At 60.6% G+C, this 68,693-nt stretch overlaps 3 protein-coding genes across 4 annotated transcripts; 2 read left to right on the top strand and 1 right to left on the bottom strand.

The window, feature by feature from the left end:
* The first annotated feature begins 30,717 nt into the window (after window positions 1–30,717).
* On the top strand, window positions 30,718–34,818 carry LOC119517200 (transcription initiation factor TFIID subunit 4-like). The gene is made up of 4 exons (XM_037813769.1): window positions 30,718–31,410; window positions 33,572–33,763; window positions 34,201–34,275; window positions 34,702–34,818. The coding sequence occupies exons 1-4, from the start codon at window positions 30,718–30,720 to the stop codon at window positions 34,816–34,818; spliced, it is 1,077 nt and encodes a 358-aa protein (XP_037669697.1).
* Window positions 34,819–42,113: 7,295 nt separating this feature from the next.
* On the bottom strand, window positions 42,114–52,516 carry LOC119517421. Of its 2 annotated transcripts, XM_037814096.1 has the most exons (6): window positions 52,296–52,516; window positions 51,463–51,790; window positions 48,161–48,354; window positions 46,614–46,709; window positions 46,293–46,378; window positions 42,114–44,239 (listed from the first exon to the last, which is right to left on the bottom strand). In XM_037814096.1, the coding sequence occupies exons 2-6, from the start codon at window positions 51,477–51,479 to the stop codon at window positions 43,967–43,969; spliced, it is 666 nt and encodes a 221-aa protein (XP_037670024.1). In that variant the 5' UTR covers window positions 51,480–51,790; window positions 52,296–52,516; the 3' UTR covers window positions 42,114–43,966. The 2 variants fall into 2 exon arrangements, 1 of the variants encoding a protein (XP_037670024.1); XR_005213523.1 differs by lacking the exons at window positions 42,114–44,239; window positions 48,161–48,354 and having other exon boundaries at window positions 45,268–46,378.
* Window positions 52,517–52,739: 223 nt separating this feature from the next.
* On the top strand, window positions 52,740–56,468 carry LOC119517199 (basic proline-rich protein-like). Its single transcript, XM_037813768.1, has 8 exons — window positions 52,740–52,824; window positions 53,052–53,085; window positions 53,602–53,708; window positions 53,814–53,914; window positions 54,209–54,286; window positions 54,330–54,547; window positions 55,883–55,993; window positions 56,156–56,468. Exons 1-8 carry the CDS (start codon window positions 52,740–52,742, stop codon window positions 56,466–56,468), a joined length of 1,047 nt encoding a protein of 348 aa, XP_037669696.1.
* The last annotated feature ends 12,225 nt before the right edge of the window (window positions 56,469–68,693 follow it).

Genomic DNA, 68,693 nt, shown 5'->3' with positions numbered 1-68,693 from the left:
GATCAGCAGATTTGTGTTTGCTTTTTTTTCATTCAGCAGCTAAAAATGGGGCCTGAAATTGGCCTAGCGGTCTGGGGGTCTGGCCTGGTTTCGCAAGCAGCAAGGACACCGGGGGCTCGGAGGCTGCTGGGTGTGGAGGCTGCAAATATTTGGTTGACATGACAATGCCGACAGCTGGGCAGCGCTTCAAGCACAGGCCTCGGGGGAAACCCTGGTCTGTTCCCTGTTCCCACACGTACACACACACACGCCTGCGGACACGGGCATCGACACACGGAAGTGCACACACGCAGGCGACCCCACCTGAAAACCCACAGCACGCCTAGGCCCCCATCCACCAGGCAGCCACACTCGTGGATCTGCCCACACAGAGGATGCATGCTTGGCCGTGTGCACATGTGTGCACACAGGTGTGCTCTGGCTGGATGCTCATGCACGTGTGTGTGCACAGAAGGTTAGGCCAGTAGGAAGAGGGGTCAGGGAGCTGCCTGAAGTTTGTGTCCCAGCCAAGGGGAGAACAAACAGGCCTGTCCCAGGAGAGATGGGCAGGAAGGGTGTGGGCTGGCGGCCCTTCCCCACACCCCGGTGCCCACACCCTCGTGCTGCTGGTCCTACCCAGAAACACAGGCGACCATCGGAGCAGGGACATCACTTCCCGCCCCCCATCCACTCCTGGAGGCTCCGGAAGCCCCTGCACCCTCCACAGGGGTGCACCCCACACACCTCCTCAGGAATGCGGGGCCCACAGCAGGAAGCCCCCAATGCCAGGAGCTAAGACAGCACCCAGGCTGGAGCCGCGGTGAGGGCCTGCTGCTCGCTGCTGCCCCCCTTTCCCTTGGCACATCCTCAGGGGCCTCCCCGGCCGGGGTTCCGGAGGTGCTCACCAGAGCAGATTCGCTGGGAAGGCAGGGGCGTGGCCTGAGTCTGCCCGGGGGAAGGTGCGGACATGGACTTGCCCCCTCTCCTCTTAGGGACCGCCCTCCTGGCCTGTCCATGACTACAGGGCTGGCTTTTCTGAGATGGCATTTGCTGGGGCTTCTGGAAGGAACCGCATGTCTTGTCCTCCTGAGCAGCAGAACACAGAGTGTCAGGCCGTCCATCCAGCAATCCCTCCGGCTGTCATGAAGGAGAACTCGACCTTCAACCTTTGACCCTTGCAGGCTTCGGGTGCCCTCCCCACCGGCCCACGGTGGTGCCCAGCAGAGGGCCTGGCCCCGCGACCCGCCCTCCCAGCTCGGGTGAGCTCAGCCCCTCCGGCGCCCCCGGCCCGGGCCCTTGGGGACGTCCCTGAGCCCCGCACCTTGGCATTGTCCTCTGTAAAACGGGGCTGCCGCGGCCAGCAGCTGCTCGCGGGGTGAGCGGGGTGTGAAGACTCGGACGGGGCCGGCAATCGCCCGCCCCTCGTGAGCTCCCTGGGGTTTTGCCGAGACGGTCCTCACTGCCCGCCTGGACGTCGACCGCAGCTCTGGGACAGCTGGACGCACCAGGGCCCCGGGCACAGCTCACTGCCCACACTGGGGACACGAGACGCACACTAAATAAGTGAATGGACAGAAGGGAGTGAGTGGAGGCCCCTGGACACCAGCAGCTCTGGACACGGAGCCACAGCCCCTCAGCCCCTGGAGCTCTCAGTCCTGTTTCCTGGAGGCCCCAGGGGAAACCAGGACATTGGTTCCACCTTCCTTCCGGGAACTGGCTTTGGTGAAATTCCCACTCACCAGCCACGCCTGGGCTGGTGTCCTCACCGGGAGAGGAGGCCGGGTTCTCCCACCTCAGCGGCCCGTCCCCTCCCGGGCACACAGCCGGGCTCCATCCAGGCGCCTCCTCCCCGGCCAGGGGCGGGTGTGTGCCCGACATGGACCAACCAGTTCTGCTACTCGCCAGCTGCACAAACAAGTCACAAAACAGCCTTCGTTTACTCACCTGTGAAAAGGAGCTGATAAGAGCTCCCTGGCCAGGTAACTATGGAGATTAAATGAGATAGTGTGTTATTAGTAGATATAACTATCACAGTAAGTTGCAAAGATGGCCCAGCTCCCCACCCTGAGTGTACCCAGCTGGCACAGAGCTTTGGGGCCCCTCCCCTTGGGCGTGCTTTGACCGGTGAGGTATTAGCTGCCCCAACACAGGCAGCAGCTGGTGCGTTTCCACCCCCATCCTGCCGTCCAGGGCCCTGAGATGTGGGGCCTGTTTGTTACGCGGCGGTATCGTGGCAGTGGATACCGCTATCACTGTCCCACAGAATTCTGGGAGGGCTGGGGACTGTGGCCCACAGCCTCCTCCAGCCTCACCCGCCCCCTGAGGAGCTGTGCGCAGCTCCACCTGCAGCTGCAGAGCTTGGCCAGGGGGTGGTGAGGGCAGCGTCTCCAGGCTGCCCTGCTCCGTGCTGCTCGATCAGCATCACCACTGGGGAGCCGTGGACTTGGCCTTGCAGGAGGGAAGTGGGGTGCAGGGAGAGGCCGGGGACCAGCCCCCGTTCGGCCTGAGTCCTGGCCCTGTTAGTGCAGCTGCTCCCCCAGGACAAATTGCAGGAGACGTGTGTATCCGCCTCATGAGCCAGTTGTTCCTGAGAGAGAGCAAAGCTCAGGCTGGACCGGCCTCCTCAGGTGACAGCCCAGGACGGACACGACACCAGGGGAGTCAGTCAGCGATGGATCCACTTGCCACGGTCAGCGATGGCCGCCTGGGCTGGCTGGGAGGCCACCAGAGAGATGCTCAAGCTGTTTCCCAGACTCCCTGTAGCCTGACCTGGTTGTGAGCCTGAGGCTGGCCAACAACCAGTGAATGGAGAAACCCCAGGCCTGGCCCCCAGACCCCTCCACCAGCAGGACGGAGGGGGCCCCGTGGCCCTGGAGCCTGGCCCTGAATCACCCCACAGCCGAGTCCTGCTCCCAGCCCTCCATGGTGGGGACCCTGTGTCCCTGACAAACACACGCTCAGGTCCCAAGCCCCAACCCCGGTGACCCGATCTGGAAATGGGCTCTGAAGAGGTGCAGTAAGGAGGCCCCAGATCCAGTAGGACAGGCGTCCTCATGGAAGAGGGGAGACTGCGTCACAGGGAGGGAGGCCGCGTGGTGGTGGAGGCTGCAATGGAGGGTGCAGGACGGGCCCAGGGCGCCGGGGTGAGCGCCAGGAGCTGGGGGGGCAGGAGGGGCCCTCCCAGAGCCCTCGGAGGGGTATGGCCCCCAACCCCATCTCGGTCGTCCGGCCTCCAGATGGTGGGAGAATAAACTTCCGTTGTTTTGAGCCCCAGTTTGCAGGGATTTTTGCGGCAAGACACTGAGACCCCCAGCGTGGAGACACCGCAATCTGGGGCCTTTTGTCCCAGCAGCTAATGTTGCTCTAACTGACACAGCTTCCTAAATCACGCTGCTTCCCGGCGCCCCTCACCTGGACCTTTCAAGGCGGAGAGCAGGGGAGGAGCCACGAGAGGTCGGCCAAGGGTTTGGGGTTTGCCCAGCATCATGCAGCACATGAGTGGCAGGGCTGACCTGGGGCCCCCACCCTGGCTCCGCTCGGGTCGGCAAGCGCAGCCTGTGAGACCCCCAGCAGCCACAGGGGCTTTGCCAACACCACCGAGCGAGGGTTATCCGGGGCGCCCAGGGGTCCTCTGAGAGGTGGCCAGGAGTTTGGACACAGAAGAAGGCAAGACGGCCTCGAGCAAGATCCACTGCTGGCTCTGGAGACAAGGACGGGCAGCCAAGGAATGCTCGGAATGCAGCTCAGAGCTGGCAGCGGCCGGAGCGGGCTCTCCTGGAGCTTCCAGACACGCGCAGCCTGGTGCACACCCCAAAGCCAAGAGGGCTCCAGGCCTTCAGAGCTGTGAGTAAATAGGGGTGTCTGGTTTTAATGCACCCAGTCTGCGGTGGTTCGTTACAGCGGCAAACAGAAACCAGCTCCACAGCCTCCAAGAGGCAGCACAGCTTAGGGGGATCAGAGTGGGAGCAGAGCGGGACCCCGTGGCCAGTGAGCCGTGCGGACGAGAGGAGACAGCACCAGAGGCACCTGGCAGGGACCCCCATAAAGTTCAGCCTGCAGGGGCAAAGCTGCCCCCTGCGTGGGGTCTGAGGGTTTTCTTACCCAGAAGGGGGTCTGACTTCAGCCCCCAGGAAACCCCAGCCCTGGCCCCCAGTACCCCTCAGTGCCCCCCAGGGTCCCCAGTACTGTCCACCCAGGTGCCTCAGCGCTCTCCCCCTGCCCCTGGGCAGCTGGACCGGCTTTCCCGCTCACCCTTGGGCCTGTCCTCTCTGGGCCTCGGCTGTGTCTCTGCTGGTGGCTGGGGGCTGGGGGCTCCCTCTGAGGGTAGCTCCCCTGGGAAGCCAAGAGACTCCTCCTTTCTCTCCTTTCAGGACTAGAGAGGTGGGGGGTGCCTCCACCCAGGCTGGGCCAATGCCCCCCCCGCCATGAGTAACTCCGAGGCCTCCAGGGGGTGTGGGTCCTGGTGGGAGGGTTCCCAGGGCTGACCCAGGCGTCCCTGAAGGTTTGGTGTCAAACTGCCTCGTTTTTCCCTGCCCCGCTGGAGACCCCAGCTCTGCCACCAGCAGCCCAAGGCAGGGGGGTGGGCTCGTCCTTGGGGTCCGGATGGGGCCTGCCTGGGAGGGCCAGGATTTCAGAGCAGCTCTGTCCTCCGGGGCTCCTGCCTGGGGGCTGGAGGGTGGCCCCAGCTGGGATCTTTGTTTCTCAGGCCAGAGTTGGGGTGCGGTGGCGCTGGGGTGGGGGCATGGCCCCTCGCTCCAGCCTGGGGCGAATGCCAGCCTTATCTCGGGGCTCGGGTTTCAACCTTATTTGTTCTGACATCAGGTGGTTGATCTCCCGCTCTGAGGCCCCGGGGCCCTCCGGGTGGGTCGGGAGGGGCCCAGCACAGCCGGGGAGGGGCTTCACCCCAGCCCAGGAGCCCGCCACCCCCCCCCCCCCCGCCCCATCAGCTCGCGATGTTTCGTTTTCGGGTTTTGCTTCTTTCTCCTAAGGTGTGTTTGTCTGAAGGCGAGTAGGAAAGCCTTGCTCACCCAGCGCGTTCTCGGAAGGTGGGGGGGTGGTTAGAGCTCCTGTTGGGACAGCGGCCTGGGACCAGCATGGCCTGGGGCCCCGTGGTCAAAGGCCCCATCCCCACCAGCAGCTGGGGGCTTGCTATTTTCCAAAGAGAATGTTCGAAAGAGGGCCCCCCTCCCGCCTGTCGTTCCATGGGGAGCCTCTGACCTGGGGCCCTCGGACGCTCGCCGAGTGTGTGGGCAAGCCGGAAACCCTGGCCCGCCGCTGAGGCCCCTCTCCCTGCCTCCTGTGACTCCTGCAAGCCCAGGTCTGAGAGAATGGGAAAGGACTCAAGAACTCAGGGCCAATCAGTTAGAGAGACGAACACCAGCCTCCAGCAAACGGGCCACGGATCTCAGTGGCTTCCCACAAGTTCACTGGGTGTGGCTGGGAGCCGGGCTCTGTCCCACGTGGCTATTGGGCTTTGCAGCTGAGAGGCCCCAGGAAAGCACACAGACTGCAGTGCACCCCTCTGTCTGCCCAGGCTCGAGGCCTGCAGGCTGGACCCCTTCTGCTGTTTGAGGGGCACACCTCAGATGGGGCTCCCCATTCCTGCTTTGCCTTCCCTGTGACCCCTGGTGAGGCTTCCCTTGTTTGTCCTCCTACGAGGGAAAACTCTGAAACCACCGAGACCAGAGCATCACAGCCCCTGCCGGAGCCAGGAGAGAATTGGGCCGGAGGGTGTCGTCAGAACCCTGATTAGATTTTCCTGGAAATGGAAATACCAATTCTGGCCAGAGCTGCGCAGACGCCCAAGTTGCCTTCACGCGTTGGCCCAGCCAAGGGGCCGATAGGCTCTTGGCGAGGGCCCCGGATGTCGGGCAGAGCATGCAGCCCTGCAGGGTGTTTGCTGAGTGGGCAGCACCCACCAAGCCCAGTGGCCGGGCCTTGACTGGCCAAGAGGACACCCGGCCAAACAGAGAGCTGTTCTCCGTCGTCCCGGAACTTATCTCGAGTCAATAGAAATGCCGGGCAGTTACGGAGGCTGTTGGCAGGGGCCAGGAGACAAGGACCTCATTCAGCCCGAGGCTGGTTCCAGTGAGCTCAGCTGCCCGCACAGCCGGGCCGGGCCATTCTCCCTGCTGGTCAGCGAGGGGGTGGGGGTGGCCCCAGCACTGTGTGCCAGGGAAGCTGGGCGTGCCGCCATGCAGAGCTGCCGAGACGCAGGCGGGCTGGGGGCTGCGAGGGAGCCTCTGGCCTGCCCGGGACGCTCACCTGTCTGTCCGGGGGGCTGCTGGGGAGCTGGAGGGGCGGCTAGGCCCAAACCCCAGTTGCGAAACCTCCAGGTTGTGGCTAGTCATATCACCCCTGGATGTGGCAGGGGAGCTACAGGCTCTAGGAAAAGGAAACATGATGTTCGGGGGTCATCAGAGTGAGTAGGGGTCATGGGGTACCCATGGTGAACCCCTATATTCAGCCTCTGCACTGAAATGTGCCTTGAGAGTCTGCAGCGGGCACATGGGGTCTGTCCACCTTCTCACGGGGCTGGGCCAGCTGTGTGTGTGGCCAGTGCTGCCCGAGGGTCTGTTTGGAACCCAGCAGGGTCAGCAGCTCTGGGCCTGGGTCTGTGTTTCTCTTCAGCCCCAGTGGAGCCGAGGCTGCTGGGCCCAGGAGACCGTCTCTGCGGAAGCGGAGTGTCGGGAGACGACAGGGCGGGGGCTTCCCGAGGGGCCCAGGTCGAGCGCCCGGAGGCCTCGGTGGCTGCAGGGACGAGGCGGTGGGTCTGCACTCGGACCCCTCCCCCCCCCGCCCCAGCCCCCAGCCCAGCCCCCCGAGGGGAGGGGTCGCCTCATCCGTCCTTGAGGACAGAGGTGAGGACCCGCTCCCCCCAGCGCTTGCCGCTTTTAGCTCGAGTCGCTGCCCAATTACTTAATTTGCTCTGATTCTCACATCACTAATACTGCCTGAAATAACATTGCCTAGAAAACAAACTTGTCTAGAACACTATTTTTATCATCTATGAGAAACAAGAGTCACGTTGCATCGTCCCCAGCCGTTTTCCACATCTTTCCTTTCGGTTGCTCTGTGCTCGGGGCTGGGCTTGGGCGAGCGCTAAGGGGGTGCCGTCACCCTGTGTGGGCCTCGCCGCAGCTCTGCTTTCTATTCCTCCTCTGTCGGAGCCGAGAGGGGGTGCTCCGCAGCCGAGCTGGGGTCCAGGGTGGGCTGGGGGCACACGGGCCTCAAACACGCCAGGCGCCTTGGGACGGAGGCTCCTGACCCAAGATGTTGCAGCGACCCCAGGGCGGGGGACCCTCAGCTACCTGCACTGGCTTCCCCACTCGGCAGGGACCCCGGAAGGCTGGGACACGGTGCACCTGGAGGGATCCTCACCCAGTTAGGAAGGAGCTGCTGCGAGCTCCCTGGGTCCCGGGCCTCAGCATGTCCCCGGGGTCGGGCCCTGGTGCAGGGACTCGTGACTGCACCCTCTCCTGGCTCTCCTCCCTCTGGTCTCACCCCCACCCCTCCTACTTCCTGAGCCCCCCTGGATAATCCCCCAAATCCTGGACTCAGGCGCTGCCCTTGGGGACCCAGACCAAGTCAGCATGTCTGCTCATGGCATGCACGTGTGAGCTCGGCGTTTGCATGCGCATGGCAGGGCACGTCCGAGTACCTGTGTGTGCACAAGCACGTGCTTTATGCTCACACGTGCACAGGTGGCAGGGGACTCCCCAATAATGTGACTTTTGTGGCAAAGAAGGACCAAGTCGAGGGTCTTGAGACAGGGCCTCTGGTGGCCCCGAAGCGTAGCCGCGTGTCCTTAGAGGAGCAGCGGGAGATTTGGTGCAGAGACGGGGAGAGGGAGCACTGCAAGGAGCGCCAGGGACCACCGCAGCCACCAGGAGCCCGAGCCGGCGGAGGTCAGAGCCTCCCGGGGCCTCCGGAAAGGCGCAGCTTCCACCAGCGAGGCAGAGTTCCCGCTGCGGCCCCGGGTGGGGGCCCGGCCCTGCACCTTTAAGCCCCTGGTTTGTGGGGTGCAGGGGCTTTGCGCCTCTGTGCAGGGGCGTGTGTCCCTCTGCCGAGTGCACACGAGCCACAGATAGGGACGCGTCTGCAGGTGCACAGGTGTGCACATGGGTCCACCTGACTGGGTGTGAACCCATGCATGCTTGTGTGCACCGCTGCACTTGGGGCAGGGTGGGCTGGAGGGGCTCTCCCTGCACCCCTAACAGGGGGATGTGGGACCCAGGACTCCTGCTGGGGGCCTTCCTGGTGGCCACACGGGCACCTAGCGCCAGTTTATCCAGGGTGCAGGGCCCTGAGTGTTTTCCCACCCAGAGTGTCTCTTTCTCAGAAAAAAGGGGACTCCCAGCCACGGCTTCCTCCCCGGGGACGAGGGGACCCTCCACACAGCTCCCCAGCCCTCCTGAGCCAGAGGAGAGACTTGGGACATGGCAGCTGCCACAGAAAGCAACTTCCCTGTATTCGTACTCTCTGGAAGCTCTTCCCCATCACGCCCCGAGTGCCTCCTCTTGGCTCAGAAGCCCTGGACCCTGGTCCCAGCTGGTGTCGCTCGGTGCTCCCGGCTAGAGCTGTCAGTGCTCCCGGCTGGTGGCGCTCGGTGCTCCCAGCTGCTGGCCGCCTTCGTCTGTCATCACTTCCTTCCCCTCTGTCTGTGTTCCTGTCTCCCTTTCTTATGAGGACACCATCACGGGGGCTGAGGCCTGCCCCACCCAAGCGTGACTGCACCTAACTAAATCCAGGCAGGCCTTGTTTCATCACACTGCACTTACTGCGCTTTGTGGATATTGTGATTTTTACAGATTGGAAGTGTGTTGTCACCCTGTGTGAAGCAGGTCCATCAGGGCCGCTTTCCCAACAGCTTGTGCCCCCTTCCTGTCTCTGGGTGACATTTTACTTAAGGTGTGTACATTGTTTTCTAGACATAATGCCACCTAATAGGCTACAGGAGTGAGGAAACGTGACTTTTATATGCAGTGGGGAACCACTTGACTGGTCTGGACATGAACTTGCAGGTTCTCGGAGGTGCAGCTGTGACTCCCTCCGTCCAGACCAGATCACGCCTTGAGGGGCTGGGCCAGGACCTCAGCCGTCCTTGGGGCCCCTTTCCCCCACAGGCCCCCGACTCCTCTCCTGGCTTGCTCCCTGGGCCGGGGTCTCTTCCCAGGAACCCCCACGCACCCTCACACTCCTGACATTCAAAATTCACAGTCGGACTCACGCCAGCCTTTCCCTCCACTCTCCGAGGAAGCCCTGGGCGCCAGCTGCCTTCCTCCTGGAGGCCCCTCCCAGGGCCCAGGGTCCATTCTCCACACAAGAGACCCAGGCGCTGGGAGCTTCAGAACGTGCCGGAGACAACAGTCCATGGAGAGGCCGCAGCTCAGAAGGCTCAGGCCGTCCTGCCGATGTCCTGATTCTGTGGCAGCCGTGGCAGCCATTGGCGCCAGCTCCAGCACAGGCTCAGAAAGGCTGTGGGAAGAAAGACTCAGTGAGAGTCCCGGGAGCCCGGGGGGAGCGCCAGGAGAAGACCCGGGGGCCCCTCACTATCCCCTCTCTGGAAACCCGGTGCCATGTTGCAGGGCCGTGAGGCGGCCCTGGGAGCGGCTCCCGTGCTCCCCTCGTGAGGAGCTGCCTCGGAGGGGTCCCCCCCACTCTGAGCTGGAACTGCCTGCTGAGCTGTGCCCAGGAGCCTGCCCTCCGGAGCCACGACCGAAATCAACAGTCATGGTTTTAAGTCGCTTTTGGGGTGACTTGTTACACAGCAGTAGGTAACCAGCACACGTCTCCACATTTTCAGAATTTGAGCTGTGCAGCTTTAATGGAGGGTCAATGTCCTGAAGGAGGGGGCTCCGGCTGGAGTAAGACCCCAGGCTCGGAGAAGAGGGGACCCTGCCGTCTGCCCCTGCCCCCCGGGCCTTGAGAAAGAGGCCCACCCACCAGCCCAGACTCCCGGCCGTGCTCAAGTTTGCTGCTTTAGAGGGTCCCCGGTGGGGCTTCCTGGCCCCCCTCAAGGTGAACCCCTGTGTTGGAAAAGCCCCGAAGGGAGAGAGCCCTCAGGTGCCGACCTTCGGCCACACCCCACACTGCCTGCAGACGCTTCTCGGCTTTAGGTCCAAGCTTCCTGCTGGGAGACCCTCTGTCCCAGACCCCGGGGTGAGGGGACCCCCCACTTCTCCCTCTAGAAGCTCACGCGCCCAGCAGAGGCTGTTGGCCTGAAGGGGCTAGAGACAGAGCCCAATCCTCTCCTCGCACAGAGGGGAAACCGAGGACGGGGAGCCCAGATGGCAGTACCGGGGCCCGACCCCCTTCTCCTGCCCTCCCAGGTCAGTGCAGCAGCCCCCTGCACCAGATTCTTCCAGAAGAGTGTTTTCTCAAAGACACTTTGGGGCTCTTTTTTCTCTGAAAGTGAAACAGACACTTGGGTCTCAGGAGGAAGCACGGGAAGTATCTGCACACAGAGCTGGCCCCGGGCGCTGCCCCCAGGACCCCATGGTCTGCCCTGGACTGGTTCCCTGGTCTCAGCCCCTGGCTGGAGGGAGCAGGGCGAGCCCAAGACCCCCAGGGGGCCGCGATCCCCCGCCGGTCCATTCCGCCAGCCAGCACCCCCCTGGCACCCCCTGTGGTGGGGCCAGCAGATCCCAGCATGTGGGGGCCCCTCCACCCAGGAGGTCTTGGGAGGCACTGGGGGCAGGTGCATGTCCGACAGGTGCAGCTGCTTCCCGGAGAGGTTTGCTTTCCTGCAGGCCCAGCTGGTGCCCACCGGCTCCTGGGCCTGGGCATTTGCTCCACCCTGACCACTTGCAGAGGGACCTGAGTTGGCTGCCGGCTGCAAGCAGGGCTGGAGTCAAGGGGAAAACCACGAGAGGGTGAGGAGGATGCAGGCGTCTGACTGAGGAGCCAGGATCCAGGGCCAGGTGTGCAGGCAGCAGCTGCAAGTGTGCCCGGGGGGCAGGTGTGCCCCAGGGGGAGATGGAGGAAAGACAAAGGATGCTCGGCAGCCCGAGCCCGACTCAGCACAGGATCAATTCCTCTCTTTGGGGTTTTGAAGTTTGGTTTCCCAAAACTTGCAGAACAGGCCAGATATGGCAGGGAGGGTGCCGGTTGCACGTGTCACTTTTGCACACACAGCAATTTGCACACACAGGGGATGACCCCCTGCCCCCGTGCCCTCAGTCTAGGCAGCCACTGCCTGGGCTCGTGTGGCCGTTGCCTGCCTCGGCCTGTGTCTATCTGCAGCTGCCCACCATTCAGCGCGGCGTCTCTCCTCATGCCGAGTAAACGGTCATGCTCTACATGCTCCCACACGCTCCCACACGCTCCACACGCTCCCACATGCTCCCACACGTTCCCACACACTCCACACTCTCTCACATGCTCCACACTCACATGCTCCCACACACTTCACACGCTCCCACATGCTCCCACACGTTCCCACACGCTCCCACACGTTCCCACACACTCCACACTCTCTCACACGCTCCACACTCTCTCACACGCTCCACATGCTCCCACACGCTTCCACATGCTCCCACATGCTCCCACATGCTCCACACACCCCCGTATGCTCCACACACTCCCACGTGCTCCACACACTCCACACTCTCTCACACGCTCCACACGCTCCCACACGCTCCACAAGCTACCACATGCTCCCACACGCTCCACAAGCTCCACACGCTCCAACACGCTCCGCTCCCACACGCTCCCACACGCTCCACACGCTCCCACACGCTCCCACACGCTCCCACATGCTCCACACGCTCCCACACGCTCCACAAGCTACCACATGCTCCCACACGCTCCACAAGCTCCACACGCTCCCACACGCTCCGCTCCCACACGCTCCCACACGCTCCCACACGCTCCACAAGCTCCACACGCTCCACACGCTCCCACACACTCCACACGCTCCACATGCTCCCACACGCTCCACAAGCTCCACACGCTTCACATGCTCCCACACGCTCCGCACGCTCCCACACGCTCCCACATGCTCCCACATGCTTCCACACGCTCCACAAGCTCCACACGCTCCGCACGCTCCCACACGCTCCCACACGCTCCCACACGCTCCCACACGCTCCACAAGCTCCACACGCTCCACGTGCTCCCACACACTCCGCACGCTCCCACACGCTCCCACACACTCCCACACGCTCCTACATGCTCCACAAGCTCCACACGCTCCCACACGCTCCGCTCCCACACGCTCCCACACGCTCCACACGCTCCCACACGCTCCACACGCTCCCACACGCTCCACAAGCTCCACACACTCCCACACGCTCCGCTCCCACACGCTCCCACACGCTCCACACGCTCCCACATGCTCCCACATGCTCCACATGCTCCCACACGCTCCCACACGCTCCCACACGCTCCACACGCTGCCACACGCTCCACATGGTCCTCATGCTCCCACATGCTTCCGCACACTCCCACATGCTCCCACACGCTCCCATATGCTCCATGCACTCCCATGTGCTCCACACGCTCCACACGCTCCCACACGCTCCCACACGCTCCACATGCTCCACATGCTCCCACATGCTCCCACACGCTCCTGTATGCTCCATGCACTCCCATGTGCTCCACATGCTCCACACGCTCCCACACGCTCCACACGCTCCACACGCTCCCACATGCTCCCACACGCTCCCACATGCTCTGCATGCTCCCACATGCTCCCATGTGTTCCCACGTGCTCCACATGCTCCCACATGCTCCCACACGCTCCACACGCTCCTGCACACGCCCGTGAGCAGCTCCTGCTCTCCAGGGTGCACGGGGGCTCATCTCGGCCCTGAACCCGCCACGAGGACTCACCCCGCTTATGGCCCACACGGCACAGTGTCTGGTGTCCCTGGGGTGGGCACTGTCACAGAAGCCCATGCTCGCAGATGAGGACTCCCCTGACACAGACACCAGGCGTGGGGGCACAGAGGGGCTCTGCCAAGGCCCATACCTGCTGCCCGGGGCTGGGGTCCCACAGCCCTCTCCTCGCAGCTCTCACTGGGGTCAGACTCGGAAACGTTCGCCAATCAGCTGGTGAGTGATGAACCCTTGCTGTGACAGGAACTTGCTTTTTCCTGATGGCTAACGAGGTTGAGCTTTTTTTGTAGCTGGGTTTCCTCTGGGGTGAAGTCATAGGCCCGGATTGACAATTAGGTGCCTTGGCTATCGATTCCCCTCAGTGTTTTTATATCCTGGACTTCCTTTTTCGGTGGTATGTGCAGCAAATCTCTTACTTTGGATTCTGTCTTTTCATTCCTTTTATGGTGCCTTTTTTGGTGGTGGAGGTGGTGAGTTATTGCTTTTCTTTTTAAAAAAACATGCTATTATGGTCATATATATAACATAATATTTGCCATTTTAACCGTTTTTAAGTGAATGCTTCGGTGGCATTAAGTACGTTCACAGGTTGTGCAAACCTCACCACCCTGAGTACTAAACCGCCCCATCTGTGGTCACTGGGTGCTAAGCCCCCGCCCCGTGCCCAGCCCCCGGCACCCTCCAATCTGCTCTCGTTCTATGGATTTGTCTTTTCTGGGTATTTCATGTCAGTGGAATCACACGATGTTTGTCCCGTTATGCCTAGCTGCCATCACTCGCACGTGTTCAAGGCTCACACGTGTTGGAGTGTGGAGCAGTGCTTGGCTCCCTTTCACGGCCGGATGACGTTCTGTTGTGGGGATGCACAACACGGCGTCATTCCGTCCCCTCTTGATGGACTGTGAGTACAGCTGTGTGAGCACAGGACACGGCCATCTGCTCGAGGCCCGTATCAGCCCCTCTGGGGTGTGTACCCCGGAGAGGAATTGCTGGATCTGTCGTAATTCTATGTTTAACTTTTTGAGGACCTGCCAAAGGATTTTCACAGCTGCTGCCTGATTCCCCCACGTCCTCTCCAATGCTTCTTTTCTGTTTTTTGATGGCATCCTAGTGGTTGTGAAATGTTATCTCATTATGGTTTTGATTTGATGATATTGAGCAACTTCTGTTTATTTTCTGTCCGTTTGTATATCTTCTTCAGACAAAAGTCTATTCCAGTCCTTTGCCCATATTTAAATTGGGTTTTTGTCTTTTTGTTTTTGAGTTGTTGTTATGGTGCCTCTTTTTTAATTAGAGAAGTTGTGGGTTTGCAGGACAAGCATGCATATTCCATCTTTTAATGTAATAAAATTTCCTAATGTTAACATGTTACAATTTATCAGTCTTTTATTAATTTTGTAAATTGTTTAAGAAATTCATCCCTAACCCAAAGGGAATATGAAAATATTCATCTATACTCTCTTCAAAACCACTAGGAATTTGTTTTACACTTAGGAACTTAATCTGCCGGTTGTGTTTTTTGTAATCGTGTGAAGTAGGACCACAGTTTTCACGTTTGGTGTGTGGACACCCCATCATCCCAGAACCGGTTACTGAGAAACCAAAGCCGTGGTCAGGGCGGCGGGTGCTCCGCTGTGCCACCGCGTCCACGTCGGGAGCCTCTTTCTCCCTTGTCTGCTCCCGCTCCGGGGGCACCTTGTCGGGAACACTGTAGCTGTACAGTGAGCCTCGGTATCAGAAAGCAGTTCTCCCATCTTGTTTCTCCTCTTCAAGAGTGGCTTAGCCGTTTTCAGCTTTCTGCATTTCAGCAAAAATTTTAGAATTGGTTTCTCCTGTCCCACAAAAGAAAGCACACGGACACCTGGGTAGTGGCTGGATGAAGTCTGCAGACCAAGTCAGGGCAGCTTCTTGCCGGCTCCGTCTTCCATGGTATGGGCTCCGTTTTTTTGGGGGGTCTTCTTTAATGTCTCTTAATGCTGTATTTTTAAAATCAATTTTCTCTATAAAAGTCTTACACATCTTCTGTTTTTCCCCTGTGTTCCATATTTTCATGCTCTAGTAAATGGCATCTTTTCTAAATTTCAATTTATTGCTGGCAGAAACAGAAGCAACTGATTTTTACATATTGATTTGCATCCAGGAAACTTCCCAGCTTTCTTAATAACTTTAATAATTTATCTCAATATTCTTCTGCTCTCTCTACATACATAATCATATCCTCTGTGAAGGTTGAAAGTTGTATTTCTTCTTTTCCAATCCTGATGTCTTTTGTTTCCTTTTCTCATCTTCTGGCTTTGGCTGGGACCTCCAGGGACAGGCTGAGTGATGATGCAGATGAGCTTGCCCACCGTGTGCCCAGTCTAAGTTGAGAGCCTTCGAGTGGGACGTTTACCGTGGGTTTTCTGTACATACCTTCTATCGGGTTAAAGAAGAGCCTCTATTTCTAGTTTGCAAGCATCTTTTTCAGGAATAGATACTGAATTTTATGGAATATGTTTCTTATCTTTTGAAATTACCATAACTTCCCCCTTTATTCTGTTAACTTATAGGATGATATTAATTGATTTTCTGTTTCTTCTGGGATAAACACAGTTTGATCACAATGTATTATCTGTTTTACATATTGCTGGGCGTTGCTAATATATCTAGGGTTATTAGTTTCCGTTCCTGTGCCGTTCCCGACGGGTTTTGTCATCGAAGGTCGATGAGGCTCGTGAAATGCGCTGTGCAGATCCCCTCTTTCCTACTCTGCAGGAGTTACAGGGGGAATCACTTGTTTCTCGAGAATCACCGGTGAAGGCAATCAAGCCTGGGATTTTCTTTACGGGAAGATTTTACTTTTAAATTTGTGAAGTAGCACGTGGGTACTCTGACACGTTGCTGGTGAGGATGCACATTGAGACGGTACATTTGGACGACTGGAAAGACCCAGAGGATACCCTGTAGTGGCCCTTACATGGGGCCTAGACACAGGGGCTGGGGCTGGGGTGGGGCGGGCGCTCGCTCTCGGCGTGGGCTGGATCCCATCTCACGGGGAGCCAGACCCAGAGCTCAGAAGACCGTGTGCTCAGCGTGCATGAGGCAGCTTTACGGGCTTCTGGAAAGTTCTACATCTTACGAAGAGCCATTATCCGTGTGCTTTTGCACTTCACATAATTCACTGTTCATTATGCTCGAATACAAGAGACATAAATAAATAAACGATTTAATTACAGTGCAAAAATTGGGGCAAAAGAGAAGAAGAAAAAATTTTCACCTCCATTATGTCCACTGTTCTTTCTAGAGCCTTCTCCGTGACATATTGGAGAGCAGAATTTAGGTCCACCATCCTTTGACTCAACACATTAGAGAAAATTTTCTGACTTATGCAGAGTTAAAATAACCCAGAAATGGGCTGATGTTTATTCATTCTCTTGGCGGCTGTGTAAGGAGCTGTTTGCACACATATAATGCTAACTCAGAACCTGGCGTCCACAACCATGGCCCCGCTCGGCACCTGCAGGGTATCCCCTGCCCATTTCACAGGCCAGGCGGCCACGGTAAGCGGCATGCCCAGTGGGGGCACAGCAGGGTGCTGGACCCCCTGAGGGCCCCTGCAGCCCACACCCCCTCGGACGGCCTCGCTCGGACGTCGTCCCTTCCTGGCATCCTCCTTCCATGTTGTCACTTCGCGAAGTGTCTGCTCCTGTCCTTTGCCTGCACCTGTGGGTTGTTGTGTTCTCGCCATCAATTCCATCAATCTTCACGTAATTAAAATCTAATTCCATCCTGGTTGCTGCAAATTTTGTGCTTGTACCATTTACCTTTCAGCACATAAAACTTTTAAATTTTCCTGCACATAAACTTTTACCTGAATCTACTACACTTAGAAGAAGTAAAATCACCCTGGAAGGAGGACTCCCATTTGTCTCTGTGATGCTAAGTTTTCCAAGCCTTCCATGAGCCGCAATCTTGCGGGGCCTCCGTGTCCTCGTCTGTAAAATGGGAATCACTCCCGCACCTCGTGGGCCTGTTTGCGGGAGGAGTGGAGGCGGTGAACAGAGCCCCCCCGACGCGGTAGAGGCCGGCACCGCTGCCCCCAAACCAGAACCGCTGGGCCCTCCGCGAGCCTTCTGGGGCTGCAGCTCCCAAACCCCAGCGCACACAGCGTCCCTGGAGGGCTGGTGAAAAGCCCAGCGTGTGCAGTGACCCTGAGTCCCCAGGTGACATGTCGCGCCTGGGGGCTCTCCAGAGAAGAGACCTGTAATTAGTAATTAGTCCCTGAGGCCGGGAAACGCTTCTGTCCTGGGGCTCCGGCAGGGGACGCCCCCGGGTCAGGAGAGGAGCTGAGAAGGCGGGAGGGCTCACCCCCAGCGGGACCAGGATGAGCAGGGAAGCAGGGGCTGTGGCATCTGCGGGGCCAATGTGCAGAGAGCTGGGCTGGAGACGAGCCCGAGAGGACGACGGTGGCCACCAGGCCCGGGGCGCTGACCAGCTCTGAGGCCGCGCTGACACTCACCGGGCACACCCGTCCCACCAGTCATGGCGCAGCAGGAGAGGGGGCTCCTCCCTGGCCCGAAAGCCCCGCTCCAGGCCCCTTGGAAGGCCCGGGGCCGCAGTGAAGAAACGAGGTGTGAGGGGCTCACCGGACCCTGGGGCCACTAGGGGAGGGGTGAACCCGAGATCGAGCTGGGGTCTCCCTGCCACGTGCAGAGGGCAGGCGAGGAGGACACTCCCGTGCTGGTAGCTGGGGGCTCTCGGCTGGGGTCAAAGCTGGAGTCTGAGGAAGCAAAGGCACTGGACGAGCCTGTCCTGGCCCAGCGGCCCCCGGGGTCTCAGCCAGAAAACCAGACTCGACGGACCCAGCCAAGGGGATCTCTGGGCAGCCGGCCTGTTCCCTCATGGCTCACGACCCTCGGGGAGGGCCTGGCCCACTTCCCAGGCATTCCCCAGGGCAGCATGTCTCTAGAGGAGTCGACCCCAAAGGCCTCAGTTTCCCCATTCACGGAGGAGGAACTACTGGCGATTTTTACATGGCCACCTCCTCCAAGAAACCCTCCCTGACCTCTAGGGTCCTTCTCCAGGGTTCCTCATTGGAGCTCGTAGGGACCTGGCCACAGGAGCAGCTCCCAGAGGGCTGGGGCCCTGTGAGCTCCCAGAGCCTGCCACAGGCACGGCAGCCATTCGTTCATTTGTTCATTCGTTCACTCAGCCGATATTTCCAGAGCTCCGGTCCCAGCAGGGAACAGTTCCACGGAGCCCCAGGCATCTACCCTGCAGAGGAGACAGACGATGTGGGAGCTGAGTCGGAGAGAATGCAACCAGATGAGGACATTGAAGGGGCTGGTTGGAAGGGACAGCCGGGGAGGGGCACGGCCTTGGGGCTGAGCCTGCAGTGGAGCCCGTGTTCTGCCAGCAGGTGTGGAGGCGAGAGGGCTGCCCCAGGCCGCCCAGCCACAACTGCAGACACCTGCCCATGGCGCTGCGGCCTTTGGTCTCATCTACTCTGGCAGGGACAGCAGCCAACAGCCCCCTGTGTGAGCTGTGTCCCCCCAGGCAGCACCCTCGAGGCCCCTCCCCGGGCCTCAGCTTCCACACCGTACAAGAGGGCGTTGTGTGGAGCCCCCGATCCTGCCTGCTTGCCGGAAGCGGCTGGTGGTCCTCGCCGGCAGGGACAGAGGACGGGACTGGGGAGGCCTCGTGGACGGTCCAGAGCGGTGGAGTTCCCTGGTTGGCTGGAGAGGGAGAAAGATGAAGAGGAGGGACATGTGGGGATTGGAGACCACGGGTCCCTTCGATTAGGAATGGGCCCCCCTGCATCCCCTGGGCTCCAGCCATCCTGACCCTGTGAACCCACCAGAGGACAATTCCCGGGCCTGGGTGGGGCCCACGCACAGCAGGAGCTCAGTGAATATCTAACGTCCCCCTGGGCTGTAAGGGTGGTCTCTATGGGGTCCTCCAAGGGAAATGCTTTAGTGCTGATTAAGTTGGAGCCTTTGGACAAGGTTGTCTCTGTGGAGATGCACCCACCCAACTATAGGTGATAACTCTGATTAGGTAATTTCCATGGAGTTGTGGCCCCGCCCATTCAGCATGGGCCTTAATTAGTTCACTGGAGCAGCATATAAGCTCAGGCAGAAGGAGCTCAGAAGAGCTGCAGCTGAGAGACACATTTTGAAGATGGCCCTTAGAAGCTGGCGCTGACATTTTGGAGGATGCCCTTTTGAAACACAACCTGGGAGCAAGCAAGCAGATGCCAGCCACGTGCCTTCCCAGGTGACAGAGGTTACCTTGGACACTTTATAGACTTAAGACTGTAACCGTGTAACCAAATAAACCCCCTTTATAAAACCCAGGATACTTCTGGTATTTTGCATAATGGCAGCATTAGCAAACCAGAACAGGAGCCATCTCCAAAATGTCTCTCTTAGCTGCTCTGAGCTCCTTCTGTTTGTGAGCTCCTTCACAGGACTCCAGTGATTAAGTCAGGACCCACCCTGAATGGGTGGGGCCCATATCTCCATGGAAATAATTTAATCGAACATTTCACCCACAGTTGATTGAGTCACAGCTCCATGGAAACACTCAATCAAAGGATTCCAACCTAATCAACACTAACACGTCTGCCCTCACAAGATTGCATCAAAGAATATGGCTTTTGGTGAGACATAATAAATCCAAACTAGAACATCAGGCGACAGGTCCAGTTTAGTCAATCATGTCGGAACTCAGGCATTGAAGGCCCTGGAGGCTGAGGTCCCCATGCATCCACCATGTCCCAGGGGAGTGTATGTCCCCCAGAGGGGAGGGAGGGGAGACCCGGAAAGGCCAGGAGGAAGCTGCAATGTCGGGTGCAGAGCTGCGAATGGGAACACGAGGGACACGTGTCTCGTCTCCCTTGTGTAGCAAATCAGCGTGCAGTTAAACATCGCTCTCCCAGAAAGACGATGATTTCCAGGAAGCATCGCGTGCATTTTTTATCCGTGCTCTCTTCTGCAGTCCTGCACTCTGCCTGTCTGCTGGGTGGCATGGCTTTGTGCATTCAATCGGGGCTGTTTCCAGTCCACAGGGGCCCCTCTGTGTGTGAGCTGTGGGCCTCGATGCACCCTCTGGGGCCGGGGGAGGGGGTCCTGACCAAGGACCCTGGACCTTTTCCGCGGATTCCTGCTGTGTAACCGGCTCTCCTCCAGGCCCCAGCTCTGCCTGGCGAAGGCACTCTCGTGGCTCAGACAGACCGTCCCTGAGGTGGGGACTCACGGGCGGGGGCCGGGAAGGAGGGGCTGAGGACATTCCTGGACAAGAGGGAACACAGGCCCAGCTGCCGAGGAAGCGTCTCCGGCTGAATTCCGGATGTGGCTCCAGGGACAGGCCTGGTCCTGTGGGGATAGCAGCCCCTCCCGGTGCTGACAGCTCCCCCTCCCCGGCTGCAGGTGGCCTATCAGAGGGGGGATCAGCGCCCCCAGGGCCTGCGGAGATTTGTCACATTCCTGGCCTCCCAGAGCCCTGCAGCGAGAGCAGAGAGAGCGAGCCCAGCTGATGGCGGGGTCCCCTGGCACCTTCCCCGGGCCCCGGAGGTAGGACACCCACACGAACCCCTGCTGTGTGCCATCGTCTCACCTGAGCCCCACGACAGTCTTGCCAGGTGGGATTTTTGCTCCCATTAAACAGAGAAGGAGACAGGGCTCAGAGAGGCGGGGAGGGGCAGCCCCAGGTTACACAGGACAACGGGGCCTGCTGGGAAAAAGCCCTCACTGCACAGTCAAGGCCCCTTTAAAAAAACGTAACAAATAGACTCTTTGTTTGAAAAGAAAAGGCTTTAAAAAATGGCTGTGGCTCCAGGTAAAGAGCAAGCCTGGGCCTCCCCGCAGTGTCCCACTGAAGCACCGAGAGGCGGCGGTCTCGTCACCGTGAGAACGGGAGACACTGGCCGGAGGCTCCGGAGCAGGAGGCCCCCGAGGCTGCCCCGTGGAGACCACCGAGGGCCAGAGGCAGTGACCACAGGTGGGAGCAGCCAGCAGAGGTGGGGAGACGGCCGCCCTGCCCCAGAGGATTCCTCAGAGAGGTTCCCGGGGTCCAGAGGCCGCGGAGACGGGGTGACCACAGGAAGGAGGAGATGGGGTCCTGTGGGTGTGTGGGAAAGACGCTGAGGCGTCAGCACCCCCAGCCCCCAGCCCCCAGCGCCTCACTTTACCCTCCAGGCAGGAGCCTGCGGAGTCTACCCCAGAAAACCAGATGCACCCAGGAGAAAAGGCCCAGACCTGGAACTCCTGGGGCAAAACGGCGCACACCGCGGGGAACACACAGCAGAGGCGGAGCCGAGAGAAGACGGGGACCTCAAAGCCAGAGGGGCCCCCACAGCCTTCAGGCCTCGTACGGAAGACGAGGGGTCCAGCGGCCACGGGCGTCTCGGCAGTGAGGCCGGACCCCGGAGGTCAGCAGAACTAGCAGTGTCTTCACCCACAGGAAGGCGAGAGGTTTCCAGCCCGACCCGTCCCCAGCCGAACTATCAGTCATGAGCAGCAGAGAATAAAGACATTTCAGCCACATGTCTGGTGTGTGATGTTCCAGACCACTTTATTCAAACATTTTTATAAATGGGATTATGTTCCAAAAGCGCTATTCTGCAACTTGCAAACTAACGTAAATTTCCCTGGCGTTTCTGCGACCCAGCATCTTTCTTCTCCCATGACTTGCCTTTTCTATCCTTCACAGGTTCTTCTATTACTTCTTTTTCTTTTTATAGTTTAGGCATTAACTCCTGGTTGCAAATGTTTTCTCCCGTCCTTTCTTCTGTGTCTTAACTTTATTTTGGCATCTTTCCTCCCAGAACTTTTAAATTTTTAGGTGGTCGCAGCTATTGCTCTTTTCCCCTTTGGCATCTGGGGTGTGTATCTGGCTTAGAAAACATGTCAGCTCTGAAGAAATTCTGGTCCTACCTGCCTTTCTCTAGGTTTTCTGCTAAGATGATGCTACTGTAGTGGGCACCTGCCTGCCTGGAGTGCTTGTGTTCCGGTTTGCTAATGCTGCCATGATGCAAAACACCAGAAATGGATGGGCTTTTATGAAGGGGGTTTTTTGGTTACAGGATACAGTCTTAAGGCCATAAAGTGTCCAATGTAAGGCATCAATCTGGTACCTTCACTGGAGAATGGCCATTGGCATCTGGAAAACCTCCGTTAGCTGGGAAGGCACGTGGCTGGTGTCTGCTCCAGAGTCTGATTTCAAAATTGCTTTCTCCCAGGATGTTCCTCTCTAGGCTGCAGCTTCTGTACAAAATGTCACTCTCAGTTGCTCTGAGTTCCTTCTGTTTTTCAGCTCATTTATATGGCTCCAGTGATTTAATTCAGACCACACTTGAAAGGCTGAGGTAACACCTCCATGGAAGCTATCCAATCACAGTCGTCAGCCACAGCTGGGTGGGTCACTTCCCCATGGAAACATCCAGTCAAAAGGTTCCAACCCGATCGACACTAAAATGTCTGCCTCCCCAAGGCTGCTTCAAGGATAATGGTATTTTGGGGGCCATAATACATCCAAACTGGCACACTTGGGAAACACGGAACCAGGGAGAACCCTCCTGAGCTGCTCTCCGAGGACAAGAGGTCGGCCCACGCAGAGCTCAAAGCGGTGGCTTTGGGGTGGGCTGCAGCTCGGCGCCCCGACCGACTCACTGGACCCCAATACTCGAGAACGACGTGGCGCCTTGGCTGTCCGAGAGGAGGCCGAGACCATGAGCCCTTCCCCCATGGGGCAGGGGCTTGGGCCACGACGCCCCCGGGAGAAAGGGGGCTGCCCTGACTCAGCCCCCCCACCTCGTGGTCCTGGGAGCCCTTTTCCCGGTTCCATATGGCCGTTGTTGGCGGAGGGACTCGGCCCAGGTCCCAGGCGCTTGTCAGTGTGCGTAAAACCCAGGATGCGGGATACTGATTACGTGCTTCAACCTGGCGGGCCTGGGCCGGGGGACCAGATCCACCCCTGGGGAGGGTAGTGGGTACGGGTGACAGCGCCCTTCACAGCCCCCCGGGCCTGAGAAGGTGAGGCCAGAGGCAGGCCCCAATTCCTCACCCAAAACCAACTGTTGGAGGAAGCTTGCCGGGAAAGACCGCTTCCCTTGCCTAACCGCCCTTCACTCCCCCCCCCCGTTGCAATGCAACTTCCCCTACTACTAGTGCGCAAGCTCCGAATGCCTTGTGCCACCCACCAGCTGACAAACAACCTCCGCGCCCTCTCAGAACCAATCCAAGCCTTTAACCTCTACAGCTACCCCGCCCTCTAAACGCCCGATATAAGGTTGTACTCTCCCCTAATAAACTCTCTTGGTTTCTTCACCCTAAAAGAAACGTGTCCCGCCTGTTCCTTCTCGCCGCCCTCCACACCTTGCACGCCACCCCGCCGGGGACCTGGCCAAGTCCCCCGCCTCGCCCTCGCCTCCGGGAAAGAGCCCCCGCCGCCGGTACCCTCCAAGCAATCCTGAGAGCCTAGGATTTAGCAACCGGCCGCCACCCCCCCCAGACGAATCAACTGCGACCGCAACTGGCGCCCAACGTGGGGCATACGGATTAAAAGTCCTCTCCACGCAGCGGTCCAGTAAAACCACCCGCTCACCCGGACGCCTCTCCAACACCCCTTCTCCTCGCCTGCAAGGTAAGGGCCGCCTCTCCCTCGCCGCCCCGCGGAGCCGCCTCTCCCTCGCCGCCCCGCGCCCGGGCCGCTCCTCCCTTCCCGAATTAACCCGGCTATTGCCCCCGACTACCTTTCGTCTTCTCTTTCTATGACCCCCATTCCTCCTAACACTCTCCCTCTACCCCTTCATTACCTTGGTGTGGTCCTCCGTGTCTTCGTTTCTCTGTTCGGCGCGGTGTGCCTCGCCGTGGCCGACCCCCTGGACTGTTCCCGTTGCCGGGGGGTCCTGCTTTCTGTTCTCGTCGTCTTCTTCAGCCTCGCGGCAGCGGTTTGCCTCGTTCTTCTTGCTCGGTGGACGGCCCCCCCCTCTTTTCCCCTCCGCTGTGGGTGGTCGTCTGTCCGCGCGCCGGGCGCCTCGGCTTCGGGCTCTGGCGGGTCTTCTGGACGACAGATTCGGACGGTGGGACCGATGCGGATCGCGGTTCGGGCACAGGGTCCTTGGTCGAGTGAATTGGCGGCGTGCTCGAGGTCGCCCCCCAGGGACGAGGCGGTACCGAGTCTCTCCAAAATGGCGAACTTCCTCCTTCTTCTTCCACTGAGGGGAGGAAGTGCTCTAGTGATGACGTCAGCCCTAAGCCGGGCCGGAAACCGCATGCGCTTTACCCCGCCCTTCCACAGGGCGGAGCTAGTCCGCCATCTTGTGCCTTGGACCCCGCCCTTCCACAGGGCGGAGCTGGTCCGCCATCTTGTGTCTTAACCACGCCCACCGCGCCGCCATCTTGCGACGCTTGGGGCCTCCCACTTCCACCTCCCCCTTCGACAAGCTCCCCCTCGGAGCCGCTACTGGCAGCTGCCGCTGCTCCTCCCACCCCGCCGACTAACAACCCCTGGCTGCCTTCTACACCTCAAGGCAACCCTTGGGGCAACGCTCCCCCTACCCCCACTCCCGTGCCAGGCCCTCTGCAAGCGCGTCCTCCTTTCTTTCATGCTTTTCGCTGCTTTCCCCTTAACCTTACCCCCACACCTCAGAAACCGTACGACTGGTATCCCATTGATTCGGATACTATCAAGCAGCTTCGCAGGGGCGTCAAGGAAAACGGGTTAGGTAGCCCATACGCTTCCCAATTACTGCAGGATATCACCATGGACTTTTGCCTCCCCCAAGACTGGGCCTCGCTTGCCCGTACCATTCTTAACCCCGGCCAGTTTGTTGATTGGCGTGCCCACTTCCAGGCAGAAGCAGCTAGGCAAAGCGAGCAAGACGCAGCCACTGGAGTCTATCATCACCCCGAAGCTTACTTGGGCACGGGAGCGTTTATAAATGCATCTGCCTATATTAATGCACCTGCCACCTTTTGGCCTATCCTTTGGGGAATCACCTTACGAGCGTTTGCCAACTGCTCTGCCTGTCGGCCTAATAAATTCACCAAGCTCTTCCAGGAGCCGAGTAAGCCTTTCGCCACCTTTGTCTCCAGAGTCGAAGAAACCTGCACTCGAAAGGTAAGTGATCCCCAGGCCCAATATTACATGTGCCCATCCTCAAATCCTGGAAAATTGTACTGTAATTCCCCCAACGAGTACTACTGTGCATACTGGGGGTGTGAAACATTAGCCACTGCTTGGAAGCCTTACACCACTGATCATTACCTAACTTTAAGATGGGCCCCCTTTAACTGCAAACCACCTGATGAACCCATTAACTGGGGCATTTATAGAGGTCACCACCACATTGCGCCTACAGGCAACTGCACACATCTTAATCTTACAGTGCAGCTCCCCACTAATCCCTCCTGGTTACTCGGTCAAACTTGGGGCTTCAGAATCTATGAGAAAGGAGCCGACCGAGGATCACTTATTCTCATAAAAAAGGAGGCTGTAAGCCAACCATGCCAAAATACTGCATTAAAAACACCCTCTGGCATAGGTCCCAACCAAGTCATTAACCCCCTTTTTCCACAGCTCTCCAGCCGCACCTCAGCTGCAAACAACGCATCGCCAACACCACCACCCCAACCTTTTCTGCCACCCTCTCGTTACTCCTCTCCCATCCTCGACCTTATCCAAGCGGCCTTCACCTCAGTGAATTCCTCCAACCCCAATCTCACCTCCTCTTGTTGGCTTTGCCTCTCCACTTCCTCCCCCCTGTATGAGCCAGTTGCCTCCAACCTCTCCTTTTCAGAAAACACAGAGGACAGCCCCTCGGAATGCAATTGGAATACCTCTGCCGTCCCCCTAACCTTTCATTCAGTCTCCTTTACAGGAAAGTGCATCCGCCCTCGCTCAAGTAACTCTCCCAACCTCACAGCTTGTGCCGACTACTCATCTCCCAGCAGCTCTGCAAAATTTCTCATTCCTCATAACTCCTCCCAATGGCTCTGCTCCTCTACAGGACTTACCCCCTGCCTTAACGTGCAAACCCTCAATACAACTAATGAAACTTGCCTCCTAATTGTCCTCATCCCTAGGGTCCTATACCACAGCGAGGAAGACTTCTTCCTCCGCCTGAAAAGAACTGCAGTTCCTGCCACACTGCAAAAGCGAGAGCCCATCACCGTCCTCACAATTGCCTCCCTCCTAGGTCTTGCAGGCGCTGGCACCGGAATAGCTGCATTAGCCAGTCAAGGCTCCGCCCTAACTCACCTCCGGGCGGCTGTTGACGAGGACATTCGTCACCTACAAGACGCTATTTCCCATCTTAAAAATTCTGTCAATTCCCTCTCTGAGGTAGTGCTCCAAAACCGCCGAGGTCTCGACCTTCTCCTCCTCAAAGAAGGAGGCCTTTGCGCCACCCTAGGAGAAGAGTGCTGTGTATATGCCAATTCCACGGGTCTCGCCGAGGACAGCCTAAAGAAGGTCCGAGAGGGACTGGAACAACGCAAAAGAGACCGTGAAGCCACCAGCTATTGGTCCCACATCTTTACCCCCCTCCTCCCCTACCTCCTCCCCCTCCTCGGCCCCCTACTAATGATTATTCTAGCTCTCACCTTAGGACCCTGCATTATCCGCAGAATTGTCCAGCTTGTAAGGAAACAAACGGATGCTATTTTCTCCTCGTTCGTGCAAGTCCAGTACCAGCGACTCGCCACCTCTGACGCTCCCTACTCCGAGATGACAACCAACCCTCCGCGACCTCACCGCCACCGGTCAACCCGCCTACCGCGAGGCCCTTCTCGATCGCCTGAACATCGCACCAACCTCGAGCTCCAGCTTCTCTGAACCTCCAACTTTAAACCCCCCACCCTCGTCCATCCCGCAAGCAGCAAGGCCCCTGTCGAGCGCCCGGGCACCACACCAACGCCGAGCTCCAGCCTTGCTGAGCCACCGTCAACCCCTTTTCCCCTCCCCGGCCCCCCCCTTCCCTCATCCCTTAGCGGGCCTCTCCGGTAAGCTTCTTCCTTCAATTTGAAAAGAAGGGGGAAATGCGGGACACTGATTACGTGCTTCAACCTGGCGGGCCTGGGCCGGGGGACCGGATCCACCCCTGGGGAGGGTAGTGGGTACGGGTGACAGCGCCCTTCACAGCCCCCCGGGCCTGAGAAGGTGAGGCCGGAGGCAGACCCCAATTCCTCACCCAAAACCAACCGTTGGAGGAAGCTTGCCGGGAAAGACCGCCTCCCTGCCTAACCGCCCTTCACCCCCCCCCCCCCCCCCCCGTTGCAATGCAACTTCCCCTACTACTAGTGCGCAAGCTCCGAATGCCTTGCGCCACCCACCAGCTGACAAACAACCTCCGCCCCTCCAGAACCAATCCAAGCCTTTAACCTCTACAGCTACCCCGCCCCTCTAAACCGCCCGTTATAAGCTTGTTACTCACCCCTAATAAACTCTCTTGGTTTCTTCACCCTAAAAGAAACGTGTCCCGCCGTTCCTTTCTCGCCGCCCTCCACACCTTGCACGCCACCCCCGCCGGGGACCTGGCCAAGGTCCCCCCGCCTCGCCCTCGCCTCCGGGAAAGAGCCCCCGCCGCCGGTACCCCCCGAGCAATCCTGAGAGCCTAGGATTTAGCAACCGGCCGCCACCCCCCCCCAGACGAATCAACTGCGACCGCACCAGGAGACCTGGGGGACCCCCCACCCCGACTCCATGCCAGCCTCTTCGGGGCCCCAGGTGTCAGGGCCTGACTATTTAATCTAACCTCGATTCCCAGCCTCGAGGAGTAACTTTGAAAGCCGGGGAGCAAGCGTTCCTCGCCACCTCATCTTGACTCCCAGCACATGGCAGGGCCACAACTGTACCTCCATCTGGGCTCCCTGTTCTCATGAGACCAGGAAAGGCACGGCCCCCACCACAGACCCCCACGGCCCCCACGGCCCCCATGGCCCCCACAGACCCCCATGGCCCCCACAGACCCCCATGGCCCCCACGGCCCCCACAGTCCCCAAAGACCCCTATGGCCCCCATGGCCCCCACAGCCCCCAGAACCCCACAGACCCCCATGGCCCCCATGGCCCCCAGACCCCCCACAGACCCCCCACAGACCCCCATGGCCCCCACGGCCCCCACAGACCCCAAAGACCCCTATGGCCCCCATGGCCCCCACGGCCCCCACAGACCCCAAAGACCCCTATGGCCCCCATGGCCCCCATGGCCCCCAGAACCCCACAGACCCCCATGGTCCCCAAAGCCCCCACAGCACCCATGGTACCCACGGCCCCCACAGACCCCACGCCTCCCCCACAGCCCCCCAAGTCCCCCCCCACAGAACCCCATGGCCCCCATGGCCCCCATGGCCCCCACGGCCCCAACGGCCCCCACGGCCCCTACAGACCCCCAGGGCCCCCACAGACCCCCATGGCCCCCATGGCCCCCAGACCCCCCACAGACCCCCCACAGACCCCCACGGCCCCCACGGCCCCCACGGCCCCCCATGGCACCCATGGCCCCCACGGCCCACATAGCCCCCACGCCCCCCACAGCCCCCACCACAGACCCCCATGGCCCCCACGGCCCCCCACAGACCCCATGCCTCCCCCATGGCCCTCATGCCCCCACGGCCCCCATGGCCCCCCCACAGCCCCCATCACAGACCCCCATGACCCTCACCCCCCCCCCACAGACCCCACGCCTCCCCCACGGCCCCCACGGCCCCTCCCCACAGACCTCACGCCCCCCCCCCCCCCGGCCCCCTGGGCTTGCAGCCAGCCCCCAGCTCGTGGGGTGTGGACAAGGATCCCCTAAGACCCACCCAGCTTTAGTCCTCTCTGAAGTCCTCTTCAACCCCCAGATCACCTGCACGCCCTCTTGTAACAGGGGCAATAAAACAGGCGCTAATGGAGGTTTTGATTCCTTGTCTGCGTTTCTGGCAAGGAGATCTGGAAGTTGTGAGGGTCTGTCTTGGCCGACCCCAGCCCCCCACCCTTTCATCTGCAGCCAAGCAGCTCCGAGGGCAGGGGCTTCTCCAAGCCAAAGGCCCTTTCCAGTGCACGTTTGGCAGCAAAAATAGACTAGGAGATTCTCAATCTGCTGCTTGGCATGTGTCAAGCTGTTCTGTGTCGGGGCCGGGGCCCTGGGAGTGCTGTCCTTTATCAGAGGCCTGGGGCCTTCCTGCGGCTGAGCAGGTAAACAGTCGGGGCCCTTGTGCGGCCGGGTAAGTCGGCTCTACCACGAGGCCAGGCCCAGGCTGGGTGCCCCCCGCCCCGCCCCCTGCCTTTGACCTGAGTTTGGCACCTGAGAACCCACCCCTCATCCGAGCACCAGCCTCCTGGGGACTCGACTCCCCCTAAGGCAGCCCCCGGGCCCTCCTCAGACGCCGGAGCACGAAACCGAGGCCTGACCTGAGAGCAGCCGGACCCTGAACCACCTGAAGCTGACGGGACGTCTACAGCCCTCGCCGTCTGCCGCCGGTGCTTTCGAGGACCACTTCATCGCCACCCTTTCAGCCACTCGGCAACACCGGGAATTGTGAACTTGCACAAAAAAACCCCAGGAAAATTGTTCTGATACTTTGATGTTTTCAGGGTCCAGCCCCTGCTGCCCAACGATGAATGAATGAGTGAATGAACAAGTGAATGAACGGCGTATTCCTCTCCCCGAACAGGGGACGCTCTGCTCGGGCCCCAGGCCTGTCTCCCTGCTGAAGGCTCTGCTGGGCCCACCCTGGGGGCAGCGATTCGGCCGCAGCCCCCTCGGCACGGAAGGGCTGGGGCCCCAGACAGACACTTCTGCCGAGAGAAGGGCAACACTGTCGCTCTCTTGCTTCAGTCCACCTCGCTCCACTCGCACGTCTGCAGAGAGGTTTTTACCCTTTTCCACCCGCGCACACGTCAGAACTTCACAGGGGGCTTTGTGCACTTCGTGGGGAGCTGTATGGTCCCCGCACGTGAGGCTGGACAGAGCTGGAGGGAGCCCCCGGCCCACCGTTCCATCCGCCCGTCCCCTTGCTGGTTCTGAACCGGGGACACTGTCCCTGCCATCGGGGAGCCCAAAAACAGATACAAAGAAAATTTAGTCCAAACTGCTACCACAGCCAGTGGGATGAAAAAATGAGGCCATCACTTTGGAAAAGAGTCTGGGGTCCCTCAAATGGCTAAACAGCTACCCTATGACCCAGCAACTCCACTCCCGGGTACGGACGCAAGAGAAATGAAAACAAACACCCACACCAAACGTGTATGGGAACGTGACGGCAGCCGGAAGGCAGAGACGGCCCAAGAGTCCACAACAGACGAGCGGCCAGGCCAAGCGTGATGTGTCCGCGTAACGGAATATAGAGGAACGAGAGAGAACAGCGTGCTGACCGCGCCCCGGGTGGATGAGCCGTGAGAACACGGTGCCGGGAGAGACGCCGGACGCTGAAGACTGCACATGGCCCATCCACACGCAGCGTCCAGGAGGGGCCGATCTCCGGGCAGAAGGGAGACAGGAGGCTGCCTCGGGCTCAGGGAGGTGGAAGGGGGGTCACAGCCGAGGGCACAGGGCTTCTTTTGGGGGTGATGGAAATCTTCCAAACTCATTGTGGAAATGGCTGCACAACTCTGAATATACCAAAAACCTTGAAAGGGTACACTTTGGATGGGTGAATAGTATGTGAATTACATCTCAATAAAGTTATCTTTTTTTAAATTACCCCAACTCAGCACTCATGCTTCCATCTGAGCCCTCACCTCAAAATGCTCAGGGGTCCTCAGGAGGCAAATGGCCACCACCTCCAGGAAGCCGTCCCAGCAGAGGTGTCGCCTGCGAGGCGAGTGGAGGAGGGGACAGGCCTTCAGCAGCTGGAACAGCGCGTGGGGACCGGCGGTCAGATTGAGCAGATGCAGAGCCGGTGTGATGGGGCAGCGGAGCAGCAGCCCTTCCATGCGGGCCCCTCCGAGGCGCCGAGAACCCCGGACCTGTGGGGAGGCTCACAGAGCAGGACTCCACACAGCGGGGAGAGCAGGCGTGGGGCCTCCAAGCCGGCCTCCCAGAGCTCTGCGGGCACCAGCCTCCGGTGGTGGGTCCTCAGCCCAGTGCTCTCTGGGGCTGGACGTGGCCTCAGTGTGGACACGCCTGGGAGGCCTTGCCGTGGCCGGAGCAGCTTGGTCCTGCCACCGACCTCGAGCTGGGAAACTCGCTGCAGCTCAGGCTCCAGAGCCCGGGGTCTGTTTCCCTGAGGCCAGGGGCTCAGAAGCCGAGAGTCGAGGGGAGCCCCGGAAAGCAGCAGGTGGCCCTTCCGAAGGATGGGGCCTGGCAGGGAGGGGCGAGCAGGACTCACCCAATTTACAGATGGGAAAAGCATGGGGTGGGCATGGCACGAAGACGGTGCCAGGGGCCCCAGAGGGCACCAGGACGTGCGGCCGCCCCCTGGCAGCCTGCACGGAAAGACGAGTCGTGGAAGCTGACGGGCCCCTTCCCTGCAGAGGTAATGGAATGTCTCGAGCTCACCGGGAGCTCACGGACTATTCCAGGGCTGCCGCTGCGTCCCGCAGCTTCCTGGCCGTGGGAAACTGCCGCAGCGAGGGGCAGCTTCCTGCCCCGCGACGGGAGAGGCTGGGGCTGGGCTCGCCGGGAGTGGGGGTCGGGGCTCAGGGGTCCAGCCCCCTTGCTCCCCCTCTCCTGGCCCCACCCCCTTTGCCCCAGTGTCCCTTCTCAGAGCTTTGGAGGCAGTGTTTGCCTGCAGATTCAAGTCCAGGAGTCTCTCCAGGGCAAGGGGCATGTAGCAGGGCCTTGAGGGTGGAGAAGAGTTTGCCAGGCAGAGAGAGAGAGGGCAGCAGGGCCGAGGGACAGAGCAAGCCAAGGGCTGAAGCAGGGGGTGCGTGTGGCCAAAGGGCTGGTGGGGAGCCCTGGAGGCCCAGGAGGGGATCCCATGACTCTGACCAGACCCCCGGAGAGGGGGCACCCCAGAGAGGCAGGCCACCCTGGCTGGAGGCTGGGAAGGGAAGGCGGCAGGGTGGGGGGTGGGTGGGCGCTGCAGGCCCTGGCACAGCTCATGGCAGGTGCTCGCAGGCTGGATTCGGGGGGGCAGGAAGGCTGCAGACAGGCGGCGGCTTGTTGGAGTTTGAGGGTGGCTGCCCGGCCAGGCATCCATCCCACGAGCTGGGACACGCCAGCCACCAGCCCATCTCCCCCCACCACCCCCACTCCCAGCCCGCGGCCCTCTGTCCCCGCTCGGGGCCCAGCCTGCTCCCCTCCTGACATGTCCCAGGATTACTGGTTTCACATCCGCCCTCCAGTCTCCCTGCTGCAGGTGGGGCGGGGCCCTGTGGTTGATGGGTTCCATGAGCTTGAAACTTAGGTTTAGGGTCCCAGTGCCTGGGCTGTGAGGAGGGGACACTCCTGCAGCCTAGAGGGTCTGGGAGACAAGGCCCAGCCCCCATGTTAGAAGATGGGGCTCCCAGGAACAGTGGAAAGCAAAGAGAGCTTGGAATCAGGGAACCTTCTAGCCCTGGCAAGTCCCCCCTCACCCATCCCTGAGCCTCAGCATCATGTATGAGTAACAAGGCCGGTAGATAACAGACACAGAGGCTGTGTGGGTGGGTGGTAGATGGATGGTTGGGTGGGTGGAAGGATGGATGGATGGACGGGTGGATGGATGGATGGATGGATGGATGGATGGACGGGTGGATGGGTGGATGGATGGATGAGTGGGTAGGTGGGTGGATGGGTGGATGGATGGATGGATGGATGGATGGATGGATGGACAGCTGGATGGGTGGATGGATGGATGAGTGGGTGGGTGGGTAGACGTCTAAACCCCATGTGGAGAAAGTTCACTTGTCCCACCTCTTCCACGGGAGCCCGGTCAGACGGTCCTGGCCTCCCAGCGGCCCACGGACCAGTTGTCTCCGGGTTGACCATCTTGCCCAGAGCTGCTTAGGGTGGTGCAGCTCGAGGACCCGGAGCACTGGGCAGACACTGGGCTGTGAGAGGAAGGAGGCCTCCCTGGCCAACATCCAGTGTATCCTAAAAACACAGTTTAGGGCAGAGCTGGGCACTGCCCTTCCGGAATGTTGGAGCAGCTGGCCCCATTCCACAGCCCAATCACGACTTCCCCATGAAACGGGAACGGGCGGGGTTTCCTGCATCAGGGCATCTTCCCAGCTCAGCGCTCCAGACTGCACACAGCTCCCGGAGCCAAGAAGTCCATAAAGATATCACCAAGCACCAAAAAGCACCCACCAACCCTGTGATTCCACTCTGAGGTACGAATCAGGAGAACTGAAGACACAAAGGCAGACGTGTGATTCCATCTGTGTGGACTGTCTAGAGCAGGTGACAGAAAGTGGGCCGGGGTTGCCAGGGTGGGGGTGGGGGATGGAAAATTCCTGGTAATGGAAAGTGGTGATGGTGATGGGGGTACCACACTGCAGTTAATGCCACTGAATTATACACTCAAAGATGGTTACAGTGGCAAATTTCATATGTGTATAGATATTATACCTATTATGTATGTGTACATAACCACAACAAAAAATAAAATAATCTAACATTTTAAGAAAGAAGCACCACCAGCCTCCTGCGCGTCGTGTGCCCTCCCTGCCCTCCGACCGCCCCGTGGCCTCTCAGCCATGCCAGGACTCCAGGAATGACAGTCCTGCTCCCAGAGCCTCCGAGACTATGGCCACTGGCCACATGTGGCTATTTAAATTCAAATTAATTAAAATCAACGAAGTGACAATGAAAGCTGCTCCTCAGTCGCAGGAGCCACATCTCCAGGGCTCCATGGTCCCAGGCAGCTGTGGAGTCGCACAGCTCCCCGGGCCGTGCTGGCCCCGGATGCCCCCACACCCGCCGCTCACCACTCCCCTGCTCGGCCACCGCGAGCCGGGAGGACCTGCCCTCGGCGTTGGGCCAGGGGCTGCACCTCCATCCCCCAGCCCCCGGGGCTGATGCCCGCAAGCCCCAGGACGGGTCCGTGGGGCGAGTTGGCGTCACGCTCATGTAGATTTGTGTCAAGCCAGGGGAGGGAGAGAGCCACGTGCTTTGGGAGCCCAGCTTGGTCGTGCCAAAAGTGTGATTTGGGATTAACTCACCCCAAGGTCGTTAGGAATCACCGTGATTTCTGCAGAAATTAGGAGCCCCCCAACTTCTCTTGCTGAGAGGCTCCCTGGCCTCCAAGAGGGGTACCTGGTTCCAAACCAGGTCGAATCTGCAGTGTCTCTTCCCTGAACTTCCAAACGATGCCCCAGGACCCTGGAGGGGATGGTCTAGACAAGCCTCAGCTTCCCTGTAAGGGGTGGTGGCCCCACCTGAGTTCCCGGGGGCAGAATGCCCACCGGAGCCTCGGCTCAGGGAGCAGGAGGGCCACGGGCCCCTGTGCAGGTGGGAGGGGGTCTCTGTTGTCCCTGACTCCCCCAGCAGGAAAAGAAACCAGTGCTGGCGGCCCCAGAGCCGGCCCATGCCCTGCCCCCAGCAAAGGAGAGTGAAGCCGGGGCGGTGAGGGGCAGCCTGGGGACCAGGGCAGGGTGGGGGCCACCGGGGCCCGGGGAGAGGGGTGGGAGAAGGGGAGTCCCTCACCCAGGGCCGGGCCGGGCAGCCCTCCGGAGGAGCAGGAAACAGAACTGGCCGTCTCAGGCGGGGACAGGGAGTGCCTGCAGCCAGGGAAGGGTGGGGTGGGCTCTGCAGAGGCAGAGGTGGTGGGAGCTGGACAGGGTGACAGGCTGCCCCCAACCCACCCATGCAAGGGGCCCCTCACAGACCCCTCCCTGTGCCAACCACGCCCATGGGGTCTACTCTGGGGGGATCAGGCTGACTTCCGAGGCCCCGCTCCTGGCTGAGTCCTTGTGGCCCCCGTGGCCCCAGCCCTTTTGAGCTCAGAGGGGGGCTCTGGACCCCTGTGTGCCGTGGGAGCAGACGGTCTAGGGCACCGACCCAGCACCAGCCCCGGGCCAGGTGCGCTGCCTGCAGGGCCCCCCTGGGCCGCTCCCTGCATCTGAAACGGAGGTCGTGGCAGCACCTCCAGGGGCCGGGGGAGGGTGAAGGGGGTGAGGCAGGGCCCCGGTCTTGTGGCTGGAAGTTGGGGTGGTTGTCACTGTGAGGAGCTCCCCTGAGCTCAGTGCTGCTGGGGCTCGAGCGCCCTGCCTGTAGGGTGAGGGCAGTTGTTCATGGCAGAGCCGGCTGACGAGCTTGGCGCCCCCTTCCCTAGCCTGCCTCAGTTTCCCCACTTGGGCACTGAGAGGCTGATGGCTCCAGCCCTGCCCCAGCCTGTGGAGGAGGCTGCACATCCCAGCCTGACTGGTCAGAGGAAGGAGAGGGAGCGGGGGGCCCCTGTCGGAGGGACCCCATTCTCAGCTGGGCATCCTCTGCTGGCCGGCGAGGAAGGCCGCTTCCCACGGTGAGAGCCCGGGGGGGAAGGACGTTCTCCCAGCCGGTAGCTTCCGAGCAGGAGCTTCCAGCACCGAGCTGGGCTGGGGGCATCCGAGACCCTGCCCGGGGGCCGCCTGCCCAGACGGTCACCGGCCCCAGCCTCAGGTGCTAGCTCAGAGCGGCCCCCCCAGCCCCCTGCGGCTGGGAGGTGGTGCTCCGGACCCCCACCGGCGTGCATCTGGCTGCGCCCACCCTGAGACTGGCAGTCCACCAGGAGCCTGCAGGTTGGTGGTGAGGACGGGGAGTGAAGACGGGGTGCGCTCCGTTCCCGGGGTTCCCGTCATAAAACAGCAGGATCTGTGAAGTCTGCGTCCAGGTGCCGAGGGGCCCGCTCCCTCCAGAGGCCCCTTCTTGCCTCTTCGGGATTCCGGGGTCCCACTTCTTAGCTTGTGGCCGCGTCCTCCCGTCTCTGCCTCCGTGTCCCGTGGCTGTTCCCCCGCGTCTGCCTGTCTGTCCCCTCTCTCCTCCTTATAAGGGTGTCGGTCAAGGTGGGGCCTACCCGGGGTGGCCTCCCCTTGACTTAGCCCGTCCCCAAATGCGGTCGCTCTCACAGGTGCGGCGGGGACACGGTTTGCTCCTGGGGATGCCGCAGGTGACCAGGCCGAGGGGGCTGTGCCCTCAGGAGGTCCTGCTCTTGCCGGAGAGTCAGACGAGGAAAGGAAGAAGCAAAGCGAGAAAGGAGGGACGGAGAGGGGAAGGGAGTGTGAAGGGCCAATGGGGGCTGAATGTCACAAGGAAAGAACGGGAGGCGCTGGGGGCTCATGGGGCAGGGGGGTGCTTTGTGCCGAGGCGACGCTGCAGCCGAGACCTGGGGACCGGGACGGTCACACCCAGGCCTGGAGAAGCCCGTGCGAGGGTCCGGAGGCGGGAGGGCTCGCCGTGGGGGCCCAGGGGGGAGGCGCGGCCGGAGCCGAGGGAGGGGCCACCAGCGGGGGGTCCTCGCCTCCCACCCCCACCAGCTGCAGCCCTGGGAACGAGCCTCTGTGGGGGCCCCTCAGCCGGGCCCAGCCCCTCCGCCCCCTCCCCTGCCCTCCCCTCCTCCCTCTCCCCCCCCCACCCCGCCCTCCTCCGGGACCGGCCTCCCTGAACCTGGCAGAGCCGCGGTTTCTCCGGGGGTTGCCTGACTGGGCGAGGCCTTTTTGAACCAAACTTCAGAGTGGAATTCTTTTCTCTCAAAATAGCGAGGAATTGGCTGTCCAGGAGTTAAAGATAGAATCCTATGGCAAGGCCAAGTCTGCATGTCTGCCCAGTTGCGCCGAGAGGGTGTGGATGGCCCGCCCCGGCTGCCTTGGGGCCCAGAGGGGTCCCCTGCGGGGAGCTGGGGAGTGAGCCGGGTGTGGTGCCTGCTGGTCAGTGAGGTCACGGATATCAGATGACCCACGAGGGACAGAGGCTGGGCCGGGGGGCACCAAGGAGAGGGAGGCCACCTTCTCCCAAGGGTCTCGGAGGGCTTCCAGGGGTCCCGGGCTGGGGCGTTGCCAGGGAGGGGACGTGTGCACAGAGGCTCTCAGGGGGCCCAGGGCACAGGGGTGGGGGCACAGGGGTGGAGCTTGGGCCAGAGGGGCCGTCAGGGAGCTGCCTGGCTGCACCTGTCATCGGCAGGTAATGGGTGGTAGCCCAGACCTCATGGCTGAGGAAGGTCCTTGTCTGAGCAGGCTGGGGGTGGGAGTTGGGGACACTGGGGGTCTTGGTGGAAGTATCTGAGGTGCAGCTGGCCAGAACTGGGGTCCATATGCTCCACATCCATCAGCGGGGTCGCCGAGGGGAGCCCCAGTGCAGGTGGCTCCAGCCGGTTCCAGGTGCTAAGAGCTCAGGGCTGCGCTGTGGAGAAGACAGGCTGGAGGACCCCCAGACCTGGCCCCATGTCCAGCAGAGGAGAGGACAGGCTGGGGGCCCGCCTCACAGGACATCACGCCCTGCCTCTCCACCGTGGGCCATGGGGGGGGGTGGTCCTGGCCCCCATCCTTCTCAGCACCCTGCTGGGGCTGTGTCCTCCAGTGCCTCGGGGTGCCCCCCACTCTGCACTGGGCAGGGCCCGGCTCTGGTTCCCCCTCCGTGGGGAGGTCACGGTGCACCTGGAGGGGCCGGGCGGTGGGACTGGGTGAGAGCAGGGCTGGGGGGAGGCCCTGTCGGCCTCCTGCTTGTGTCCAGGCATCCACTTGCCAGGCACCTCTGGGCCCCCAGACCCCATGGGCTGGGAGGGTGGGCCCAGCGCTCCGCCTTCCTTCAGAGTCTGGCGGGTGGTTTGGTGAACCCCGGGCAGGGACCACCCTCTGCCATAAGGTAATGGGGGCTGCTGAGCCTGAAGCCTCATGCCCCACACACCCGTAGCTCATGGTGGTAACACCAAAGAGTGTGGCTGGAGAGGAAGTCCTGTGTTTCCCACATCCCCAGTCTCAGCAAAAGGAATTCACCACCGGACAGTGAGGAAACCCAGGCTCAAGGTCACGTGAGTGGCCCTGCCCCAGACCCCTGCCCTCTGCCTGGATTCAGCCGGGTGGGGGCTGGGGATGGGGCTCACGTCACCCCACACTGGTTCTGAGGGAAACATGCTTGGGGGCGGCTGAGGCAGAGAAAGGAGGACTCAAGTGAGGGCCAGGGGTGCCCTTCAGTCTTGGGGTGCTGGGGGAAGGTCTTGGGGAGGGTCTTGGGGAAGCCCCCTCGCCGCCTGGCTATGCACCACCACAGCTCCCTTCCCTCGAGACACCCCAGCCGCCTCCGGTTGCTCGGCCTAGCGGGACCCTGCCGCATCCCCCCACCCATCACAGAGCCTCTCCCACGACACCCCAGACGGTGGTGGGCAGCTAAATGCTCAAACAACACAGCGGGAAAGGCCTTCCTCTGCAGTGTTTGCCAATTCCCTGGTGCAAATGCTCCCAACCCCAACGGGCCTGATTATGCTAACAGCAACAAGGCTGAAGGCAGAGTTGGGGAGACGCAGTTGCACCCGTGATAGTTTTTCCACCTACAGACACACCTGACGCTGCTGCCTCAAGGACACAGATCTGGGGGTGGCAAACTATGGTCCATGGGCCAAATCTGGGCTGAAGCCTATTTTGTCAATGAAATTTTGCTGGAACAGAGCCAGGTGCATTTGTATCATCCATGTATCCTCTGTGTACCCTCTGTGTATCATCCATGCATCCTCTGTGTATCCTCCATGTATCCTCCATGTATCCTCTGTGTATCCTCCGTGTATCCTCCATGTATCCTCTGTGTATCCTCCGTGTATCATCCATGTATCCTCTGTGTATCCTCCGTGTATCATCCATGTGTCCTCTGTGTATCCTCTGTGTAACGTCTGTGTATCAGCTATGTATCCTCTATGGTTGCTTTTAGGCTACAGCTGCAGGGTTGAGGGGTCATATGATCTGAAAGCCTAAAATATCTTCTCTCTGACCCTTTACAGAAAAAGGTTGCCAACCCCTGGCATACATAATAATAAAATGTAGTCAAATAATTAGGAAGAGGTGAGTTTTTAAGTATTTAATGCCTTTTAAAAAAACACTTTATCAAGGTTGCATTATCATAGAATAAACTGCATATATTTACAGTGTAAAATCAATGAGTTTGGCACATCTGCTGCCCCATGTTACATTAGTTCACATTCCCTAGAGTTTTAAGTGAATGGGGTCATAGAGCATAAAGGGTTTTCTGTCTGGCTTCTCTCATCCAAATGGTGTTCTGTGTGTCATTAGTTCGTTGCTTGATATTGCTGAGCAGTGTTCCATTCTGTGAATATTCTAGAACTGGTTTATCCACTCACCGATTGATGGATATTTGGGTTGCTTCCAATTGGGGGCTATTGCAAATAAAGCTGCTGGGAACATTTGTGTTTTCATTTCTCCTGGGTAAATACCTAGGAGTACAAAGGCTGGATCACATAGTAAGTGTATATTTAACTTTTTAAGAAACTGAGAATTTATTTTCCAAAGTGGATGCACTGTCTTGCATTCCCACCAGCAGTTTCTCCACGTCGTCGCCAGCCCCTGATGTGGCCATTCTTTTCACTTCTCCTCCCTGACAGACATGCCGTGGTGTCTCGTGGCTTCATACGCGTTTCCCTGATGACCACGATGAGCATTTTTTCATGTGCTCCTTTCCCATCCACACATTTTCTGTTTATTTATCCTCTTTCCTTTTATTTGGGCTGTTTGTATTTTTATTATCAAGATTTTATATATTCTGGATACAAGTTCTTTATCAGATACGTGACTGGCAAAGATGTTCTTCTGGGCTGTGGCTTGTGTTTCCAGTCTCTCAACTGTGTCTCTCGAAGAGCAGAAGGTTTTACTTTTGGTAAAGTCAGTTTATCAGCCTTTTCTTTTTATGGATTGTGTGGATTTGTAGAGACATACTAAAATGTATGTTGACTTTCTTGTTTAGTAGGTCTTGTTCTCTTTATTTCTTGCTGTAGATTTGAGTTACAGCTGATACCATCTCCTTAGTCTCTACAGCTTTATTTCTACCTCCTTTCTGTGTGTTATTTTCAAATATAGGACATTTCTTTATGTTACAGGCCCAAAAGCAAAATTTTGTAGATATTGCTTTTTGCATTACTTTTAAGATTAGCTAAGAAAAGAAAGGAGAAGAAATATGAAATTATATTGTCTTTTGTAATTATCTTTTCCAGCACTGTTTGTTTTGCATGTGGATTTGAGTAACTGGCATCACTTTCTTTCACCCTGAAGAACCCCCATTAGTATTTCTTATAAAGAAGGTTTGTGGCAATGAGTCTGCCCTTTATTGTTGCTACCATTTACCTGGGCTTGCCCTTAATTTGCTCCCATTTTTGTAAAGTTGCTTTGTGGGTTATGGAATTCTCGCTGAACAGTATTTTCCTCTCAGCATTTCCATGTCATCCCCACCTCGTGTTCTCTGCGGTTTTCCATGAGAAATCAGTTCTCAATCTCATTGGGGTCCCTTGTGCCTGGTGAATCCTTCCCCTCTTGCTGCTTTTAGGATTTTCTCTTTACCACTGGCTTTTGACCCCGTGCCTAGGAGTTTGGTGAACTTATTGGATGTGGATCCTTTTTATTCTTCAAATTTGGGAAGTTTTCAGCCATTATGTCTTCCAATATTTTTTCTCCTCTCTTCCTGGCACTCCTGTTGGGCTGTATGTTGGGGTGGTTGCCAGTGTCCCGCATTTCTCTGTGGTTCTGTGCATTATCCTTCATTCTTTTTTCTCTCTTTTCTTCAGATCACACAATGTCCCTCACTCTATCGTCAGGTTCACAGATCCTTCCTTTTGCCAGCTCAGATCCACTGTTGATCCTCTGGGGAATTTTTCATTTGTTCATTTTTAACAATTTTTTCTCTTGGATTCCTTTTGCAGTTTCTGTTTCTACATCTGCAAGTTCAGTAACCCTTTCTTCTGTAACGTCTAATCTGCCATTCACTCTATCCAGCGACTTTTTCACCATACACTTCATGGTTTTCTGTCTCTAGAAGTTCTGTTTGGGTCTTTTTCTGTATCTTCCATATCTTAACTTTTTGAGTATATGGAATAAAGCAGCAACAACTGCTTTAATTCCCTTGTCTTCCAATTCTAGCACGTGTGTCATTTTTGTGTCATTTTCAGTTGACTTTCCCCCTCCGTGATGTTCCTATCCTCCTGCTTCTTTGCCTAACTGTGCAGGACAAGGACGTTCCTCCTTCTGCAGGTGCCTGGTCCTGGGGTGTGGGCAGGGGACGGTCTTCCGTGGCTGGCACGCAGTAGGTGCACGAGCAGCAGCTGCTCCCCGTGTGACTCCGTGGAGCAGGACACTGTCCTGCCACATTCCCTTCCTTGCCCTCGGCCGTGGCGTGTCCTGGGCACTTCCTCGGGGTGTCGGGGAGGAGGCACAGGCCTCAGGCCAGCGAGGATGCACCTGGAGGCTGGGCGCTGCTGGACACTGTCTCTCACCCCCAGGCCAGCGAGGACACGAGAAGCCATTGGTGGCCTGAGTGTCGCAGGCCGTGGGGGGCGGGACCCCAAGGGAGCAGCTGGGCCCACGCGGTGGGGGAGGGGCTTCCCGGGATCCGCGCCTGTGGGGACGGGGGCTGCAGCAGGGCGGGTGAGAAGGAAGAGAGCGGGCCCCAGACGCGAGGCCACAGGCGCACGGAATGGCCCGGCCACTCTGTCCCTCAATTCCACACGCTGCAGCCTCATGCAAACGAGGCAAGTGAACGCGTTTGTATACACAGTTTTAATTGTTTTATTTGAGGTGTTGCTTGCACACAGTAGTGTGCAAAGCCAGGCGGTACGGCTCAATGAACTGTACGTGGACAGCCATGTACCCACAGCACAGATCAAGAGGTGGAACATTCCGACACCAGATGCCGCCCGCACCCCTCGTCAGCACCTCCCTGCGGTGGCCCCGGCCTGGGGTCAGCACCGAGGACATTGAATTTCGTGTAAGAGGAACAGAACGGTTTTCCGTCGGTGTCGGCCTCTGCGCCGGGTTGGGAGAGCCGTCGTGGTGTGGCGGGTGGCGGGTAAGTGTCTGAGGCTGACTTTTTAATTAGGGAAGTTGTAGGTTTACAGAAACATCGTGGGAAAAGCAGAGTTCACCCCCGATTAGTGAAACCTCGTGTCCGTGTGGCCTTGAAAGCACGCGGCTGTCATGCAACGCCCAAGTGCTCTCCCGCATTTGGTTTTGCTTCACGTGCGCCCCCCACGCAGAGGGAATGTCCCCAAGGAGAGCGGCCATTCTCTCTTTTCCCTGCTCTGTGCACAGGGCCTGGAATTCAGTAGGCGCTCAATAAATGCTCGCCACCACCTCCAGGGAAAGGGACGGTGCTCTGGGAATGCTCTTTTACCACTTGTGGTGTTCTGGAACTTTCTCTCAAAGAGTCAGTACAGCTAAAACGCCTCATCTTAACCTTAACTGGCTTCTTCTCTTATTAACAGAGCTTATAAACCACTAACCTGCTCCCGGGAAGCCATGAGGCGAAGGCGGACGCCGTGTGAATCCACCTTTTACGTGAAGCTCGAATAGGTGGGTTTCACCACCGGCGTGGCCCTCGCCCATTTCTGAAAAACCACACGGAAATACCAGGCCATAAAGCTCAGGAGCTGGAGCCCACAGGCAGCCCCCACTGTCTCGCCGGCCAGGGCTGAGCTGAACCGGATGCCGGGCCATGAAACGAGGGACAGAGGCCCTTCGGCCGCAGAGTTGGGGCGCCTCTGGGAGGGGCTGGGACCCTCGTGTCGGTACAGGGGCCGGTGCCCCACTGAGGCTGGCCCTGCTCCGCTGCCGTGCTGGAAAGGACCCTCCGGAAGCTGTTCCCTGGCCCTGCGGAGAGGGTGCTGCTCGCAAAGGCTCAGCGGGTCAGGGGCCTACTGGGGGTCCCGAGCACCCAGGCAGCAGGGGCCCAGGGGAGCCCTCAGTGGGGGAAGGGCAGTCCAGCCCCTGCACCTGGAGGCTAAGGCCCGGGTCAGACTCAGCCCCTCCTGCAGGGAACAAAGTGGGGTGGGGGGCACAGCCCTCAACCGTACCTGGCCCCAGGGGAGCCGTCAGGGCCAGGCAGGACCCCTCAGGACGTCGCTGGTGGGCCTCGGAGGGGAGGGGCCCTACGTCCCTGCACACACACAGGCGCACGCTCACAAATGCACAAACACACTCTCCCCACACACTAGTGCACACTCACCCACACTCACACGTGCTGGCACAATGCTCTCATGCTCTCACACACTCACACACCTTCTCACACTGTCCCATGCACTCTTGCACACACAACTTGCACTTACTCATATGTTCTCACACTCTCACACCATCTGACATGCTCTTGCACACTCACATCATCTCTCCCATGCTCTTGCACACACACTGAGACCTCAGAAGGTGTAGGATCTACCATGTGCATGTGTCTGTGAGGAGGGCCATCATTCTGGGAGGGGGGTGGTAAGACCCCCTCTGCAGGGTCCATCTGCATCCATCACAGGATCCAGCCCCAGGGCCGCCCCTCACAGGAGCTGCACGCCCAGGCTAACCCATGCCCCAAGGAGGGAGGACATTAGCCAGGAACCAGCCTGCCTTGCAAGGAGTGCAGAGCACCTGTCCATGTCCGTGTCATCTTCCACCAGCAGTGCACAGCCTGGGCTGCCCGTCAGGAGCACAGCACCAAGGCTGGGAGCACTACACTGAGGTTGGGGGCACTGCACCGAGGTGGGGGCCACTGCACCAAGGCCAGGGGCACGAGAGCCGCCACCTCCTGAGGGTACCTGGGCAGCTCCCCAGCCCAGAGAGGCCTCTCATCACTCCATGAGGGCACGTTCTCCAAACTAGGGTGCTCCAGAGTCTGGCTGAGCCCCGGCTCTGACAAGGGTGGGCTCGTGCTGACAGGGGTGAGAGGGGGTCCAGACACGGGACCAGTGGAGGGTGGAAAGCAACTGGGGCAGCTGGGGCGAGGGCAGGGCCTCATCTGCTTTATGAGTGTTTATCAAATGAAGGAGAGAACAGGAGGGGAAAGGAGGGAAGGAGGGGGGGTGGGGGGGAGGGAGGGAGGGAACCCGATGACGTCCAGGAAACAAACATCCAGCTGGGAGGAGCAGGTGCCTCACGCCGAGGAGACTGGAGCAGACAACCTTCGTTCCATGGACCGAGGCCTCCTCGGTGCCGATGGGCATCGAGCTGCACCCGAGACCCCGGCCTCATGGGCCACCCCGCGGCGTGGAGGTGCACGGTCATTTTATGTGAAAATCAGTCCTCGCAGGTGTGTACACTGCAACAGCTACTTTGGAAAACTGCTGGGTGGTTTCTTAAAATGTTAAACATCTTTACCCTGCGATACGCCATTCCATTCCCAGCAACTTCCGGGGAAATGAAAACCCAGGGCCATGGGCAGCCGTCGCCGAGCATCCGCAGCAGCTGTTTATCACGGCCCAGACCCGGAGACAGCCCAAGTGTCCTGCAGGAGAGTGAGCGGACGCACCCACAGGTGGAAGGAGGACGGCGACGGACAAGCAGCAGGACGCGTGGACGAGGTTCCAGACAAGCAGCAGGAAAGAACCATCCGGAGAGCAGAGCCGCGGCGGAGGGTCACGCAGGCTCCGAGGAAACACGGGGCTCTGTCTCGACACGCACTTGTTGAAACCCACTGAGTGCACACTCAAGAGCTGAGCATGTCCCTGCTTCTCAAATGAAAAAGAGCAGGCGGCACAAAATTAATCCTGGCGGCTGGAAGTCAGGACAGCGGTTACTCCTTGGGGGTGGGGGGAGACGGTGGCCAGGAGAGGGCAGGAGGGGCTTCGGGGGCCCCTTGTGCTCTGCTTCTCGGTCAGGGGCTGGTTACTTTGGAAAAGGAAACATCACCGAGCAGCACACTTAGGTTCTGCGCAGTTTTCTGTGTGTATGGGATACATTTACAGATGGATGGTGGGGGGGCCTCACCCTTGGATGGTGGGGACCCCAAGACCGTCCCGGCCATGTCCTCACAGCCACAGGACCAAGGAGCCAGCCAGGCTATGACCTGGGGCTCCCCAAGCATGAGGAGTGAGGCCCAGCTGCTCAGGGGACAGGGGTCCATGGGGCCGTGTGTGCCGAAGAGCCCCAGCCCTGGCCCCCACCCCATCCTGTTCCCACTACCCCCAGCACTGTGTCCCCTCGGGGTCCACCCAGCACTGGGCGTCTGTCCCCTTGTCTGTCCTGTTTTCCTGTCTGTCCTCCTGGAGGCTGGAGCCCAGAGCTCCCCGGCAGGCCCCGGAGAGGGCGGGACCCGGGACCGGCAGGAACCAGCTGTCCGAGCCCCAGAACCCAGCGGAGCGGCCGAACTGGGCGGCCAGCTGGTGTTTTTCACAAGACGAGCCCGTGGCTCCCTGGGGAGGGCCCGGCAGGAAGAGCAGCCAGGCCGCCTCCCGCCTCCCCCTCGGCAGACCACCCGGCAGCCCCCAGCTGCGGAGGGGGCGCCTCCAGGACCAGCCTCAGGCCTCCCCCTCCCCAGCAGGTCCCGGGTGGGTGGGGTGCAACGGCCTCCTTCAAATATCGAGGTTTGCCAAGGATTAAGAAAGGAAAAAGTAAAATAGGTGTTTTGGAAACACCTAACGTGCCAACTAATTAAGTTTCTGATTATTAGCGAGTGGAAAACCCCTCCCAAAGGAAGGGGGTGCCACCCTCAGCCAGCCTCAAAACGCCAGAGAAGAGGACGTCTCCGTCCTCACGGGGACCCCCTGGGTGGGGGATTGTGGGGGAGGGGCCGGGGCTGTGGGAAGACCCCACCCACCCGGGCCATGCACCCCACACCGCGGCTGCCAGGAGAGTGGGGCTCGGCAGGAAGCCCCGAGGGCAGGGGCTCCCCTGGGGTCCCCAGACAGGACCCAGGCGCCTTCCTCCAGGGCAGGTGGGTGGGGGGCAACTGAGGCCCTGTCCCACCTTCTGAGGCCCCAGAGACTAATCCATTTGCCTCAACTAATCCAGGCTCAAGAGGGCCCCAGCACAGGAAAGGCCAGGCCGGCAGGCCGCAGGGGCTGCTCACCTGGAGGGACCCCCAGGGCTCCCAGCTAATCCCGCCAGGCAATTAGGGGCCTCGATCGGGTTTCCCAGGCCCGGCATGTGTTGGGGACCTTTAGAGGCTCCACCAGGGCACTACCAGAATTATTCCAGCTACACTGAGCACAGAGAAAAGGGAGACGGGGCCCGTCCCCAAAAGCTCCGGCGGGCAATTATCCGGGATTAGCCGAGCCCCGTCCCAGCGGCCCCGCTGGCTCGCTCACCTGCCCTGCCCATCCCAGGCCTGGCTGCGGGGCCCACTCTGCCCCGGGGAGGGAGGGGAACCCCAGGCCGCAGGCTGGGGAGAACAGGTCCGGGCCCCCAGCTCCCCTCCCGCCTCCTGGAGCCTCGTCTCAGATGAACACGCACGTCCTGCCCAGGAGCTGGGTGGAAGCTGTGCGCTTTGTGCAATACCCTCTTTGGCTTCAGATAAAACGGAGGAAGGGAGCGTCCTCTTTTCATCTTGCACGGCCCGGTTTAATACTTGACTGGCTCTGGTTTGGGGTTTTCAAAGCCCCTGTCTGAGAGCAAAGGGTCGGCGGGTGGGGCCGGGCCCCGGGGCTGCACTGCCTCCCCCTGCCCGGGCCCCAGCAGAGCCGTCCAGCCCCACTCGCCCACCTCCTGCTTCACGGGAGCTGCTCCATGTCCCCCAAACTCCAAGTTCTCAAGGCGCGATCTTTCGTGTGGAGGGAGGCCGGCGCCGTCTGGAAACACACCCAGAATTCACTTCAGGCCAGGTTTGTCCCACCTTCCTTTGACCACCGCGGCCATCAGAGCCTGAGTGTGTGTTCTTGTACAAACATGCTGGCGCCAGGCCCTCACCCGCCTCCCCCAGGCTGGGCAGGCAGATGGGGAACCCCACCCCAGGTGAGGCTGGCCTGTGGGGGGGTGCGGGCCTGGCCCTGCCGTGTACGGCCTGTGTCTCTGAGGGGCCCTCACCTGGCAGCAGGAGGACAAACCTCAGGTCTCGGAGCTGCAGGGCCCACCCAGGGCCTGGCGGAGACTCGCTGGATGGAGGGAAGCCAGGAATCCTGCCTGGAGGCGAGGACGTGACCAGTAAAAATCGCTGCATTTTCCTAGGGGCGCTTTTGTTCAGACTTTCACCAGGTGGGGGGCGGCATTGTCCTTCCTCAATGATACGATGACTGTGATACACCTGGGGAGGCTGGGAGAAGTTTGCAGAATCCCAGCCCCCACCAGCCGTGGATGAGAGTCTCAGGTGTTGCACGTCCACTACTTGGTATCGTCCGTACTTTTATTTTGTTTTATGTTTTTCTTTTTATATTTACCTTTTGTTTTTCATTCTGATTAGTAGTATCCCACCATGGTTGTGATCTGCATTTCCTTCATGGCCAATGAACTAATGATACTGAACATTTTTGCCCAGGCTGATTTGCCATTTATCAGTAGAGTGTCTGTTCAAGCCCTTTGCCCATCTTTTAAACTGGGTTGTTTCCTTTTCGTTGAATTTTGAAAGCACTTTCTATAGTCTAGATACAATTGTTGTCAGAAACATGTTTGCAAATATTTTCTCCCACCCTGGGGCTTGTCTTTCCTTCTCTTGGCAGTGACTTTCACAAAGCAAAGTTTTAAATTTTGAAGAAGTCCAATTTACCAACTTTTCTTCAATGGTTCACGTTTTTGATAATTATTTCTAAGATTTTTTTTTGAATAGAAACAGATAAAGTGCTCTCACCGCCTTGAACAACACATCCCGTGCCCCACGCCAGGACCCAGAGCTGTGATGGGAGCATGCAGGGATGGAACAGGTGTGGGACAGGTGCTGAGACAGGTGCTGGGACAGGTGTGGGAACAGGTGCTGGGACAGGTACGGGACAGGTGTGGGGACAGGTGCTGGGACAGGTGTGGGAACAGGTGCTGGGACAGGTACGGGACAGGTGTGGGGACAGGTGTGGGAACAGGTGCCGAGACAGGTGTAGGGACAGGTGCCAGAACAGGTGTGGGGACAGGTGTGGGAACAGGTGCTGGGACAGGTGCTGGGACAGGTGTGGGAACAGGTGCTGGGACAGGTATGGGGACAGGTATGGGACAGGTGTGGGGACAGGTGCCAGGACAGGTGTGGGAACAGGTGCAGGACAGGTGCTGGGACAGGTGCCAGAACAGGTGTGGGGACAGGTACTGGGACAGGTGCCGGGACAGGTATGGGGACAGGTGCCAGGACAGGTACTAGGACAGGTATGAGGACAGGTACAGGACAGGTGCTGGAACAGGTGCTGGGAAAGGTGCCAGGACAGGTGTGGGGATAGGTGCTGAGACGGGTGCGTCCAGAAGACCCAGGTGGAGAGAGACTGGGCCAGGCCAGGCAGGATGTGGAGCTGGGGTTGGGGGAGTGGCCTTTGTCTCTCCTATGAAATGGGGGAGACAGATGCATCCCTCCCACAGGCCTGCACCCAGGGACCCCCTCAAACAGGAGCAGGGAAGGACACCCCAAGAGGCAATGCCGGGGCTGCTGAGGCCATGCTCACCCTGGTGGGTGCCCAGGGCAGTGGTAGGGGCGAGGGTCCTGCAGAGCCCTGATGCCTCCGCTGCGGGGCTGGAGCCTGCAAATGCAGGCTCAGGTGTCCCGGCACCATGTCTGCACGAAAGCTGCCTCGGGACCGCAAATCCCATTCCTGGGGCCTCCAGGCTGGCTGGTGAGGATGGAGCCTGGTTGGCAGCTCTGCAGGACAGACACATCTGTCACACAGACGGCCTTGACTTCCATGGCACAACCGCTCACCGCCACACCAGGCTCTCAAGCATCCTCATCTGCGGGACGTGTCTGTGGTTGGAGGGTGAAGTCCCCTCTCCTGAGCTGCTGGGCCGTCAGCTCCACGGGAATGGGCACCTGGCCATTTGGTCACACTGTGTCCCCATGTCAGGCAGACAGAGACACTCCACAAATATCTGCCAAAATGATCCCACACCAATCACATTTCTAAGGGAAGGCACAGCCATAGGGTGGCACTCCCAGACTCCCTAGGCAGAGGTGGGAGCAAGGCTCAGGAGGTGGGGGAGATGCTCACATGGGGCGGCTCTCTGCAAATGGCCTGGGTGGACCACGGCCTTCGAGGATTCCTGAGATCCCAGAGCCTCTGCCCACCAGCTCTTTACAGACAGAGCCGCTGGAGGGCAGGATCAGCAGCCTGCAGCCCAGGCAGAGGGAGCATCCTGCCCTGAGAGGGTGGAAACCTGGTGAGCCCAGCTGGGGTGGGAGGAACTTGGCCAACCTGGCTCCCAGACATTGGGCCCGATGTGCCTGTGGGGAGAATAGCTGCTGGAGAAGTCGGAGTGCCTTAGGAATTTGGGGCAGCAGAAGGCAGCCAACAGGTGCCCATCAGCCCAGGGCTGGGGCTAGACCAGACGAGGGACATGCAGGTTGCTGAGCACCCCCAGGTCCCGCCAGGGGCCGAGGGAAGGCGAGCATGTCCCTGGAGTTATCCTGGGGCACCTCCTGGCAGACACTCTGCCTCCCCAACCTCAGCCAGCCCTTCTCTGGGCAAGTTGTGCGAGGGGCTGGCACACAAAGCCAGCTGGTTCTGACATGTGACAGCAGCTGCTCAAAGAGAAGAGGACAAGCTGGTCTCCAAAACATGGGTCTGTCTGTCAGCAGAGGGCATGGACCCCAGAGGGTTAGCCGCCCACCTCCTGGGCAGGATGCAATGTGCAGAGGCGGCAACAGCTGCAGACTCTCCGCTGCCTTGGAGGGCAGGTGAGTCCAGGGGTTGCCCTCCTGGGACCAGAGATGGAGCTCCCTGCAGCCACGATACTGATGGCTGCTGAGGGAAGTGCTCAAGCGGTGTGCAGGCTGGGTCCACATGCACATGATCTCATGCCTACGTGAGGCCTGGCCTCTCCGCATGGCAGACCCCATGGAGTGTCTGAGGTTCTATTCTGGGAACTAAGCATGTCATCATCATTATCATCATCTCCATCATCACCATCACCACCATCGTCACCATTACCACCATCAACATCACCATCACCACCATCACCACCACCACCACCACCATCACCACCATCAGCATCACCACCAGCACCACCAGCACCACCAGCACCATCGCCACCACCAGCACCATCACCACCACCACCAGCACCATCACCACCATCAGCATCACCACCAGCACCATCACCACCACCATCAGCACCATCACCACATCACCACCACCACCATCACAATCACCATCAGCAGCATCACCACCACCATCAGCACCATCACCACCATCAGCATCACCACCATCACCATCACCACCACCATCAGCACCATCACCACATCACCACCACCACCATCATCACAATCACCATCAGCACCATCACCACCACCATCAGCACCATCACCACATCACCACCACCACCACCACCATCACCACCATCACCACATCACCACCACCACCACCACCATCACCACCATCAGCATCACCACCAGCACCACCAGCACCACCAGCACCATCACCACCACCATCAGCACCATCACCACCATCAGCATCACCACCATCACCATCACCACCACCATCATCACCATCACCACATCAGCACCACCACCATCATCACAATCACCATCAGCAGCATCACCACCACCATCAGCACCATCACCACCATCATCACAATCACCATCAGCAGCTTCACCACCACCATCAGCACCATCACCACATCACCACCACCACCATCATCACAATCACCATCAGCAGCATCACCACCACCATCAGCACCATCACCACCATCAGCATCACCACCATCACCATCATCATCACCATCAGCACCATCACCACCACCACCATCATCACAATCACCATCAGCACCATCACCACCACCATCAGCACCATCACCACATCACCACCACCACCACCACCATCACCACCATCACCACATCACCACCACCACCACCATCACCACCATCAGCATCACCACCACCACCATCACCATCAGCACCATCACCACCACCATCAGCACCATCACCACCATCACCACATCACCACCACCACCATCGTCACAATCACCATCAGCACCATCACCACCATCACCACCAGCACCACCACCATCACCACCATCATCACAATCACCACCATCATCATAATTTTCACCATGACCATCATCACCATCATCATCATCACCACTGTCATCACCAACATCTCCATCATTAGAGACATGGAGGGGTTCCCCCAGTTGCCTTAGCTCTGTGCCACATCTTGCAAATTCCTGCAGTCCCATGACACCCGACCGTGTACACAGGAACACCACGGCACTCCAGGGGCCACTGCACACCCTCCACACCACACTGTGGACAGTCCTAGGCTGACGCAGGACACGTGACTCCCTGAGGTCCCCCATGTCCCACCAAGTGATAGGCTCAGCCCCATCACAGTCTCGATCTTTGCAGACCACATTTTGTCTGTCAATTGCTCTGAATGCTGCCAAAACAGCTCTTGCCAACCCCAGAATTCGGCTTTGATTTGGTGGAGATACTTGGAATATTCAGGGTTTTTAGCCATTGTTTTCCTGGAAATGTGAGCATATTACCTTCCTGCTCTCCCCTCTAACTTCCCTTCAGTAAGTGTTTAAAGGCTCCAGTCTTTCAGCATCAGCCAGATCCTCACCAGAAGCTATAGTCTGCCAAGAGGGGACTGCAGAAAGGGGGTAGTGCCCCTGAGGGCTTAAAAGGGGCGCAGCCGGGAGCCTCCACTTCCCTCCCCACGAGGGTGACTTCCTCCCAAGACACCTGGTTTGGAAAGCTCTCATCCACCAAGCAAACAGAGCTAACTCAACAATAGTTCATTCATTTCCCCATTACCTGTTAATCAGCAGCATCTCCAACAGCAGCGAAGCCCGGGTGCAACCAGCACAGAGACACCGAGCTCCCAGAATCCCACCCAGAGCAAAGCAGCTCCACACGTCAGTCGCTCGGGGGCCTTGGCCAAGAGAGACGCAGACTCTGCAAATGGTCAGCACGCTCCAGAAAGTGCATGTGGAGGGCTGGGATGCTTCTGGGGTTTGTTGACTGGCCGCCGTATTTGTTCATCTCCAAGCCCCAGGCTGGGCTGGGGGCCCAGCTCCAACCACTGTTAGTTGCATGAACATGGGCAACTTACTTTTGCTTTTCTGTGCCTTGGTCTCCCCAGCTGTAAAATGGAGACAACAGCATCTACCTCCAGGAATCGTCACCATGGTTATATTACGGCCTCACTCAGTTCCGTGGGGAAATACTTATGGGGTGGGTGCACTTGGGTCTGTTTCTTACATGCCTATGGAGACTGCTCCTTTCACCCTGCTTCCCTGCGTCGTCTGCCCTCCCACCCCAGCCTCTCCTGGGCAAGGAAGCTCAGAACCAGCCGCTGGGATTTCAGCAACACCTGGGGCACGTTTTAGGGTCATTGCCCAAGGCCCAGGCGCTGCCCCCACTCTGCTGAGCAAAGGGTGCCTGGGGGTATTTTTGGACGGCCTGGGCAGCGGAGGGATGGAAACTTCTCCCTCGGTGAGCTCTGTCAAATCCCTCAGAGGCAGGAGCCTCCAGGAGGGCCAAGCCCTGGAGGCACCTAAGGACATGAGGCCACAGCACCCTGTGGCCAGAGCCACCCCAGCCCAGCCGCCCCTCAGAGGCCCGAGTCCCCAGGCCAGCAACCTCACCTGCCTGTCAGCACACCCAGGAGCAGCGCCAGGTGAGGAGCCCTGCCCAGGCCGGGACGCTGAACCATGTGCTCAGAATGCCGACCCCCGAGGGGCCCGAGAACACCTGTCCCCGGCGCTGAGCTGCTGCCCTGGTCGGCACCCCGAGCCGGGCTGCCCGCAGGGGCAGAGGGGCAGAGCCCAGTGTCCCTGCCCCACGCTCCTTCCCACCTGAAATTCCACGACGAAGCTGCTCCGTGGGCCGCTTGAGCCCTTAGACCCCGTCCCTGGCATGGCCCCAGGCAGTGGTTGCTGCACATTTGTGCTAAAAACAACACAAAATGCTGATTTGTCTCATTTGCCAATTTCTTCTATGTAAACACCTCACCACGGCCAATTTCCAGCTGCCGGCAGTTTACAGAGCCAGCAGAATCCCTGAAAGGCAGCGGTCAGCTCCTCGAGCCCATGAGGGCCCCGCACACACCTGCCAGGGGAACCCCTGGAGAGCCAGCCTGTCCCGGCTCCGTCCCTCTGCCCACAGCCCCTGCAGGTACACGGCCCACCCCAGAGAGCCCGTCCCCGGCGCTCTTCCTTCAACCAAGAGCTTTTTGCCAAACCGGATCCCTCCCCCAAGAGCCCATTTGCTATCCTGGCTGTGTTTCAGCCAGAAAGATGGGAGCAGGGTCAGTGGCCAGCTCCCCAAACCCTCCTGGAGAAACCCCTTAGGTTCAGCAGAGCGCCCCAGACCGAGGACCTGACACCCCATTCTCGCCGCAGGAGGAGATGGGGTGTCTCAGCAGCCGAGCCTCAGGTGCGGGGTCCTGGACCTCTGCCTCCCCCAGCCTGACCTGCACAAGGCCCCCCAACACTGACCCAGGGCCCGAGGATGGGGCCCACAGAGTACTGAGAAGGGGGTCAAAGCCCTGTGAACAGCCCCCATACCCCCACGTCCCTCCACGTCTCCCCACGTCCCCCATCTCCCCACGTCCCTCCATGTCCCCCCATGTCCCCCCACATCCCCCCATGTCTCCCCATGTCCCCCACATCTCCCCATGTCTCCCCACATCCCCCACAGTCCCCCACATTCCCCCACATCCCCCCACAATCCCCTATGTCCCCCCACATCCCCCCATGTCTCCCCACATGCCCCCACAACCCCACATCCCCTCACACTGCCCCACGTTCCTCTACATCCCCCCGCATCTACCCAAAATCTACCATGTACCCCCACGTTCCTCCATGTCCCTCTGCATCCCCCATGTTTCTTCCTCAGATGCATCTTGAGCCCCGGGTGCTGGGTGCTGTGTGAAGGGGTCTCTTCCCCCAGGTCCCCTGGACGTGGAGTGTCCAGCTGGGTGCAGAGGCTCTTCCTCGTGCCCAGTGGCACTCACAGGGTCCTCCATGTGCAGAGCCTAAGCCAGGGGCCCAGCAAGGGTGGGAGGCTCATGTTTCACCCCATCCCAGAGATTAGCAAACAGAGGCTCCCCACCTTCACCTTGAGGTGCCCTTGAGCGGAGCTGACCACTGGCCCTGCCGCAGACCTGGACCCCATGCCAGGAGTGTCCTCCCGGGCCCTTGGCCACTCCTCAGTCTTGGCAGGAGAGGCCCCCGTGCCCCCCGCCTGCCCGGCTCCTGAGTCCGTAGGAGGCCCGTTGGCATCCTGGCCAGGTGGCCGGGGCAGCAGGAGTGTTTTTCTGGAATCCCTTCCCAATTGGCTGGAGGCAGCTCCGATTGGTCCAGTGAAACGTTGGCTCCCTGTGCCTGGAACTCTGTCCCTCTCCACGCTCAAGCTCAGCCCAGCAGGGCAGCTGGGAGTACGCGGGAGGGCTCTCGGCCAGGCACGTGGCCCGGGAGCCTCAGGGGGAGCCGATCACGGACAGTGGCCTCTGGAAGCCGGGGCCCCCGGGGAGCCCCTGTCCGCCCCCACCCCATAGACACGCCGGGTGTGTCTGAGCCATGGGGCCAAAGTTCAGCAGCAGCAGGGAGGGCTGGAGCCTCGGCGGCTGGTCTCGGTGACCCCAGGCTTGGCCCGTCTCTGACTGCCGGCTTTCCAAGGCCACATGCAAGGGCTGGCACCTCCGCAGCCCCCATGGGCCCTGGGACCCTCCTGCCCGAGGACCAGAGCCTCCTCTGATCAGGCCACAGATGCCAACCCCAGAAAAAGCCCGGGAGCTGGGGACCCAGCCAGCTGGCCCCCCGAAGACTGACCCCTTGGCCAGACAGCCCAGTCTGCCCACGCCCCCCAGCCCTCCTCACAGCTCCCCATGCAGAAGGTGGGCCGAGGGTCTTGGTGGGGGGCTGGCAGGGTGGGAGCTGCCATCTCCGCGGCTATTCTGAGAGCAGCTCGGTGCCCATGCCTCAAAAGCTAATACTTTCCCAAGCACCCAGAGGCAACGTCCAAGCCTCGTGGCTGTAAACCGGAGGGAGGGGGACCCAGAAACCAAAGGCTACCCGGCTCGGGGCTTGGCTTTTCACTAGAAAATGTTGGGCATCCCAGGGGAGGGACCACCAGCCCCCAACCCCTACCCAGGGACACGGGCCAAGACCTTGCTGCCGAGTGGGGGGACTCAGGCGGGAACACCTAGGACCCCAGTCCCCACCCCTCGCCCCCTGCTCCCTCCAAGCCCCCAGGAGTCCCCCAGCCACGCGGGGAGTGGGGGGGCACTTCACTCAGCCTGGCCCTTTTCCCCATCAGGGATTGCCAAACTGCGGGACCCAGGGCGGAGGGCCCAGAGGCCAGAGGCTTCCAGAAACACCCCCACTTCTGGGAGGTGGCCCTCTCCTGCCACTCACCTCCAAGCAGGGCCCACAGCCACCCCTTATGAAATCGGTGCACCCCGATGTGCCCAGGGCTCACTGCCCTTGCCCAAAGGAGGGGCCACTAGCTTGCCCGCCTCCTGGCTTGGGTCCCGCTTGCCCACCCACCACCAGAGCTCCTTGGAGGCTCCTGGCTGTCCCCTGGGCCCGCAGGACCCCCTCAGCCCCCTCCCCAAGCCCTTGTGAGGTCAGCTGCCCACAGCTGACAATGTGCCCTCCTTGGTCTGCTGGGGCTGGGGTCGGGACCCTCCTGCTACGCACTGACCTTTCCCCGGGGGCAGCCTCTGGGCTGAGCCCTGACTTCCCGCAGCCAGGTAGGAAGGGCCCAATGAGTAAACTGAGGCAGGGAATCTGGGCACTTTCCCAGGACCCTGAAGCTATTAAGGGAGGGGCTGACCGACACTTGAGGACCCCTGTCGGAGAAGCCCAGGGGACACGCACGTCCCAGGTGCTACAGTGACCAAACCCATCAGTGGAACAGAGGTCAGAAATGGACACACACAGGCACAAATGACAGGGGTGCTGGAGCAACCAGTGGGGAGGGGAAAACCATTTCAATAAGCTAGATGCCCACATTGGAAAGAGGGAGGGGACCCCTACCTCACACCACACACAGAAGTTAATTCCAAACTGATGCAGACATCACACCCTGTGCCCCTCTGGCTCTCAGCACCCAGGTCCACAGCCCCCAGCCCTCGGCGTCCACAGCCCCTGCCCCCACCCCAATCTCGGTTGGGAGCCAGGATGGGGGCAGCCTGCTCGCCAGTGCCCACCCCCCTCTCCCCACAAAGCTCGTGCCCAGGCCTCTTCCCACTGCCTCCAGGCGGTGACCTGAGGACGGATAGCGGCCAGGCTGCCCTGGCTCTGGGTGGGCGGCAGGGGCATGAGCGCACCCCCACAGGGTGAGCTGGCAGGAGACCTCCTTCCCCTCCAGGTCACTCGGACTCAGCCCCCCACGGCCCATGGGCCTGGGGTTTCCTGGACTCCCGGGCCGGCTGGAGGGGAGGGGTCTTCCCAGCCACCTGCCCAGCCACTGGCCGACCCCTCCCCGCACCCCTGAGCAGCCCCCCAACCTCGGCCCCAGATGCTGTGGGTGGCTCCCGGGGCCAGAGGGCTCCATGCCGGGCGGGCAGGGGTCTGGGCTGCAGCTCCTGCCCCCCAGCTCTCGGCTGTAAGGACGGGTGTGAGGGTGGAAGGGGGGAGCCCCAGGGTCAGGGGTCAGCATCAGGTCCCTTTGCTGGGGTCATGGTCCGCGGGGCCACGGTCTGCCAGTCGCCGGCTGCGAGCCCCGAGTTAGCGAACGCTGACTCGTTACCCGAGGAGAAGCCGGGCGCCGTCAGCCGACCACCGCACGACTCGTCCGCTCTGTGTCTCTAAGACGCCGTGGCCCCGTCTCCTCCGAGCTGCCCACAGTGGTTCCCTCGGAGCCCCTCAGTGGCCGCCCTGTTAACCCCGTCTGCAAAGACTCTTTAAACTTCATGTGAGCGACCTCAGCGGGGAATGCGTGTGTCGGTGCAAATTCTCCTCTGCTCTGTGAAGGCGGCCCAGGCCATGCAGGCCGTGGGTGGGGGTCTGCACAGGCCACGCAGGATGCGGGTGGGGGTCTGCACAGGCCACGCAGGATGCGGGTGGGGGTCTGCACAGGCCATGCAGGCCGCGGGTGAGGGGCCGCCTCACCCCCAGGCCCCTGCACCAGGCCTCCGGCCCTTTATGAAAGGCAGCTCAGCCGAGGCGCAGAAAGCACAACACGGCCTGACGCTGTGGATGCCGAGGCTGAGGAGAGAGACGAGAGACGAGGGGGGAGGTGGGCAGGTCCTTCGGCTGGAGCCCACCCCCGGTGGGGCCATGAGCTGGGCAGGGGGCAGCTCCTCGGGGTGAACTGCGTCCCCCACAAGGACAAGTGCCATGAAGTGGGCCTACCTGGAAACAAGGTCTTGGAAGACGTGGTTCATGACGACGAGGCCACGGTGGAGTGGGGCACCTGCCCCCGTCGACAGGGGCCCTTGTAAGACTAGGAAATCTGGGCACAGACGGCAGAGGGCTCACAGGGTGGCTGGAGCAGAGTCCTCCTGGGGACATCGACGGAGCCTCGATGTCTGACTGTGGCCTTGCCTTGTGCGACGCGCAATCGCTGCAGCTTTACACCTCTGCTTTGTGGCCCTTTGCTCCGGCAGCCCCAGAAACCAAGAGGCTGCCCAGGAAGACGGAAGGGAGGGCAGGTGGGCAGAACAGTCTCCACACCCCGAAGCAGGTGCCTCTCCTCACGGAGGCGTCTCTGGGCCCCCTCGGGGAGTATGTGCAGTGCACAACCTGGGCAGGGGCCCAGGGCAGCCCTGGGGGTCCCACCAAGCAGGCCTGGATGCACATGGGGCCAGAGAGCCCCCACCCCAGGCTCAACCACCAGAGATCCACTGGAGAGAGGCATCGACAAGGTCAGAGAACCCGGAGGGTCCAGCAGGGGTAAACTGAGGCTGAAATCTGCCCCCACAGCACCATCTGCGGGAGGGGGGCAGCATGGCCAATTTCACGACTATTCCCAGGTGAAATCACCAGCTCACCCGATGCCAGTGCTGGGAAGGCCAAGGGGGCCACACTCGGCCCTCCCGGCTGCGACATCAACCCGCCCCCAGGGCCGCACCGGCTGCAACATCGCCCTCCCCCTCCCGCCTCCTGGTGCACGCGCAGCCAGCGAGGCCCGACCCCATGCTCCCCTCCCCGAGAAAATGAACGGCACCTTCCAGCTTCCCACGGCCAGCCTGCCGGGCCAAGTGTGCTGGGGGCTCTGGGAGGAGTGGGGTTCACAAGTCCCCACTTGCCCGCTGCTCCTCCTCGTGGGCCCTGGGAGCAGGGCTGAGGGCCGCCGGCTGCCAGAGGCTGAAGCCCCGACCCAGCCCAGGGCCTCCGGGTGCAGAAAGGACCCCCCCGCCCCATGGGACATGGACCCAGCTGGGCACCACGGGGAGGAGCGAGCCACGGCTCCCCCTTCCTCCCATGGCCCTGGGCTCCTTGGTGGGGGGGCAGTGGGGGTGGAGGCCCCTCACATCTCCGCTTTGCAGCCGGTGTTGGAAAACCTGAGGGGGTGGCCACACGTGACGCCAGGGGCTCCTGTGCTGTGACTGACCTGTCAGTGGTAGAGCGCGGCCACCCCCACCCGGGGACACACGTCTGTAGGCCCCTCCTCGGTTTTGAGGATGGGGTGGGGGATACAAAGCAAACACCTTTCCCTGCAGCCCCCACAGCGGCTGGGGGTTGGTGGTGCACGCCAGCCCTCCCCATGCCAGGGGTCACCCCTGCAGGCCCAGTGGCAGACATTGCTTGGCCCCAGAAGCTTCACGAAGGCTTATGACACCCTCAGGCTGCCCTCCTGGGCCTGGAATCCCAGAACCCACCGAAAGGGAAACTGAGGCAGCAGCTGGCCGGTTTTACATCTGGGCTGTCACAGCCTCTTGCTCTGGGCCCGGGCCTCCTTCCACTGCCCATGACTCAGTGCCCCCTGGCACGGAGCATCCCCCGGCTGGGTCCCCGCTGCCCGGGAGGCGGCCGCCGGCTTTCTCCCCGCCTTGGCACGCCTTACAGACCCTTTTCAGTGCGTCCCCAGCTCTCTCCCAACAAGGGCCCATTCAGCAAGCCTGTGTCCCCGTGCTGGGAGGGCAGAGGCCAGCCGGGAGGACATTCTTTAAAACTGTAAGTCATGCTTCCCTCAAAGGGCAAGAACAGGCCAATTCACAGGAAAGGAGACTCAGACCACCCATATCCAGCCTCACCGACATCCGCAGCGCGCACGTTGAAGTGCCCACAAGGTCCCGTGTCTCACCCGTGGGCTGGCGAAGCCCCCCAGGCTATGTGTGCTCTCTGGACTCGCTGCAGGTAGATGGGTGGAGGCGCGAGGGCCGTGGCCTGCGGGAAGGGCCTCAGCAGCTGCAGGAAGGAAGGGCCCACTGCCATCCACCCACGGGCTGCTCCTCGCTGTGGGAGGGACGCTGGCACGGGGCCGGGGACACAGCCGCACACTGCGAAGGCAGGGCCCTGAGGCGCGGAGGCATGTCCCCACCGCAGATGCACGCAGCGTGTGCCGTGGCAGGCCTGTGCGTGCTCCCAAGGAAGAGCATGACGCTCGGCAAAGAGTGAAATCACAGCCGCTGTGGGCCACCCAGACCCGTGTTATCTTTAAAAATGTGAGTGCAAGGGTGTTGGTGTGTGTGAGTGTGCATCTGTGTGAGTGTGAATGTGTGTGTGTGTGCAACAGTGTGAGTGTTAGTGCATGTGGGGGTGAGACGGTGTGAGCCCGTCTGTGTGCATGTGTGTGCACAAGGGTGTGAGTGAGTGTGTCCGAGTGTGTGTTTGAGTGTGCGCTGCTGCACACTGAGCGTTCTGGAGGACACAGACCACGCTGTCGACATCCACCACCCTGAGTGTGGCTGGACCCTGCCATTTTGGCTTCGGTGTCACTGGCATTTTCACACGCAGCCGGTTCTGCTTTGGGACCCTTGATTCTGAGGGGTGAGCAGCCCCCACTGGTCATCCGGCCGCAGCAGGAGGTGCAAAAGTGGCGTCTCTGTGGGTCCCCGCGTGGCCTCTCTGCCCTGGTTTCCAGAGCCTTCCACCCCCCTTGGCTGAGCGAGGACTCTGCTGATTTTGTCCACCAGGACAGCAGGGCCAGGCTGGTAGAGCCCAGCCGGGCAGGTGGGAGATGGAAGAGATGGACTGGGGGTCTCCTGGGCCTTGGAGGGAGCTCAGGTTGCTGGGAGGTCAGGCGGAAGTGGACACGGCCCTCCCAGGCCTGCTGGGGATGCGAGGCCGGCTCCCGGGACTCGTCCTGGCTGCTCGGGGAGGAGGGGCTGCAGGGCGGCCCCCGGCAGGGAGCACCTGGCCAGGCCGATCAGCTAGGAGAGGCCCCTAACTGGGCTGGGCTGTGGCCACCGCACGGAAGACAGCAGTGCCCTGACTTGCAAATGGCCATTGCGGCAACATGGGCCGAGGCCTTTGCAGAGCCTGTTGGTGAGTGGCCCTGGCCAACGGGGCTTCGGGCTCAGGAGCCGCCGTGGCTGGTTTCAGGCCAGGCACGGAGGACAGGCCCCCAGGGCAGATCTGAGCTCCACACGTGGCTGCTTCAGTTTCTCCAAGTGAAGGAGCTTCACCCCTAGAGGAGAAGAAACTGCGCCTCTGGCCCCATTTGGGGCTTCTCCAATCGTCTATTATGTGTGTTTTACCACACAGCCACCCTGTCCGTCCCTCCGTCCATCTTGTTTAATTGATCCATTTCAAAGCAGGCTGTGGACCCCTTTCCCCTTCGATCCAAATGCCACCACGTGAGCGTCACTAACTGGATGTCAGTGTCCACCTGCAGCCCCGGCAGGTAAAACCTCCCAGGGACGTGCACAAATCTCAAAGGACCATTGCGTGTGTTTGACAACTGCACTCACCTGAGCAACCCGAGTCCCAATTAAGAATATTGTCCCACCCTGGAATTGCACTTCTCTGCTTTGTTTTTAGACTAGAGTTCATCAGTGCACAAAACTCCATCTGTAAAGTGGCATCTTCACAGCTTCTATTGCACCAAGAACTGAAGATTAAAACACAGAAAAAGAAACATCTGGTTTTGAAAACACTGCAGAAAGCCAAGTACAGTAACTTTGGTAAATAAAAGATAAAACGGGCAGATTCGCACAGCCCCTGGGAGGAGATACCCTGGGGGATCCGCTCTGCACAGCAGACAACGGCCACCTCTCACCCTCGCGCGCTCCTCGCCCTGAGGGTCCCTGAGGAGCCAGAGCCTGTGCACCTGGGGGAGCAGCGGGGACCCCCAGCCCACTTGCCCAAAGCCTTTCCACAAGGCCTTGGGGCGCCCCAAGCTCTCTGCGCGGGTACCCTCACCCCTGCCCGGCACACAAGGGGCCGAGCAGGACAAGACTGTGTCCTTGTTCCCTCGGGGCTCGACTTCCTGTACACTGAATGTTTCACTTTTCTAAGACACGTCTTCTCCTCGGGCCAGGAAAGCCAGGGGACACTGCCCGATCACCCCCCAGACTGGCCCCCACGCCGTGCTCTGGGGCTCCCGGGACTCCCAGCTGGCCGGGCGCCCAGGCCCCTGGCCTCACTGCCCCTGGCCGTGCATCCCCCCCAGAGGAGGAGAGGTCAGCGCTGCGGCCCCACAGCTGAAGGAGCTGGAGCTAGGCCAGTGCCCCGGAGCCGAGAGGCCGTGCTGCCCGGACAGTGTCCGCCAGGCCCTGAGCTGGGCCGGCTCCCACTGGGCCTCACCGAGAAGGGGCAGGGGCTCCGCACACAGGGGCCACTGGGCCGGACCGCCTCAGCCAGCTCCCAGCCAGCGTCCAGACACGTCCCCGCCCTGCCTTTGAGCACTGCGTGGCCTCCGAGGGGGGCCGGCGCCCGCACCCCTGGACTGGGCAGCCTCGGCTGGTCCCGTGGTCCTCACGAAGAAAGGGCCAGCTCCGGGCCAGTGGCTGTGGGCAGAGGCAGGGCCTGGGCGCTCGGGCTCAGCGGGGGCAAGAGGCCGGGCAGCCAGGAGCAGGAGAGGGTCGTGGAGACAGAATATTAGGACTTGAGGGCTTGAGAGCTGAGAGCCTGTGCCGTGGGAAGCCAGGGGCCAGGAGGTCCGGGGAACTGGGGGCCCAGAGTGGGGGCCCGGTGCAGGAGACCCCCTCAGGCTAGGCCAGGCCCAGTGCCTCCCTGGGGCTCTGAGTGCAGGGAAGAGCAGGGCTCCCCCCGGGACCAGCATGAGGCCCACGAGCTGGTGCTGCTCCCGCCTGGGCCCCCCAGAGCCCTCACATCAGCCCCACAAAGCATGCGGCCAAGGGAAGGATGCTGGTTTTCCAAAGGTGGAGCCCAGTGCCTCCTCCAACCAGGCCAGCTGTGGGCACAACAGGACTGGGACCCACATTGCCCTGTGGGGAGGGAGGCTGGTGTCTGACCCCCACTGCCCATAAAATGGGATAACAAGACACAAGGAGAACTGGCTGTGATGAGCCAAACCACCCTGGAGGGAATGAGCTCCCCACCACTTGAGGCAAGCAAGCAGAGGTTGGTTAACTGTGGTGGGCAATTGCGCTTACTGACCAAGCTTCTGATGTTCCTTTGGGGTCCCCCCCCATGCCCAGTCATTGTGGTTCAGGGGGTGACCGGGCAGCCCCCAGAAAGGGCCCATGACCCAAGCCAAGCCTGCCGGGCTCTGTGACAGCCCCCCTCAGGGAAGAGGCTCTTTTCTGCTGAGTGGGGCTGGCTGCTGGGATGGAGCCGCTAGGGGCAGCCTGCCCAGGGAGGTACACGGGAGCCTGCCCTGGTGGCATTGTCGGAGCACCTGGGTCCAACTGTACCTGAAGCCACAACTCTGCACTTCGAGGAATGAGCCAGCAAACTCCCCTTTTGACCCGAGTCCACTTGAGTTAAGCGTCCATCACCTGGAACTGAAAAGAGCCCTCCGTCTGGGAGGCCCTCCTGGCAGCCCAGGCCTGCCCCCTGCAGCTCAGCTTGCCCAGTTCTTGCCTGTGCCCCGGCAGCCGGTTTGCGCAGGGTCCACACAGGTTCTTACTGCACCTGTGCCCCCCAGGACTGGTCTCCGGCAGCACCTCCTGCCTGTGGGCCGGATCCTGCCGGGAGCAGGCGGTGGCCTCACCCCGAGTGCAGAGGACGGCTCCGCCGAGGCCGGGGCTGCTGGGTCAGGTGCTTTCCGGATGACAACCGTGCCCGCGCAGGTCGGCACAGGTGGGCACCGTGGCCTCTCTCCACTGCCTCCACAGCCTCCCCTGGGTGGGGGAGGCCCCCAGATTCCTCACAGCCCAGGTGCCCAAGGAGGGGACACAGGGAGGGAACCTTAAAATGCAACAGGTCCCTCAACACGTCCACTAGAGTCCTCCCCGCATCTGGGTCGGGGGGGAGCACAGACGAACAGATGGACATCGGGTCACCTGGCCTCACTGTCACACAGCCTGATGCCTCTACCTGGGAGGTCACGGAAGGCACCACCAGACCCCACAGCATCTGGGCACCCAGCTGGTGAACCCTGAGTGCAGGAATGGGGTGCTCAGGAGCCCGAGGTTGTCGCGCTCGGCCAGGCTGGAGGGGCTTGGACACGACCTGTCTGCTGGGGGTTTCGGACACGTTTTCACGCAGGCAGTGGGTGAGGCTGTGCGTGGACATCGTCCCCAGGTGGGCCTGGCCGGCAGGTGGGGACAGCTCGGGGTATCCAGGGAGGGCCGGGTGGCCCGGCCGGTGCCAGCTCATTCCCCAGGACGCTGAAGCGGGGCTGCCTTCACCCTTGTCTCCCAGTGGGTCCGGAAGTGCAGGTTAACCAGCGTGGCGCTCGCCGGCCCTGCATGGGTCTCTTAAAACGCTTTCTCAACCCAAGAAAAGTTTGATTACAGTTTAGTTGAGATGGAAAATCAAAGAAGGAACTAATGTTTAGCAGTCGGAGTCGCCTTCCTCTTTGAACAACCTTTCAACGGCGCCCGTTCTCCACTTTCTACCCCTCCTGCCGCAGCTCCACGTTTGGCACCTGGGCGAGGGGTGTCCCTCCGTGGGGACGGTGGACGCGAGTGGAAAGCGTGGCCTGCCCTCAGCTCTGCCCCTCGCTGCTGCTCTGATTCGGCAGAGATAACTGCGCTTCTGCAGCGCTCTGTCTCCTGCCGGTAAGCAGAGGAGACTTGCTCCGACTTGCAAGGTGGTCGTGTGAATTAAGAGAGCGAGCTCCGTTCAGCGCACACCGCAGGCGTCTGGCACCGACTTCCCTTCCTCGGGAGCAGCCGGCTCTGCGCTGTGGCGGCTCAGGGGCCGCCTTCCCTCCCCAGACCCAGACCCTCGTCCAGCCCTCATGGGGGGCCCTGTGCCCGCTCCCGGGAGCCATGTCCCTCTGTCTGGGGTCCCCAGGGGACATCAGGACAGGGCGGCCGAGTAGAAAAGCTCACAGTCCCCTCCGGGAGAACAGCCCGGCCACCTCCCAGGCCCTGGGGGCTCAGTGAGGTGATGCTTGTAAAACCTGGCTCAGGTGGGGCGAGAGGGCCTCCGGGACGGCCAGGCCGGGAGGGGGACACGCCAGGCGTCCCCAAAGCCGCTGCCCCCTGCAGCACCACCAGCCTCTGAGGCCCCAGGGGCCCTCACCTGTCCATGCACCCCAAGAGCAGCAGGTTACCTGGCAGGAAACTGGGCAGGAGGCAGCAGCACCCAGGCTGGTTCTGGGGCTCGGCCCCCAGCCCACCTCACCTCTGTGTCCTCATCTCACCCCCATGGTCTCACGTCCTCAGTTGTAACAAGGGCAGCTTCCTGTGCACAGGCCCCAAGGGCGTGGCCACACTCGCAGGGCTGCTCACCTGCTGGCTTTGTTCCGGAAGTAGGTCTGAGCACAGACGAGCCAAGCTGCCCCCTCGGAGAGCATGGGGAGCAGGGCCCCAGGGGGCAGGGGCTGCCCAAGCCCCAGGAGTCCAGCGGACACAGCAGGAGGAGGTCAGGCTCCCCTCCAGCCCCAGGGCTCTGAAAGCCAGGTGAGGCCCCGGTACACGGCCCTGCAGGAGAGGCCCAGGTGATGCCCAGCCCTGGTGGTGCCCAGTCCCCACCCCCAGGTGGTACCCAGCCCAGGTGGTGCCCAGCTCCGCCACGCCTACCTCCTGCCTTGGGAGCCCCTCCTCTCACCTGCCCAGCCCCGCCCGTCCCTCCTCTTTCCCTGCACATGAAGAGCACACCTGCGTCCCCCACTGCCACACCTTGGATGCGAGTGTCCCATGAGCACACTCACGTGGCCGTCAGGGTTGGACTCTTTCAGAGCCCGGGATCCTCAGCTGCGGGTCCAGGGCAGTGGCCATGGGGGCTGCCGCCTGAGGGGGGCAGGAGGAATTTCTGGCTCCCGCAACCCCAAGCACAGGCCTCCCTGACGAGGGTCCTCTTGGCTGCACGGTGGAATGATGGTGGTTTGGATTATTGCATTACAATATACGACTATAGTTAGTTTCACCCGATCCTTCTTACGCTTTTTAAAATATGAGAACTAGAAAGTTTGATGGGCACATGTGGCTCTTATCGTGCTCTACTCAGAACGCACTGGCGTCGAGAGGCTGCTGCGTCTTCCCGGGGCAGACGCAGGTGCTGGAGGCACTAAGTGAACGAAAGAATGAATGAAAGGGTGAATAAACGAATGCCCTTTGGGAGAATCAGAGTCAGAGGGCAGGTGACCTACGGGGCCAGTCACAAGCACTCAAGGGGGGAGAATGTCCCTTTTCTTATTTTGGAGATTTCATTTAAACCACAAGCAGGAGCACCCGGCAGCCCCTGGAGCCCTTTCTCCTTCTCTGCAGGACACAAGGGTCTTTGCCGAATCACCGCAGAAACGACGGCTTCTGCAGACACGTCCACCTGCCCGGCTCTGCCTCCGGAACTTGCTCCTTGGCCAGAGCCGGGCTGGCTGGGCCCTCACCGCGGCTGACCCACAGCCCATCCATCACTGCCAGGCTCCCGGGGGCAGCTCTGTCAAAAGTCCGCCCTGGCTGTGGCCGCTTCCGCCCCACGCCAGGGAGAGCCAGGAGGGGCTCTGGGGGCAGCGCAGCCACGGGCTGTTCTGGCCAGCCAAGTCACCCTGCCCCGTGCCAGCCGGGGGCCCAGCCCCCTCCTGAGTCATGGCAAGACCGAGGCTTGCGAAAGGGCATTTGTCTGTCCAATCACGGCCAGGGGAAGTCGAACAGGCCCCAAAGGGTCAGCGTGGCTCACAGGCCCTGCCCTGGAGCAGAGCTGGAGGTGGGCTTGCAATGGGGGATTCCAGTGGACAGCCCCCCTCCCGAAGCCCTGCTGGGCCGGGGCCACTGGGGGACTGGGCCAGTAACACCTGCAAACCACCGTCCAGAAGGAGCCGACGAAAGGACGCGTGGTGTGGCCCCACTTACACGAGGGGACCAGAGTGGGGAGACCCAGAGGTACAAAGCGGGTCCAGGGTTTCCAGGGCTGGGGGACAGGGTCCCCATCAGGGGTGACGGACAGTGGCGAAGGCAGCTCAGCTTCGTGCAATTAACACACCGATTGTGCACTCAGAAGCAGCCGAATGTTCTATATGAGCCACCTCAATAAAAGTAGGCAAAACAAAAAGGCTTTCGTCCTCAGGATCTGGACTGGGAGAAAGACAACCCATGTGTGTAGTACGCCCGGTGTCCATCCCTCCCGGGGACCAGTCCCTGCCCTCCAGGGGTTCCAACGGCCACAGACGTGGCCTGTGACAGCTCTGTCTTGCTGAGGACAGAGCACAGAGCAGTTTAGGAAGCTCGACCCCGGCCAGCCCCCTGCAGCCGTGCGCCACACGTCCAGCGCTCGCAGCAGAGCAGGCCGGGGGCCCGAGGGCACTGAGGCTCGGGAAGGCCACCTGGCCTGGCTGGCGGACACGGGCCCGCCCAGGGGTTGGGGTCTGATTGGCGTCTGGGCCCCTGCTCTCTCCACCCAGATGGCTGCAGCGAGAGGCCTGCAAGGGGCTCCTGTACGTCCCCATTTCCACCGGTTTATCCCCAGTTCTCATGCTGCAGGGGGCCGGGGGCCCTGGACACACCTGGAGCAGAGTGCAGCCCCCTGCACCGCCTCAGCCACCAGTCCCTGGGGCCCCCAAGCCCCCACCTGCACAGACGGGTGCCCCTCCGGGCAGAGCCAGGCCCCACGCGCGTCCCGGGCAGGGGGCACAGAGGGGTGGGCACCTCCTTCCCCACCAGCCAGGGCTCCGGGAGCAAAGGCACTGAAACAGAGCATCACGCCCTCCTGCAGGACAGTGTGCAGGGGACAGACACCGCTGTGAGCTGCAGACAGACAGACAGCCCAGCACACACCTGCTGGCCATCCTCCCGAGGCCCCGTCCACCCTGCCCCGCGGCCTACGTGAGCCTCAAATTCTCTGTCGTTAGAGTAGAATTCGCCCGGCCCCTCCCTTGCCCCTCCCCGGCGTCCTGCCCAGACGCTGTCAGCTCGCGGCACGGCCGAGGCCCTCGGGGAAGGGCGGGTGCTCCGGGGACGCGGCCCCCACCAGGCCATGCAGTCCTTGGGGAGGCCCGTGTCTGTCCGTCTGTCTGACTGAGACCCTGCGGCCAAGGCCAGCTGGGGCCGCCCGACAGCCCCTTCCTGGGGCCCAGTCAGCATTTGGAGGGACGAGTCATCGTTCCCAGAAGCCAAGGCTGGACAGACAGACTCCATCTTCGCCAGCCTCCATCCTGCCCCCAAATGTGCCCACAGCCCCTGTGGGGCCGGGAGCCCGGGTCTTCCAGAGGGCGCTGACCCCCGACCTGCCACCTCTGGCTGCACACCTGTGCGGTGCAGTTCCCGTGACGACCAAACAAGGCTGAGGACACTAATTATCACCAGGGACAGTGACTGGCACAGGCCCAGGGGCTGCACCGCGGCGCTCAAACCCAGTCACAGCTCAGCCATCCCTCCTGGCAGGACCCTGAGCTGGGCTCTGTGGAGGGGGCGGGTTACAGTCCTCAGGGGGGCTCGTGCCCGGAAAGTGTTAGACGTGGTCCTGCTCCCCCGGGCCTCCATGTCCCCATCTCACAAGTGGGGTTCCCAGAGAGAGCCCCAGATGCCCCTGTGACCCCACCCGCACCCCCACCCCAGCCTGCTCAGTGCACGTGTGGACCACTGCGGGCAGGACATGGAGGGGCAGACTCGGTGGATGGGGAGTGGGGGCACAGGGTGGGGGGTTGTGGGGGCCTAGAGAATGAGGGTGGCTGCAGGGGCTGCCTGGGGTCCCCTCCCACTGGCGGAGGGTGGGTGGGAGGCCCAGGGCCGTCCCGACTGGGGCCTGACAGAGCCGGACAGCTGTGCCCTATTTATAGGTCCCTCCAGCTTTGGCGGCCTTGAGCTGCGGCCAGCAGGCCCTCCAGGAATGCCTCTGTGATTGTTTTACCCTTTAATATAAATGGTCCCTGAACTCACCTTTGACCTCTGGCGATGAATTTCGGGATGCAGCATGTGTGCGTCCAGTCATAGAAATGGGTGGGCAGTGGCCAGCTCTGCCCACTACCCCCAGACGTGGCAGGAGGCGAGCAGGTGGAGCAGAGAACCCGTTGTCTCACTTGGCTGCGAGGCCCTGGCCAGGGCTTGGCTGGAGGGTGCGGGGAGCCCCTGTGCCCCCAGCACACAACAGCCCCCAGGTGCCAGCAGGGGGTCCTGGCCGGGGCAAGCCCCAAACCCCTCCCGTGGGCCCTTCTGGGAGAGCCGGTCAGGCAGAGTGTACTTGGCCCCATAAAGCACCGGCCGGAGTCCAGGCCCTGCTCCCGTCCCACTCCTAGCTTCTGCCTCATCCTCCACACGGGGACCCCTCCTTGCCGATGGCTTTAGGGACCCCTCAAGCAGTCGGCACTAGCAGCCAAAGCTGATCCCACAGGACCTTGTTTTGGGGGCATTTGATTATGTCCACGGGACAAAACCTGGTTTGACAAGTTGCAGCCTTTGGGGCTTTCCGAAGCCTCCCTCGACTGCCGTGCTTTGGGAAAGGGGTTTTCAAAGTTCTTTGAGGGAACGAAAATGCCAGACGCCCACCTCCAACGGCTGCAGCCAGGGCTCGGCTGTCCCCCTGGAATTGGCCACCAGGTCTCTTCATTTACAGGGTGCTCTGACGAGGGGCTCCCACTAA

This window comes from Choloepus didactylus, chromosome 21 (genome assembly GCF_015220235.1).
Source record: "Choloepus didactylus isolate mChoDid1 chromosome 21, mChoDid1.pri, whole genome shotgun sequence".
NCBI lineage: Eukaryota > Metazoa > Chordata > Mammalia > Pilosa > Megalonychidae > Choloepus > Choloepus didactylus.
This window is presented reverse-complemented; position numbering and strand designations above follow the sequence as displayed.

Coding starts and splice junctions, on each gene's coding strand:
- LOC119517200 (XM_037813769.1), top strand. CDS start 30,718: ATGCGGGCCCCTCCGAGGCGCCGAGAACCCCGGACCTGTGGGGAGGCT. Junction 33,764..34,200: donor AGGACGGGTCCGTGGGGCGA/GTTGGCGTCACG, acceptor CTCCCCCAGCAG/GAAAAGAAACCAGTGCTGGC. Junction 34,276..34,701: donor AGGAGAGTGAAGCCGGGGCG/GTGAGGGGCAGC, acceptor CAGACGGTCTAG/GGCACCGACCCAGCACCAGC.
- LOC119517421 (XM_037814096.1), bottom strand. Junction 46,710..48,160: donor TGCCCTGGGCACCCACCAGG/GTGAGCATGGCC, acceptor CCTCGCCTCCAG/GCAGGATTCCTGGCTTCCCT. Junction 44,240..46,292: donor CAGCTCCCGTGAAGCAGGAG/GTGGGCGAGTGG, acceptor GTGTTTCCTCGG/AGCCTGCGTGACCCTCCGCC.
- LOC119517199 (XM_037813768.1), top strand. CDS start 52,740: ATGAGGGCCCCGCACACACCTGCCAGGGGAACCCCTGGAGAGCCAGCC. Junction 52,825..53,051: donor TCTGCCCACAGCCCCTGCAG/GTACACGGCCCA, acceptor TTCTCGCCGCAG/GAGGAGATGGGGTGTCTCAG. Junction 53,086..53,601: donor TCTCAGCAGCCGAGCCTCAG/GTGCGGGGTCCT, acceptor CTCTTCCCCCAG/GTCCCCTGGACGTGGAGTGT.